Genomic DNA, 60,948 nt, shown 5'->3' with positions numbered 1-60,948 from the left:
CCATCACTGCCGCAGCCATTCCACCACTCTCCACCACCTTACACACCTTCCTACACCACCACACAACCTTGCCGCACCATTAAACCACCATTAAACCATCCCTAACCCCGAAACACATCCAAAAACCAACCACAACCAATCTGCCGCAGCAAGGAGAAGAGAAAAGAGGAGCTTCGACGCGCACCAATTCACGTGGAATCGTTGGGCAGTCTAGGTGTAATCCAACCTTTGTTCTTTATGTTTAAATTCAATTTTATTTTTCTTGTTGTGAACATGAGAGGCTAAATCCCTATTTAGTTAGGGGGTGATTCGAAACCATGTTTATGCTTGCAATATGATTTGATTACTTTTGGTTGGAATTTCATGTATTTTGGATTCAATTTGTTTAACTGCTTGATTGATAACTTATTTGTGTATGTTTATTGAGAGTGCACGCTTAATTTTCATGCATGAATATGACACTAGAATATAAGTGAATTTCACCTAATAGTTATGAACTTATATTCACAAGTAGTGGAGGTTGCTTATAAACAATCGCGTTAAATAAATTCTTGGCATAAGTTTCATGCAATCATAGTAACGAATGCCTCGTCAACACTTATAGTTTTCATGATGCTTAATGATTCTTGCTTGTATCTCTATTATGCAATTCATGTAGGGAACTTGTGGGGAATGCTTTGGGTTGTCGCATGCAATCATCCAATTCATTAACTTAAGGAAAACTTGACGGTTAATTTAAGCGGACCTAATTAACCCGGGGTGTTGAGTTTCATAATTCATCGAAAGACCAACTGAAAATCAAATTGTATGCAAGTGTGACATGTGTGGAGAAGAACCTTCTAGCTAGCATTCATCCATATTTTCATCACATTCATATTTACATTCTGCCTTTAAATTACAATCGTTGCATTTAGTTTAATTTCGTCAAAACCTCAATCCCCCTTTACTTTAGTGTTCAATTTAGTTAGAACGTGTCTTAGTTTGTGTTTTATTGTTTAGTTTTGTATTCTTTGAGTCTCGTTTAGTGTTTTTAACGTTTGTTTTACATTTTTGAGTCAGTTTCCAAGTGATTTAGTAATCCCTCCTAATCCCCGGTCTAGAACGATCCCTACTTGCGTCTTTACTACAATTGTCACAAGAGGGTTTTAATTTGTGTGCTTAATTAGTTCGCATCACTGTACTGTGTTATACTTTGGAAGTTCCAACAATAAAAAACGGCAGATTTTCCTTTCAAATAATATTTGGTGGAGATACATAATATAAAGAGATGATTATAACAAGGAAATAAAATTCTAAAAATAATATTTGTTCCTTTATTTGATCGTGTAATTAGTATTACAAATTCTTGACAACAGCAATGTGTCAAGCTCCGCGGAATTTATTCTTCTCCATTATTGTTACATAAAGAAACAGATATCATCATCTGCATATATAATCCCATTTCGTGCTTATGGGCAAAAAGTAATGACGTAGTCAGGTCCACCACTGCAGGTAAATGTGCTGTTTTTATCATCATAAGCGTAGCTATAAGCTTGAGGGCACTGTTTCTCAAAGATCTCAGAGTACTCTGTGGGAGGACATGTCTCCGGCGTATTATTCGGCGGAGTGCAGCAGTACTTCGAATCACCAAACGCAAGGCAAGCGCTTTTGCAACTGATGACAGTCCCATCAGCCGCTTTCACTTGAAGTTGAGCTGGGCACGCCGCGTTAACATTGGCAGGGCAAGACGAGGGCTTGCACTCGCCCGTGCCACCTTGTGGGGCAACAGACATAGGCAAGTTGAAGCCGTCAACAAGGCTAACATCGTAAAAATCTTGACCCCCGTTTGCTGCAATTGTGATTTCAACTAAAGTTGCTGGTGGAACTGCACCTGCCCCGTTGCATGCGACCTGGCCAGAGCCACAGTCTGCAGTTTCACAAGTGAATTTTCCAGCGGCGTTCGTGGAGCATCTGGTTCGAGCCCAGAAGCGACCAGACCATGGAGATGGAGCGTTCACTGATTGGCTAGCTTTGGATGCTAGTTCGAAGCCAGTGAGTGATAACTGAGGTTTTTGGTCACCGGTTAAGGTTCCTGGCCAGACAGTGTTAGGGCAGTTGTTTGTGAAAGTGATTTTCGCTGCGTGTGCACCTGCATTTATGTTCAACATAGAACTAGATACTAAGAATATTGATACTGAAAAATCTGCATACAATTATAAACATATCTAATCTCATGTTCGCCGCATTGGTTAGTTCACTTATATGTATCCGGATTGAGAACTTTTACGGTATCCTTTTATAAAGTACTAGTACTCCTTGTTTTAATAAAATTATTAGTAGACGTCACGGAATTATCCATCATCATTATTCTCTCTTAGACTTCCTACTTTCACTAACAGTATTACAATATGGTGTGGATTAACCCCTCTCATATTTGCATCCGGCAGGCATGCATACAATATACTAGTGACTAATATGAAACAAAAAGAACAAAAAATATAATGAGAAGTTTGTATAATATTACCTGAGAAGAAGAGCATGGCCAAGGTGAGGCCGAGGAGGGAAGCTACTTGGCTCTTCATCATCGACATTGAATATGTCTTAATTGCCTGTTTGCTGCTAATTAACTTACTTCTGAGTTGATGATAAACTTAGGAACGAAGGGGGGTTTATATAGGCTTAGAGCGTGCCTAACTTCTTTGATCTTTTGCACGAGTAAGAATTACGGGTCTAAGCTGCAATGGGAACTAGGAAAACGAACGCACTGACTAACAAATAGATAACAGTATTTGGTCTTGGAATGGTATGGTTGTCATCCTTGACCTGCAATTACTCCCTCCAAAAATTCATTTTTAATCCAAAAATTAAGAGTCATTTGATAATCATTTCAATTTTAAATTTTAGTTTTTTGTTTTGTGTTAAAAAAAGAAGAAGAAAAATATGGATGAAATGAAGGATATAGGATGAAGAAAGAATGGTGAGACCGTGAGAGACATATAGAAAAATGTATAAAAAAAGTTACAAAAAATAAAATTTAAAAACAAAACTCTAAAAATTATGTAAAGCTTTGCAAGTGGCCCTTTACTACAGTGGTGGAAAGATGTTGAACTCTTGCATGATGGCGTGGGTTCAAACCTTATCGGTGACTAATTTAACATCTAATCTAAAAAAAAAAAATAATAAGAATTATGTTAAGCTTTCACTTAACTATTCATCTAGTATTACAGTCTAATTAGCTGTATTTCTCTTCACTTGTTTGTATGAGATTTCAAATTTAACTATTCATCTAGTATTGCTTTCACTTAACTATCCAATTTTTATTTTTATTAAAGTAGAATATCTCTCTCTTAAAATGGAATATCCTTTTTGTTTTTTGTTTTTTTATTTTTTTGTTTTTTTGTTTTTTTTCTTTCTGGTACATGCAGTTGTATTCGCAGTACGTCTCTTAGTTAATTAATATGATCCTAAAGAGATCAATTATAATATCTAGTTAGTTGATGAATGACTCGTTGTGCGGGCTATCCAATTTTTATTTTTATTAGAGTAGCATATATCTCTCTTAAAATAGAATATCCTTTTTTTTTTCTTTTTTTTTTCTTCTGGGACATGTAGTTGTATTGGTAGTACATGTCTCTTAGTTAATTAATAGGAAACTTTAACGAAAGCTACTATTCATTTTAACGAAAAACCACATTTTTACATTAAAAAGTCAATCCTGATACTATTCACTTTACCTTTTATTTTGTCCTTATCGTTAAAACTCAAAGTTTTCAAGTTATTTTCTTTAATTTTTCTTAATTAATATGATCCATAAATGTCAAATCCTAAAGAGATCAATGATAAGGTTTGATTAGTCATCTCATGATTTGGAATTTTTGACAAACAAGCCACACAGATAGCTAAGCTTGCGCCATTTGTGCACCGTGATAGACGGATCGGGCTGCCGTGAAGGAGATCACCAAGTGCTAGAATGCTTCGGTTTTCCTCATCCCCTCCATTTTTAATAATTTATATACATAAAAGGAGGAACCCTCTGATGACGTGTTTACATAATCAATTATAACGAGAAGAATGAGAATTGCACTCAATCTTGTTTATTGGCGGTGACTCGAATTAAACATTTACAAAAGAGTAATGTTAGGAAAAATAAAATAATAGATATAATTTTATAAACTAAATAATATAAAAATTAATGATTGAATTATTATTTAAATGTTAATATATGTGCTTATTCGTATTGATGACACATCATTTAACTTGCGAATTTTATTTACAAATTTAATCTTTCTAATGTTAGCTTTTTTTTTTTTTTTTTTTTTTTTTTAATCGAACCTAGGATTACTGTTTACAAAATCAAGAATAGGAGGAGAGATAGGAAGTTGTTGGGGGCAAGAGAGAGTGCGCAAGGGGAGCCGGCTGGTGGTGACATGTGAGGTGGCTCGTGGTGATTAGTGACAAGAGTGGCGGTGGCCATGGGTTAAGGGGCATGGTAGACAAATGGGGTCACGATGAAAAATGAAAAAATGCCATCACTTGATAGAAAAAAACAATGGACAACTACTCAAATAAAATAAAATAAAGGACAAAATAGTATTTACATGTTTGAATGCATCTTCAAACTCACATTGTGGATGGTTAATTATTCTTCTTCTATTTTTTTATTTAAAAAAATGTAATTAAATCTAAGGCAACATAAATAAAATTTGACTTTAAATTTAAAAAAGTTCAATTGCTACGCGTACAGTACTTCCAAGTAACAGATGTGGGAATCTGTAGACTATTGTGTTTGCTCTTAAATTGCTTGTGTGACATGTTTACTAATATAATTTGAAGTAAATTAGTGGTTTGCATTACTAATATTAATTCTCTGTCTACATTCTCCTTATTTATTTATGGTTAAATAGGCTTTGGTGCAGTAAATTAGTGGAGCATTCAAACAGAATTACTGCATTACTAAGATATTTATCTACCACACTACGTATTCAGCTATGGACAATTATACGTGGCTTTATCAAGAGGAGTTTCAGCATCTACAACAAAATCTTGGTAAAGAAAGAAGAATTATACGGTCCGGAAGGAGTCTTCACAAGAAATGTAGTGTACAAAAATATTTTGCTTCCCTCGAATTCATGATGGTTACAGTCTTTCTTTTAATGTTTAATTCCATTTTTCAATTTTTAATGCAAATCTATTCCAAATAATGCTAATATTTGATTTTAATCGAACTCAATAAATTTTCAACAAGATGGAACGATATGACTTAATATGTTTTGCCGTCATGTGTATCAAGGTCAATTAAAGTTCTTGGATTGTTATAATACTTTTTATTTAGCTTTTGATTGCAACTAAATTATAAGGATTTTCTCTCTTTGGTTTAACATATTCTAGGCAAAAAGAACATGAATAATTTTAAGAATGCATCTGTTCTTAAATATATTGTTCTAAATGTTTAGGATACTATTTTTCATGCTTTCCGGATTTTGTCCCACTAGGTTTACCACGAACATTGTTTCAATTTCACATATATTTCCCTCAACTTTAGTAAACTTTAAATTCGTGCTTGTATTATTAGAGATGATAATTGCATTTCTTTTATGTTTCGAAAAATTGAAACAATCCACATATATAAATACATTTAAAATATGTAAGCAGCGCGTAACGCGCAGTGATTAAAAAACCGCCTTTCACATGCTCATGAACGCTTGCAGGAAGATGAGTATAATTATTAGGATTCGGATCTTGTATTTTTGTGAATGGTTTGCATCTTCATATTATTTGACAGTTTTGGATTTGTGGTGTGTGGCTTGTGACCACCAACGTGCACTCTTTGTCTTTGAAATTTTGTGACAGTAACTAGTCATCGTGTGACTTAGTCGGTAGGGTTAATGCATATTATCTATAGGTAAAAGAGGAACCACATGATTTTCACAAGGAAAGTTATTTTTGAGCTCATATAATTTCTTTCTACATTCAACTTACTCTTTGTAATCGTATTAATTTAATTAAGGAATGAATATCCAAGGATGAGCAAAATACCTACGTGTATCGCTAACCACAGTTACCAATCTATTTAAAACTTACGTTTACGGTTATAAATAACTGTTTACCCATAAAATTTAAATAAATATTTATAAATATTATCCGTGATTATAATAAAGTACCTATTTAACCGTTTATTTAATATATGAAAAATAAAATACATAACTAATTATCCTAAAATTATTTGATTTTAATAGACTCCCGCCGCTCATTTTTCTCTCCTCGATTCTGTCTTTCTCACCTCCAACTCTCTCTCATCTTCGGCAAAATAGTTGGATTTTCCGACGAGTTGGGGCTACCGACCGCCACCCACGGCAGCGGATGGCCAGGGGCCGTCAATGTTATTCTTAGACTAAATTAGATATCTTGAGTTCATTTTTGGTAATTTTAGAACGTAGGTTGATCGTTTGGACCTAAATTCATTAAGATACGTTACTTGGTAAAGATGTGAATCGACAATCCGACCGTTGGATTGTCACCAAACTTTAAGACATTATAGTACGTAATATTTGAGGACCATAGGAACTTATGGATCAGGAATCCGATATACAGATCTTCCCAAATTTGATTTGTAAGTTCATAAAATAAAATGTTTACCGCCAATTGGTTTTGGCAATTGGCGGAAATCCGACTGTTGGATCGTAATGGAACTTTAGGATGTTGTCTAGAAGTATAATGTAGATCTTTGGAAGTAAAGGATCGGAAATTTGTGATGCGGATTGTCCGAATCAAACTATGTACGGATGTGTGTTATGTAAGTTACATATTTTATTGATAAGAATTCTGAGTTATGATTTGATAATTGTTCTAGGCGCCAATCGTTCATGACGCCTCTATGGTTATGCTAGGGAGTTGTAGCATGAACTTTAGGTGAGTGGGCTTTTGTTTTCAGTATATATATGTATGGTTGGTATTTTTCCCAGAAAATGCGTTTAAATGGAATTATGTTTTGAAATGCCATGCCTCATGATTTATGCTTAGATTATGAGTTAGTATAGTATGCATATTGTGATTTGACGCTGTGGACGCTTAGGTAAGTACCAGGTGAGTTATAGATTGTTAATGTGAGTTGATGAGTATGTTGAGATGCATTGAGAGCTCATAAACATGCACTCCGGTGTTAGTGCTCCTGCTCGTGGTGAGGGCACAGTCCTTCACGTGATGTTCACCTCCCGCACCATACGCTCATCTTGGATCCAAGTTAGTTGTACAATCCTATCGTACAAACCACTATAGGTGGTTCCGACTTGTAGGTGACCCGCGATTATTCGCACAGTCTTCACGTGATCGTATCACTTGAGCGTATTTATTTACACCTAGTCTTGTCGTACAGACCACTTTAGGTGGTTCTGACTCGTGTGCAGGTATATTTGTTGAGATGTGGATTTGAGCTGTACAGGTCACGTTAGGTGACTCTGGTTGTATGGATGAGCTCTAGATTCAACCGTACAGGTCACGTTAGGTGACTCCGGCTGACATATTATTTGCATTGATTGATATCACCTGGCTTACATATTTTATGCTGAGATATTTGACATGGCATATATGTGGATTTTGCTAATTCGAGTAAGGTTTCGATATATGTATATATACAGGGTTTACGGCAAGGGGTTACTACCTTTGATAATTGAAATGGTTTTTAAAAAGCTTTGTTTTTGCCCACTCACACTTTCTATTTTGCGCCCCTCCAGGTTTTAATTGCTGAAAATTCATATCGATGAGGATTCTTGGCAAATCTCAAGATAGGTGGTTACTTTTGAGGGTATAATTTTTATCCACTTCACTGTACTTACTTATGCTCTAACGTCACGTGTGAAGTGGGTTCATTCCTGCGCACCAGCGCACTCTGGTATTTAGGCACTCTTAGGTTTGAATTTATTCACATTTTTCCACATCATCACACTTTATGGCTTCGTCACCTCCCAAGTGTCGACCAAGATAGCTTGATTCGAAGTCCTAGTGGACATTTCGGGTCAGGGTGTGTCAGTTATACTATCCATATGTAAAATTCGTTTATGTAATTATGTAGAAGCAGTTTGTGTGTGATACTTTTATGATTATTATTGCATTTCTGTGAAAATTAATTTTCAATATAAGTTGAAAAAAAATATATGCAGAATAAGTTTGCGTATAGATCATATGTTAAATCAAATTGTGTAAGATCAATTTCAGATATTATGTTTTTAGTTCATTTTGCAAGATCTAATTCAGATTTTTGCATGCTTAATTTCATATTTGTGCAACAGCATTTTCATTTCTCAATGATCAGTTTGTGTTAGACTATCCGTATGTAAAATTAGATTGTGTAAGATTAGTTTCAGATTTTATTTTTTAATTCATTTTTCGCAAAAATTAGTTTTCAGATTTTTGGCATGATCAGTTTCAGATTTTTTGCATGCTCAGTTTCATATTATTTGAAAGATCAGTTTATCTTCTTATTTCATTCATGTAATATCAATTTCTTTCATTCAACAATTTCATATTTGTTGCAAGATCAGTTTATGTTCATAATTCATACTTGTAATATCAGTTTTATTGAATCAATTTATCAACTTTTGTTTATTTTAGGAAGATTTCACCAACGGTTAAACACTGTGTAAGCAAACAAAAAACCAGTCCAGACGCTAGTGCTAGTAAAAGATGGGGAAGACCAAAATCCGAGGAGCATCGAACATCATATGAAGAATATGCACAGATGAAAGTCAACATGATGGCTTTCAGAGAGAAAATTGAAGAACTCAAGCCAAAATTTGTTAAAAAAAAAACCCAATAGTAACACACTATGGAATGCCAAACAAAGGGAAAAAGTCTCGTAGTCGACAGAAGACCCAGAAATCCCAAAGTTGGTGAAAACAACTTTATTGAGTGTCAAAAAAATCAACATAAAATTTCTCTTTGATTATTGCATTTGCTGCTAGTATAGAAAAAGGGGATGAAGCAGCATGTTTGATAATTTTGTATTTGTTGTTCACCCTCCTCCTTTGAAGTTTAGCAGCAAAACTACCCTGGAGTTTTGTCAAAAGTTGGGCCACAGTTGAAAACATAGATGTTGTAAACATTGAAATTCTTAGCAATTGGAAGAGGTATAAACTAATTCTGATAAACTGATTTTGCATATATCTTTATATAAATTCTCTATGTACATAAAATAATTTGCATATATAGTTTTTGTGTAAATTGATTCCGCATATATCATTTTGTGTATGCTGACTCTGAAATAAATTTGAAACACCAAAACTGATCCTACTAAAAATTTCTTTGTTAATTCTACATTGGTTTATTTTGAACCATCGGAAACCATCGGAAAAGGAACAAGCACATGAGCACAAGCAGAAATGAGGATCACTTTGAAGTTTAAGGTGAAAGTCAAGATATATTTGGCACACAACTCCCAGATGAGCAAACCCCAGATATTCTTGAACAATTCAATAATTCAAATCTTGAATCCGAAGAGATAATAACATATTTGAATGACATAGACTTCAAGGACATTGAAAATGTAATCGACAATGCAATTACATTCAGAGAAGACGACGAAATACAAAACATGATTCCAAAGACAGCAAATACAGAGTCAGTTTCTGAATTATCAAAAGGCACTGAACCTGAAGGAAAGAGGATGGACAAAGTGCCCCTCAAATGCCCATTCAACCTAAGGAACTAGTGGAAAAAACAGCTGAAAAGGAAAATGAAAAAAGTGCCTCTAAAGGGCCAGTTTTAAACCAAGGAATTAGTGATCAAGTCAAAAGGAAAGAAAAAAGAAACAAGAAGGCAACAAAAATTCTATGAATGCCTTCTAGAGCCACTGACGAGTGAACAAATATGGGAGGACAAAAATTCTCACGAAACAATCCCAAGAACTGGCTGACAACCAAACTGATCCTATTGAGTATTGGTAGAGGAGTGCAAAACTTCGTCTTAAAATGTTGCACAATGCAATTAATAGCTGCCACTTCCAAAACAATGTCATCACAAACCTTGTTGATGAGAAGGATAAATTCAATAAAAAAAAAGAAAAATGAATTTAAAAGGAGCCAAGAAAGATTATACAAGAAAATGTGTGAAACAAACAACAGACTCAAAGAAAAAAATAGAAAAGTTAAAAGACCAAGTGCTAGTATTGAAATGGAAGAAAATGTCTCTCATTGACACAATAAAAAAGAACGAATACAATTGATGAACTGAACAAGATATTTAGGTTTATCAATGATGATGAGGGCTGCAGTAAGAAGAAAGATGAATCTGAGCAAATTGTTCATCATGATGAAACTGTTTTTGAGTCAGATGCAGAAAGTTAAAAAATGATTCAATGGAGAAAATAGTAATTGGCTTAGATGAAAAGGCAAAAAGTGAATCTGAAAAACAAAAAAAAGTGAAACTAATTTGAACAAAGGCCTACAGTTGAAGAAGACATCACAACAGCAAGCACAAAATTTTCAGGATACTCCAGGAAATTGGACCAATAAGTCTCAACATCCTATTGAATGTCAAACACCATCGTTGGTCGGAAACATTAAGAACAAGTATAGAAAGCTTAAGGCGAAAAGAGAAATGGATTATCTTTATACTCTCATAAAGAAGAAGGAAAAACCAAAAGCGTGGAAAGGCCATCATGCATATTTTTTGCTAAATAAATTCGACAAATAAACGGTCAACCTTTTATGGGAAAGAGCACTAGTGTAAGAAAAAATTTGGTAACACTTAATCTATCATTTCTATTATTTTCTTCATTACTGATTCTATATTAACATATTAGCATGTATGTTATATTTCACGGACACATACTAAAAGTATTCGTCATCTAGAAAAATTTCTCCATAAATGCATATGCACTATTAATGAATTATCACTATTAATAAGAGTGATGGTTGGTAAAACCAACTTTTTAGACCAAGTTTACAAACCATATAATATGTCACCAATAAGAAATAAACACATTTATCAATAACTACATGAAAATAAATTTTTTAGGGTTGGTCAATTAGGGGCAAATTAAAAGAAATGACGTTTTGATATAGACGCTTTATTTTTAAATGTCATAGACTAAACATCTATTCTTTTTGCAAATTTGATTAAACATTTTCCCTACAATTTTGGTAGTTTAATTTTATTTCATTTTATTTCGTTAGAAGTCTATTCAAGTTAGCATTCCCCTTTTTCCTCCTATTTTTATGCATCTCTTATTATGATGATTTAAGATTTTTTTATATTTTATTAAAATATTTATTTTAGTAAATTAAATAGAATGTAACAAAACTCGTTGTTAGGTACGTATGGTTATATCAGTACGATTGATTATAATGATACATTTAGTTACTTGGTACATTTGAATTTTTGGTCCATTTAGCTTCTTTGTACATTTGAATTTTTGGTATGTTTGTTTTCAAAACATAAGTTTTATTACTTTTCGTCCTAATAATGAGGAATTACTTTAATTAATTAATTTTTTTTTATAGAAAGCGTCATTAATCAACGGACAATAGCCTTTTTATTAATTCAAAATTATATGATTTATCATTATTATATAGCATTATCTACAATAATAAGGATTTATCTCCGATCAACAAAAAGTTGGTTGGGGAGACTTATCTACCAAAAAACAAGACTATCTAGAGCATTGTGTATGAATCAAACATATTTTTAAGCATTCCTAAAAGATGAATATGCATTTTAATATAGTTTATAATTGGGTACGTTTTAATTTGGGGTTGATACGTTTTCGTTTGATGTTGGTATGTTTCATTTAATGTTGGTAGTTTCCATTTGACGTGGGTGTACATTTAGATTTGAAAAGTTTTAAATTTTTAGACTTAAATATAGTTGAAATGATTTAAAATATATAACAGATATTTAAATGTAAATTAATTTCAATTAATCTGAAGTAGTTCAAGTCTGAATTTCTTAATCAAATGTTTCAAAAGCTTAATCAAAAACTCAAAAAGCATAAATGCTTAGTCTACAATGGTAGTGGGCTGTGTGTATGTGTGTGTGTACACAATAGGAGCTGAGAAACCACAACCAAAACAAATCAGAACTTACTACTCATCTTCTAATTAAAGTAATGATAAAAAATAATTCATTTAAATATAAATAAAGACCAAAATAGAAGCCATAGTTTTTCACAAGGCTGCGATTCTAAATCTTCATTAGGAAGGATAGAATTAAAAAATATTTTTGTGGTGGAGTTAGAATGACGAGTCGGATCATATATGCGCTTGGAGATTAGATTTTTTTTTTTTTTTTTTTTTTCTTTTCCGCACTGCTTCTATAGCTTTTGCCTTTTCAAGTCTCTCACTCCGCTTAAAACAATGATTACATTACATTAGGTTGGGATGAGTATGTTTGGGTCTTGTAGGACTACGTACTTGCGTATATAATATTGAATGTGTTTCTAACTTGTCTTGTGTAGGTTAATTTGGATGCATTTCTAACTTGTACTCTTTAGGGTCAGAAATAAACCAAGAGGATTGCTTTGTATCTAGAAAGTTGAAAGCTTGTTTAAGGTGAGTTTGATTTCTTCTTAATTGGCAAGGTGTACATTCTTCGCCATGTTTTGATTTTATTTTATCTATATATGTTGTTTTACATAGTAGGAAAATATGAATAAAAGTTGGGCACATTTGGATCCCTCCACCGATAAGTATAGTGTAGGGTTGGATTTGTTTATAAATGCATCCGTTGCTCATTCTAATCGTAAGGATAAGATAATATGTCCCTGCAAACAATGTTGCAAGATATAATAATTGTCAAGGGGCATCTTCCTAGGAATGGAATGGATCCCATGTATATAACAGCTCGTTGGACGCATCAGGGGAGACGTACATCAATTCTGAAATAAACACAGTCCAAACAGATTCTATTAACAAAGAGGAGACTTGTGAAATGTATGGCCTCCTTGATGAGGTGTTTGTGTAACTAATTATTGGAGAGAATGTTGGGTCGAACACCTTAGGCGCAGAACTATTTTATAAGTTGCTTGAACATGCTGATAAGAAGTTGTACCCCGGTTGCAAGAAGTATAAGAAACTAGATGCTGTTGTGAAATTGTACCAAATCAAGTGCTTGGGAAATGTGACTAATATGGCTTTCTCCATGTTTATGGAGACTTTCAGCGATACCCTGACGAGAATTGTTTGCCAAAATCCTCAAAACAAGCCAAAAGAATTATTGATGATTTGGGACTTAAGTATGAAAAGATCGATGCTTGCCCTAATGATTGCATGCTATTTTGGAAAGATGCATAAATTCTGGATGTATGCTCGTGTTGTGGTGCTTCGAGATATACAATAAATAAAATGGCGGATGGTTTTAGTAGTAAAGTATCGGCTAAAATTCTTTGGTATTTTCCGTTGACACCAATGTTGAAGAGGTTGTATATATCAAAGCACACTATTGAACATATGAGATGGCGTGCAACTGAATGTCCCAAGGATGGATATATGAGATACCCATCAGATTCTCCTGCTTGGAAGCATTTAAATGCTTTATATTCCGACTTTGTGTCCAAAATTCGTTATGTACGTGTAGATTTTGCAAGCTTGACCAGTCTGCATAGCACTTGGCCTCTGTTTATAATTTGCCTCCTTGGTTGTGTATGAAATAACCCTACTTATTTTTGTCTCTATTGATTCCAGGCCCTGATGCACCTGGTAATGATATTGACGTATACCTAAATCCCTTGATTGATGACTTAAAAGAACTATGGAAGGTTGGTTCCAACACCTATGATGTTTTTTTTTTTTTTTCCAATCAATCATCCAACATGAAAGCTACTGTATTATGGACTATTAATGCCAAACTCTCAGAATAGAGAACAAAGAGTACGTTTGCATGTTCTCATTGTAATAAAAAAACATGTTCAAAGCGTTTCCCAACTATCACAAGCAATGGTACTTGGGTCATCGGAGGTTTTTTCCTATTACGCATAGTTTCGAAACATGGCAACATTATTTGATGGCAGTTGTGAGAAAAATGCAGCATCAAGAATGCCAACGAGGTCTAAGCATTTAGCTCAGCTGTCTACTTTGACATTTACTTTTGGGAAAACACCAAATCCTGAAACTTATGGTTCAAAGAAAAGGCAAAGAATGTGTACTGATGTCCCAAAAGAATCAAGAACTTGTGCTACTAATCCATGGGAAAAGAAAAGCATTTTCTTTTCTTTACCATTTTGGAAGCATTTGTTGATACATTATAATTTAGATCTAATACACATGGAGAAATGTATTTTGGAGAAAATTTTACACACGTTGTTGGGGCTGGAAAGGAAATGAAGGATGGGACTTGAAGCTCGTGCCGACCTTGAAGTTTTAAAAATAAGAAGAGCTCTTCATCCTATTCAGCAAGGAGATAGGACATACTTAACTCCATATATTGTTTTATGACAAGTGAAGAAAAGATGTTTTGTGAAGCACTATCAAATGTGCGTGTTCCTGATGGATATTCATAAAATGTTTCTCAATGTGTTAATGTCAAGGGTATAAAGATGTGTGGTTTAAAGAGTAATGACCATCATGTTATAATGCAACATTTGCTCCCACTTGCAATACAAAGGATATTACGAAGACTTATTACTTTTGTTTTCCTTGAGTTGAGTGTTGTTTTAAGATGGTTAAGTAGTAAAAAAAAAATATGAAGGATCTTTCAAGCAGTTGAAAAATCGGGTCATACTGGCTTTTTGTCTAATGGAGAAAATGCTTCCTGTTTTATAATTTGATATAACTAACTGTTCACGTACTCATTCATCTAGCTCATGAGGCTACAATTGCGGGACCAATTCGTTAAGGATGTATCCTATTCAAAGGTAAATAATTTTTTTTCATTAAGTTTGCTTCCCCATTCTAAATGCTTCTTTAACTCATTTTAATGTTACTTTCACTCAAGGTACTTATAAATATTGAAAAGATATGTTAGAAATATGAATTACCCCGAAGGAAGCATTTGCGTAGGGTATCTTGCAAGAAGTTCGACTTAGCCCGATAAAGTGAAATCTTGCTCGAGTTTCTTTGTTTGTACTTTTATTTAGTAGATCTGTCACTTAATGTACTTTTCAGCATGTATTCAAGTTATTTCCAACTGTTTTCTACCTAAGAGTCCCATTTGCATTTGAATCTGATTAACTTAATAAACCTATTTTCATTTAGAACAAACTGTGTTCGAGGAAATGGTTAAGAGAGCCCTGAACTCCCTTCATTTTGGATGTACAAGATTATGAACTAAAAGTCTTTGTTTACAAGGTAAGAAAAAAGAACCTAATGCAAACTTAACCCATCTATGACAATCCTTTGATAACAAGAAATTTAAGTAACTTGGGGCACAAGTAATTAACTTAAATCATACCTATTCAACATATGTTATACTAAGAAAATAGTAGCACGCCTAAATCCTTGTTAGCTTTGATTGCAAGCCTTAAGGATTACACCAAAGGCCCTACAAAGGCACCTTTCAAACTAACTACGAACTTTTCTTGCAGCACACCAAGCAACAAGAGCTTGCCCGACAACACATCCAAAGTACCACTACTTCAGGGAGCTATGCAAGGGAATTCCTTATCCCGAACATAGTTTTGGCATGCCCAGTGGGACACAATAGTATTGTATGCCAAGAAAAAAAATGGAATGAACAAACTTTCAGGTGGACTACAGAGTACGGGCAACCTCTTTGTCCAACAAGATCAGATATGACAGATCACCCAAACGACTTTCCATCCCTACGAAGTCTTGCCATTCTGGAGAGCCCAACTTCTTCTAAGAAGTCGAGCGGAAAGTTACAAATGAAAACTTGCAAGCCACCATGGTGCAAGTTTTGAGAAGTACGGAGAAGATCACTCTGGAGACTAGAGGAGAAGTTGGCAAACTTTGTTTCATGATAAAGGAAATATTTGTGAAAATTAGTTCATTTGAGCAACATCTATGCATGCAATTAACAATTAAAAGGTGGAATCATGCTTTTATGCACTCAAAAATAAAACTTTACCCATGAAATTCAAGGCCTAGTGGGTGTGGTGAACCAAGACACAACTCAAGAACAAAGTGAGTTGAGAAATATTATACCTTTGTTGATTCCTCTTTGCATAAGCAAAGGCTAATCACCCAAGGGCCTTCATTCCTTACTTCTTAGCTCCGTGAATTTTTTGGATGAGGATGGTAGAATGGATTCTCCAAGTTCCCAAAATAGAAAATCTCTAAGTCTCTACACCAAGGAGAGTATTGATGAAGAGATGAGTGACCTAGAGGAAGTAAGATTGCTAGCTATGTTCCTCTAGAGTGGCTGACCTCTGAAAGGGAAAAAGGGAGCTTGTGTTCACATGTTATCTCCAAAAGAAACCCCTAAGGATGAAATGGCTATAAAGTAGCCTTTACACCACCTCACAATGGAGTGGCAAACTTGCAATTAAGCCAAGTTCACTACCCCTTTCTCTTATGGTCGGCCATGTTAGGTTATTTGAGTTTTGAGGCCCTTTGTGTTTCAAGTTGTCATACAACTTGAGTTATTGGACTTGACATTCAAATCCCATTAGACCTTGAGACCCAAACTAACCCAAGGTCTATAACGAACTTATTCATTTAATTAATTAACATATTAATTAATCATAGCCATAAATAATTAAACCATTTAATTATCCTTACTCATCTCTATTGTTTATTCAATCTCTACCTTACACAGTGTACGATCCATTAGGTTCCTTTTAGCGAGGTAGTGGACGATTAAAACTCTTCAAATCAATTCTGAATTGAAACATGCTTTCAATTCTCCCTTTAGTGATTATACACCTTTAGGGCTTCCACAAACCATGAGTGACACTTGATGTGAAATATTCTAACACTCAAATTAAAACCCTATGATTGTAGTATATGAAAGTAGGGATCGTTTTAGGCCGGGAATTAGAAGGGATGCTAATCAACACAATTAAGACTCAAAAACACTAAACTAGACTCTATAGACTCTAAACTAACTTAAAACACTCAAAACAACAACAAACACTCAAAAAGACTCAATTTTAGACCTAACAAGTGTTTTGGACGAAAATAAACCTTAACTTGACTCAAAAGACTCAAAGAAAATAGATTTTGACTCAAATAACAAGACTAAATGAAAGGGGGATTATTTTTGACGAATTTTAAACTTAAAACAACAACTTTGTAGAAAATACTTTGTAAAAACGAATTTGTGTGAAATAAATGGGTGAAGGGCTAGTTAGAGGGTCTTCTCCACACATGAAATATGCATATAAACCAATGTCCAGTTATTATTCCTTTAGACTATGAATGACAACGCCCCAAATTAGTTGCATCGCACAACTAACCCTCAAGCTTTCCTTATTTCATTAAATTAGATGGAATACGCATCTAAACCAAATTATCTTTTTCAAGTTTTTTATATGAGACGCATAACAAAGATACATATCAAAAGTCATTAAGTTTTGTGAAAACTATAAGCATTGACAAGGCATTCATTACTATGAAACACATGAGACTCATACCAAGGATTTACTTAACGTGATTGTGACTAGCAACCTCCACTACTTGTGAATATAAGTGAATAACTATTACGTGAAACCCCCTTATATTCTAGCGTCAAATTCATGCATGCAAATTAAGTGTTAACCCCCAACCCACATACATAAACCAGTTTTAATAACTTAGATAAGCAAATCACATTCATGCCTTAAGAAATAATAACCGGACGTAATCAATTCATATAAAACATATAATCATGGCTTCGAATTCACCTCCAACTAAAAAGAAGTTAGTTCCTCATGTTCGCAAAACAAAGATAATTAAATTTAAACATTAAAAACAAAGATAGAATACACCTAGAAACACTCCAGGTGGCTTCTCCTACCTTCCTTGCTGCCAACAATGGGGATTTGTGTGAATTTAGGCTCTTAAGGTGTGGTGGATGGTGTGGTGTGAATTTGTGGTAGAGGGTGGTGTAGGGTGAATTGTGGTGTTTGATGGCTGAAAGTATGAATGAATGAATGAGTGAATGGATCGATTAAATGGTGAGGCATTGGCTGTTTATATAGGCTAATTATGCACACTTAGTGAAGGACAAGGATTGCACAATCCCATGGGAAAAGGGTTAAGTCTTTGTAGAAACCGAAAGGGAAAGGGATAGGGAATTTTCGCCAGAAATTAAGGGCTTCTAGAAACTAGGTATTTTTTGGCAGAATTTAGACTTCTACAAGGGGTAAAGGGTAGATTTCTGGACCTAAATGGATAAGGATTCATGATATAGGTGTAGGGGAAGGATTGCAACTCCTAAACCTACCAGGAATGGTCCATATGCGGCAAACAAATGGATAAGGCTTCTAGAAACTGAAATAGGTGTTTAAATGTGTAATTATTCCCCTCTAATTAGCTAGATTTAAGTCCTAACCTGATTTGGATAGGATAGGATAGGATAATGTTAAGGTTGGATAAGCTTCCTTATTTCTTGCTATTTCCTTATCTTCTTTGCATTAGGACTTCATCCACCAGATTTGTAGCCTTTCCTAGCCCTTCTTGACTTCAATTTCGTCCATCCTCTATGCTCCATAGTTAAGCTATCCAATCCATGCCCAAAAATGCTCCATTTACTCCAAAATGCCCTTTCTTGCTCCTTTTGCCATTAGGACCTAAAAACATACGAAAATAGCTTAAAAGACTAAAATAAATAGTAATTAACTCACTAAATGCAAGGAAACAACATAACTAAGTAGCATAAATATGCTCCTATCAACACTTAGCAGTATGTCATGGCTACCCAAGCTAATCAGAATAGGTGGAAAACCTATTCAGTTTAGGATTATAATGCAATACGGTCTTTCTCTAATATAATACTCTTGACCACATTGTTTGGTTTGATAGTTTATTCATGTCTACCATCCAATATGATTCATTTACCTATATGATTACCTTGAATGTAATATGGAACGACTTCCTAAATCTCATTCATACTCTGGCCAGAGATTCTTAATCATATCATAAAGTATTTTCCTTCAAACAGTTTGAAGGTTAGAGATCCCTTGTTGCGCATTCACTTGCCTCCATGGCTAAGTGGCTTAACCCCAACTATGCCGTGGACACCCTTTGACGGAGTGACTTTGACATAGTCAAAGATCAAGGACCTAACTACAAGACAACTATGATGCCTCAAGTCAAAGGACTACTTTACATTATCCCAACCATGAGTTCTCATGTGACATGAGTTTGAGAACTCCTTGTTGATCGTGTTCAGTGGACTCATTCTTTATTGAGCACCTACATGCTTGTCTTAGTGTCAGTCACACCAATGACTCAAGACCAGTCACTCTCCCTAAGAAAAGACATAACACGTACTGATTTTAACATCCTATGATCAGGAACGTTTAGGATATGTATACGAAAGAGAATGATCTCATGAATCTAACTTCTTTAGACCACATTCTCCCAATTACATAATCCTTGGACTTACTGTTTAACATATAACATTTATATGAGACAGCTTAAAACAATAATCTTTGCCCTTTATATTAAACTAGATTAGTTTAACATGTGAAATGTACGTAAAGTATCATCATATGATTGGTTTTAGGGCACATTTCCAACTCTTAACAATAACTCTCCAAAGAAGACTAGAGTTAGAGTACTCCACCCTAAGAGATAGTTATGCTACAGAGGTGATCAAGGAAGCAAGCCCTGAGAAAGAACCAATGATTCCTCTATTCCCTTTGCTCGAGGAAAATAAGGATAAGGGGAAGAAAATTGAGGATGTCGGAGCTAGTTGACCAGAAGAAGAAGAGATCCAGGAAACGAATTTGCCCGACCTTCTATTATTCCCAATAGACAGTAAGAGGTAGATCAGGCTAGATGGAAGGAAGTATGGAATGACTCAGCAAGTTGGAGATTCCAATGGAAAAGGTTTGCCCATAACTACGGGCAAACCACATCCTTATAGACCACCACCATTGGCTAATAAAGGAGAGGAAGCTAGCTGGAGACAGCCATAGCCATAGAAAAAGGCTTTCTCGGCAAATGAGCGTAGCCTGAAGTGGGGAACTCCTTATATCCCACACAACAATACAGCTAACCAGCAACTTAGAAATGAGTTGGTCGAGCTGAGAATGATAGTGGTCCAGAATGCCCAACCACAGGCTTGCCCGCTGTTTAGGATCACATACCAGAAGCCTTACGCTGAGTATATTGATGAGCATAACCTTTTTCCCCTTAACTTCAAGATGCCTGCATTTCCAACCTCCAGTGGTGAAGACTGTAATGTGTCTTCCAAATACCACATTTTCAAGTTTTCCAACTACTATGTGGCGTTTGAAGACAATCCTAATTACAAGTTAAGGTTGTTTAAGAATTCATTGGTCGAATTAGCATCTTAGTGGTACTCTTTATTACCCCCTAATTCCATTGTTAATTGAGGACAAATAGAGATGGCTTTCCATGAGTAGCTTTATAGGGTGGAGCCCGAGATGACCATCAATGACCTAGTAAAGGTAAAACAGTATGAACATGAGTCTACAAAAGACTTCATGATGAGGTTTAGGAAGACAAGAATGAGGTGCCAGTTCCCAATCAACCATGCGCAGCTCATAGATATGGCCCAGAAGGCTTTAGGCTACCTTTGAGGAAAAAGCTCTATGATATGCAATTTAATGAGCTTTAAGAGTTAGTGATTACTGCTATCAAGTATGAGAAGTTGTTGACTGGGGAGCAGCACGTAAAACACTCGTCTAAGGTGCCCATTTTCTACAAGAACAAAGCCCCAATACATCAATTGGAGTGTGAAAGCTTAGAACCAGGAGAGAATGACAGCAATATAATAAAAGATGTTGAGTTGTGTGCAATCGAGATGACCATTCCTTTCAAACCTTTGATGGTGAAGAGTTTGGTCCAACTTGTCAAGGACCAGAAGGTTGTTATGAATGATGGAGGGTTTGTGCCTTTGAAGCCCCTGAAGTACTAGAATTATTCTTTTAATCTGACCAAGGCAGCTGACATTTATGAGGAACTAGTGAGGGCTAGAGTGATTGTGCCTCACAGCACCAAAAAGATGCTAAACCAAAAGAGTTGCGAGGAAAAAGGTATTGCAAACTTCACTACACATTCAACCATTCCATAACTAACTGTGTGCAGTTTAGAGACTGGATCCAGGATCTCATAGTCAAAGGGAAGTTATTGATAGAAAAACCCCAAGCTAACATGATGATTGACACCGAACCCTTCCCAGAAGCCCCCATTAACATGATCAACCTTACTTGGGTTGAGAAAGGAAAATGAAGGGCTACTTGGGAAGAGAAGAATAAAAGAAGGCAAGCTGTTAGACCATCTGAAGGTGTTAAAAGATTACCCGACAGACCACAAACAACTGTAATTAAGGGAGTGGTCTTATGCAACAAATGTCAATGTGAGTGAATTGGAGATACAAGCATTAGGCAACATTATTGACCAAGAGTTAGTTAGAATAAAAGAAATAGAAGAACAAGATGGCCGCATAAATGTTATTCGAGCAGCAAAGAAGGAAACTTCCAAGAATGTGTTCCAAAGATTAGGAAGAGATTCTGAACCTAAAGGTCTTTCTGAGGTATTCAGGAATTATAAGGCCTCTGAAGAAGCTGAGGACAAGGAAGCCAAGATGCCAAGGTGGATAAGAGTGAAACCTCCCCAGCCAAGTTATCACGGTAGTGCAAGGTAGGGATGGAGAGAGAAAACCATGAACCTAGTACCCTTAGTTACTAAGAAAGATTCAGCCCAACTCGACCAAAAATGGTATGTGCTTAGGAAAGATAAAAGACCAGTTAAAGAGATAGGGGTATCTATAATCAGGAGAGTTCAAAGGCAACATAAAAGCCCATACGAACTCGTTCAAGATCCCTACCATCTTAGAAGCTTCAGGGAATGTCAAGTTCGATGAGGTCACACAAGGTGGAAGTAGACAACTCCAATGGAGAAGCAAAAAGAGATAGAAAGGGCTAACAGTAAAATGGAGGGTGAAGGAATTCATGTACCTCAGAATCCTCATCTAGGAAAGTACAAAGTTTTGAGGAGAGCTCAGGAAAATGTAATGATGATGCCTACACTAGGCTGGAGGCCAGAGCCTCTCTATTTTGGGACCATCTCCTCTGAAAGGGGATACCTTCACCTATACTGGAAGATGCACCCTATGAAACCCCAAGATAGTTGCTTAACTTTGATATAACAGTAGAGGAAGAGGTGTCCGAGTTAATGCTAACCAAGGATGCTTAGGCTTGGATGGATTTGTGTATCAGATTGGAGGAAAGAAAGAAGAAGTACCTAGACCCAACAACTTCCATGTAAACATGACTTATGTTTTATCAGCTAGGTTTTGTGCCGAACCAGATCAGCTAGCCACAATGTAGGGTGATTATTTGGCAACAGAACCAATGATGGCACTTATTAGTGTTAAAGAAGCTGGGAAAGAGGAATCAAGTATGGCGGACTTGCCCAAACCTGCACAAAGGGAGCCCGAGAAGGTGTATTCGGACCAAATGGTGTTCAGTAGACCAAGCCTGGCCTTGGCAAACCATCTCAAGCCCATATATGTGACAACTCATCTGGAGGAAGTGCCCTTTAAGAGGGTGTTGATATATGTGCCAGATAACGTGGACATGTTATTAAAGTTTATGGAGTCAAACGATAGCTTCCTCTTTTCTCTTTTCTGTTAATGTGTAATAATAATTTGAACCCAAAAATAATTATCAAATTAACATCTGAAATCATAATTTGAACTCACAAAAGCAATTGGGCAAAGCAGATCCTTTCCCCATGACAAAATCATCTTCACGCGCCTTCCATAGAGCTCGCATCAATTCTTTCCCCCTTAAACCTTGACATGTGAACTCTGCAAATGCTCTTCTGCATAAAAAAAAAGTGTCTTGTACATGCTGTTAAAAGCTCGCTTTGCTGCAACCATCTTATCCATATTTCCAACATACGTTGCTATAGATGAATCGCTATTAATAGACACGTAGTAATCCAAGGCCGCTTTCGTGTTCCCATGCATGCTTTTGAAATCCTTGCCACTGAGAAGGCTAGACTTGGTAACTACATTTGTGTAAACAGAAGTTAACCCTTCAATTCCATCAGACCGTCCCCAGCTGCCAGATAAATGTTTGTGTTCGTTGGGATGGAAAACACTTTGAGTATGAAGGCTGTCTCCTTAAGTGTAAGAGGGCATTTTCCTCGTTTCCTCCAAATCTAGGCAAGCTCTCCAGTCCATGGTTTTCTATCTCCTCGCGCAGCCATAATGGCTTCAATGGAGGAAGGAGAAAGGTACGGGTATTCACATTGACTGTAAGCTACCATATCAGGCTCAAAATGAAGATGCAAAGAGAGGACTGGTTTGGGTATGGCTTCAAGAAGCTTAGAAGCTTTCTTCTCCAAGGATTTGGTGAGGCATAATGCACTGTAGCAAGCTTGACAAAGGGAAGCTTTTGCATACTAATGATACCTACACAAGCCAGAAGACATCTTAAGATTGGTAGATTGTTAGATCAAAACGCCAAGTCTTTAGGTTTTAGTGATCAAACTTCTTAGACTTGTTTACACAGTGAAGGGCAAAAATATAAGGGCTTGTTTTGTTAGGATCCAGAAATAAACTTTTGTTCTAAAACCAAGGGATACATGTAATCTACAAAAATGTGTTGCCAGACGGCATTTATAAAAGATTTCCACATGCAATCTTGAAAGCAAAATAAAGACGTTTGCAACAATTTCTAAAAGACTGCACCAAAGAACTTAAACACCAACATCAAATAAGAAGTCCCCAACCCCAAATATTGAACCCGGTCAAAAGCCCTTGTGGAACACATGGACACAAGAATTAAACCCTAGCCCCCAAACCCCACACTGCACTATACTGCATTATAGACCTCCGACTATGCCCGAGCCACAAACTCCTCACTTAGGCCCCGAATCCCAGATTCCAGCCTATAGTAGATGTGGGGTACTTTAAACAATTTATTACATTCATATATTCAACATGGGTATATTAAGGCCTGGTTTGGTATTAAGGTGATTCTGAAAAAAATTGGTATAAAAAAAAGCTGGGAGTTGTTTTTGTGTTTGGTAAACATCCAACTTCAGCTTTTTTTCATAGTTTTTGGTGAAAAAAAGCCAAAAACAAGAAGCTGCAAAACCCAGCTTTGAAAACAGGTTTTTTTTCACATCTGTTTTACATAAAAGTTTACCAAACACTATAATACTGTTTTTTTTTTTTTTTCAAAAGCACTTTTACAAAAAAGCTTACCAAACACTCTGCTACTTTATTTCACAGCTACTTATTCTCACAGTATAGTAGAAGCAGTTTTTTTTTAAAGCACAGCGATACCCAACCAACCCTAAGTACCCTCCAAAATTAACCAAACCCCAAACCTAAGACCTTAACTCCAAGCGCCTACCCCAAACACAAGTCGTACCTCGGCTGTGAGTCCTCAAGGCCCAAATTTTGGACCTGGTTCTCAAGCCTAAGAAACCAAACTTAGTTCCCAAGCCAAGGGACTCTAGAGTATATACCTAGTCCACGAGCCACAGATGCCAAACCTCTGATCTAAACCTAAAACCTGAGTCACACACCACTGTCACAAACTGCCCCGAACCCAAGCCTTCAATCCAACCCTAAATCCTATGCTCCAAGCTCCGAGGCACAGTCCTATGGTTGAAGCTCATACCAACTGGATTATTATAATTCTGAAACCCCAATAACTCATATTCAATACATAACTTGTTTCCAGATGTTAAAAACCAAATATTTCTTGATGGTATCTTAGTTTTTGATACTTTCTTTCTGATCATGAACCAAACAAGCTCAAAAACATTCACAAAACTAATCAACTTTCAAATCCAAATCTTCGGACAACAAGATACTAAACAAGAAAATAACAAACCCTTACTTTCTAATGGCATTTAGGTTCACAAACTAAGCTACACTTTTTAGTTTACTTTTACACCTTGATGATAAAGCTTTAGGCCACATGTACTGGCCTTCACCACAAAGGTGGTAGATATCCACAGTAACAATTCTTCGTATGTAATTGCGAACTCATAGAGAAAAAAAAAAAACACGTATTTAAATACCTATCCCTTCTCTGGCTCATCACTGGTGTAATTGAAATATAATGATGCTCTAATAGGGCCGGCAGAACAGTTTCTATATAATCAAATTGGCCTTTGCGTTTGCTACAATCAGCATGGACAGGTTCTTTTGAAGCAATCTCCGATGGCAGCTTTTTCGCAACTTTGATGAAGCCATTCAACTGTTGAATGAAGTAAATGGAGATATTGTTTGCACAAACAAAAAAATAATAAAAAATAATAAAAAAGCTGTTAATTCTTCTAAATAAACAAAAAGTAAACATTAAAGGAGGTCCATATTCAAAATTTTGAGAATCACGGGCAGTTATATTCCAGCTGTTGTATGGTAAACAACAAATTACCTTGATTCATTCCAATAGGCAGCCACCTCAAACTTTGGCAAAACCAGGGTTGCATTTAAAAGACGGGCAATACCAACACCGTCACATAACTGCACTCCACACAAATAATTTTTCACGCTAAGCAAAGTGGCAACTTAAAATCCAACATTTACAAGCAATAACAAAGTTTCTTCGATCACTCACATCTCTTCCCATTTGATTAAGGCCCCCATAGCAATCCACTCGAATAAATCCATTACTCTTTGATGGAAGAGCTCCAGAAAACCAATGCAATTGTCTGCAATGATAGTCAATTAAGAGTGACTCAGAATATCAAAATGCTATGCAGTAACTTCAACCCAATCCTAATTCTATTCCCACCACACACAAATACAATATATATGTGAAAATCTTTTGGCGACCACATTTTCACATGACAAACAAATTGCAAATAAAATGTATGAAACTAAACACTTCTCAAAATACCACGAATCCTTCCGGGGTAACATTTCAACTATTTTAATTTCAAAATGCATAATTGCTTCCTTATGCTAGTTTCTCAATGTTCAATTCAAAAGCGCAACTTCCCACGGTTTTCCGAACAATCCAAAATTCTAAATAACCCAATGGCGGGCGAACATAGACAATTATATAGCTGAGATAGGCAAATACCAGTGAGGTGTCCTTGTAGCCACCACTCGCAAGGTCTCCATTCTACCATCCTCCCAACACTCCATATATCCAATTTGCTCCTGCATTCACAAATTCAATCAGACACTTATACTTTACGCAGTTTTTCGTCCCCAAAGAACAGAAAATCCACACTTCAAACTAGGCCCAAATCACATTGTAATTCTCGTTTCTTAGATTTTAACAGCAACGCAACTCAGACACCATAAAAAATGCCAAACCCAAGAAAAAAAAAAATCCCCCTTTAATACAAAAAACATGGAAGAACTTGGAATCTACTTCATTCCCATATATGTGTATATATATACACACACATCTTCAAGATCTAAAATTCCTGCTATTTTGTACCAGTAAAACCAGTCGAAAAATTAATGATACGAAAGTAAAAGAATGGCAAGAATAAGTAGTTGCAAAAAGAGGTAAGGAACACATACATGGGTGAATTGAAGGAGAGGGTTTTTGTAGAAAGGGAAAGTGGGCGATAAGAGTAGGACGGCGATGACGAGAGAGAGGGTGAGGACTCCAATGCTAAATACGGGCTTCACTGAAATCGCCACCATCTCATTTCTCAGCTCTGCAGCTCTGCTGATTCGATTTGGATATCGGGTTAATGGCACTCAGAAAAACGAGCGGAGAAGAAGAACCGCACTGGTTTTTGCCTGCTTCGTACTGCTGTAAGATCGAGAGATGATAAATCCCGATTTCTAAGGTGTGGACCGAGTTTTGCAGTCCATTTGTGCGGACAAACATAGGTGGTTCGATTTTATCTCAACGGTAGTTATCAAATTAATTAATTAGCTTATGGAGAATTTGGGTCGTAAATGGCCTTCATTAAAACCTATTGGACCCGACAACAATTATTATTATTATTATTTTTTTTTAACAAAAAACAAATTTTTTTTTTAACTTGTATTAAACTTGCCGTCTCTTAAGCAAAACTTTCCCGGAACAGTTTCTAAATAATTTCAATTGGCTTTCACAGTGTTCGACAAATCAGTCTAAATTGTTCGATATTGTTTTTGTCTCCGACGCAGCTTTCGAAACTCAGGCATGGTTCGTTCAAAATTGGTTCGTAATTTGTTTAGTGGGCTCGACATCAAGGATACGGTGCTTGCTTCCTTCTAGTTGCATTCAAAGTCCTTACTTCCACAATACTCGACGTCATATTTCCTTCCGTCAAAGTCAATTTGAAATTTGGTGAGTTTGGAAATTTGGAAGCTTAGAAATATTTTTTTATTTTTTATTTATGTTACATTTGGTAAGTTAATTTAGTGTTTACGGTTAATTATGCATGTTCGTTGATGAAATTACTGAAAATTGGTGGATATATATGAAATTTTGGGCAAATATGGGTGCGATTTGCTGAGTTGGGATGATTTGTGTTCATGAAATCTTGAGATTCATTTGTGTTGATGAAATCTTCTTTAATTTTATGAATTAACTCAAGATTGCTTAAGTCATGATGATTTGCTTAGGGTTGATGCATTGTTATGAAAACTTGTTGACAGGTTGGGTTTAGGGTATATATTGTTAAATTTGGTTGTGTGTGAATGGTTGTATTGTTATGTGTACAGGAGATGGCAACTCAAGGGTTCAACTAGCAACATGATGCGAAAATTAACTTCACACACAAATTAAACCCTCTTTTGACAATTGTAGTATATAAGTATGTAGGGATCATTCTTAAACCGGGGATTATGAGGGATTGCTAAACACTTTAAACTGACTCAGATAGATAAAACTAACCTTTAAAACACTTAGCTCAATTAAAAAAACTCAAAACAAGTTCACAAGACTCAAAATAAGCTAAAAACACTCAAAACTGCCTAAAAACATAAACTGGGCAGATTTGACTCTAAACACAATTTTGGACGAATTTTGGTTCTAACTTGACTCAAAACACTTGAAAACACAATCTAAAACAGATTTTAACTAGTTAGACACTCTAAAATAATGGGGGATTTGGTTTTGGATGAAAATAAAGTAAACAAAACAAGACTTAAAACTAGGCAAATTTGCACGAATTTGGTGAAATTAGATGGATGATGGGCTAGCTAGGAGGTCTTTCTCCACACATGACATACTTGCATACTAAATAATCTCCAGTTGCTTTTTCAATGAATCGTGAACCTCAACACCCCAAGTTAATTAGGTACGCTTAAATTAACCCTCAGATTTTCCTTACGTCATTGAATGGAATGGAATTAGCGCATTGCAATCAAGTTATTCCTCAAAAGTTATCTACATGAAAGTGCATAATAGAAAAACAATCAAAGATCATTAAATTCTACTATGAAAGCGCATGATACTTATGCCAAGAATTTACTTAACATGATTGTGACTAACAACCTTAACTACTTATGAATATAAGTTCACAACGATTAGGTGAAGCTTCCTTATATCCTAGCATCAGATTTATGCATGCAAATTCAGTGTGCACTCTCAATCCACATACATAAAGAAGTTTTAATTCAATTAGATAAGTCTATTGAATTCATAATTCATGAAATCACAACTGGAAGTAATCAAATCATAATGCAAATATAGCCATGGTTTCGAAATTCCCCTTAGCCAAGAGGGGATTAGTTCTTCATACTCACAAAGCAAAGATTCTTGAAATTAAACATTGAAAAACACAAGAAAGATTACACCTAAAACGTTCCAACAATTCCAAGTCGAATGGCATGCATGGCTAAGGCTTTCCTTATTCTTCCTTGCTGCGGCACAAGGTGTGGGTGATGGTTTTGGGGGTTATGACCGATGTATTCTTGCTTAGGATGATGAATGATGGCTGATTAGGGTGGAAGGGTGCGGCAGATTGTGTATGGAGTTGTTGGGATTGAATGGATGATGGAGAATGGAGGCTAGGGCTTGCGGCAAGGAGTTTTTGAATGGCATAAGGGGATTTTTCGAATTTGTGGCTGATAACATGTATTTATAGTTCGGCCAATCCTTAGGGTTAATTAGATTAGGGTTACAACTTAGCAGATTTTATGGATTAGGGCCCTAGGGTTCGGCACAAGTAACTTAAATCCACTTAGGAGAGGGTTTGGCCCAATTAATTTCAGAAAAGGATTTGTGCAACCCAAATCCACAAGGAATAAGACCCTATAAATCAGAATCCATAAGGGATAAGGCCTAGAGGGGTGCAGCACATATTGGAGAGAAAGAGGGAATGGCTTGCAAGGCAAGGCAAGGCCTTCTAGAAGGGAATAGGCGCTACCTTTGTAAGGTTTCTAGAAATAATGTGCTTTGCGGCTAATTTGGGACTTCTAGAAGAGAATGCTTCTAGAAATAAGTTCTAGAAATATCTATTTAGGTCCCCTTGCAGCTCGGATTAAGGCATGATAAGGTTAGGATAAGATACGATAAGATAAGGTTTTGGATAATGTTGGATAAGGTTGGATAAGGTTTTGGATAATGTTTCCTCTTTTGAGCTAATTCCTTATCCACTTTGTCTTCAGTTTAATTTCTTCATCTTCTTATCAGATTTCTAGCCTTTTGAACTCCAAATTCGTCCATCCATGTTGGCCCATATACAAGCTATCCATTTAGTGTGCAAAACTGCTCCAAAATGCACTTTCTTGGTACCTTAACCCTTTGGACCTACAAACACACGAAAATGAGTTGAAATACTACATTAATTAAGAAATAATAACATAAATGCACAAGAATAAGCTAGCTAAGTCGCCTAAATATGCTCTTATCACAACAAAAGAAGAAGAATCATATAGGGGAATGTTTAAGAACCTATCCCAAGTAAGTCATGTGCTACGAGTCATGTGTCAAAAGTTTAATGACGCACATATTGCTATCTTAGGGCATCATTATTTGGCCACTTAGAGCATGTCGATAAACTTGCCTTCAGTGGCTAATTGGTGCATGAGTTGTCGCTCCATAGAGTGGCAAATCAAGGGGTGAAATACCTATATGGACTAATCTATTTAATCAGTTATGAAGTCACCCAGTTCACGAAGAAGGACTTTTGCCTCATTACTAGGCTTCGTTACGATGAACCCTATTATATAGATGTTGAGCCAAGGTTGTCTTGATATGGGCGAAGAGTAATGTGGCTGTGAATCGAAATACTTCCACCTCGTTGCGGACATGAATAGGTTCAACAGTTATTTCTGGGGTGCAATATCCTTTTTACAACTTTATGACAACCTCTCTTTTGTTGCTTTTAGGACATGGAGATGAAGAGTTGATGGTGATGTGGAAGGAGATGACGAGGAGGAAGAAAAGATAGGGCAAATAGAAGGGTGCAGAAATCTGGATGAGGCTGTAAAGGCTTTACGCATGCTTTTTCCGGTACTATGTGTTGCTTTTGTTGCTATTATTGGTTATATATTATCTTGATTGAGTACTAATTTAGTGTACGTGCAGGTATGGGCATACGAAACAATTCCTCAACTAGAGAAGTCATTACATCAATATAAGATGACTGATCCATCAGTCATCATGCGACTTCTCTGCTGGAAGAAAATGAAGAAGCAGCTCACTTTTGAGCAGCTGAAGATTTATATAACTGAGACCTGAGAGGTATTATTGTTTATAGATGTATATGACTGTTTGCAAATGTTGTGAATGTTTATGAATGTTTAAGTATGAATATGTGTGAGAAATTAAATTGTGAAGATTGCTACATTAATTGGTAGCCTGTGGGGATTCGAGAAATTGTGCCAACTAAATTGGAGAGGAATAAAGGTAACTAGACGTCAGCAGATGAACCTATAACCCAAAATGAAAGATGTCTATACCTCGAATAGTGCATGAGAAGGACATTTCATAGCGGAAAATATGGAAGAAGATCGAAGAGTAGGAATTAAGAAAGGAAGTTCAGACAAAAGGGGTGGAGGAGTTGAGTGAGGAAGACTAAGCTATTGAAGAAGAAGGTCATGAGGAAGAAAAAAGGATAGGGAAGAAGGTGGTGAGGATGAAGCTGAAGAAGAAGATGGTGAGAAAGATGATGACGAACAAGGTAGTGAGGAAGAAGGTAAGGAACAAGGAAAATGATTATGGCTAATAAGGTGAGAATGGAGGGAATGAGATTATGGCTAAAAAGAATAAGAGCCTTTGAAAGTAGTGCGTGAGTTTGTGATTGGGATATATGTATGTGTGAAGCTCCTTTAGTTGGTTGGAGAAGCAATACCAGACTATTACGAAGAAGTCGATGGTTCCAATGCTAATACAGATGTAGTGGTACTCACAAATGATAAATAGCATTTGGGAACTAAAAGAAAGGTCCGTTATACAAGGGCGACGACGAAGTTTTTGCCATATAAAAAGGAGCAGAAAAAGAAATGCAAAGTGGTAGATCATATTGTTGGGGTCTTTGACCTCAAGAAATGCCCAAAACTCCATGTTGTCTAACCCTTAGAGGATGTTGTGTAGAGAGATTCCATACTTAAAGCCGTAGAAGAAAAGTGCGTGCTTGATATGATTGAATTTTTCTATCAATTCAAGATGATGGAGAACGACAATGAGTAAGATACCCTATAAAGTTTGGTTTTTATTTATTGAAATTGGTACTAGGCGGAATATTCTATCATTTAAAATTCGATATATGCTTGACTAACTAGTTAGTGTCACCAGTCAACTAAGATTAGATTTGTCAGTTTACCAAACCAAGAATAAAAAATTATACTTGGTTTACTAATGTAACCCCAGTCAACTAAGATTAGATTGATAGGAGCATATTTATGCGCCTTAGCTTGCTTGTTTTCTTGCATTTATGTTGCTAGTACTTAGTAATTTTAGTACTTTAAGCTATTTTCGTGTGTTTGTAGGTCCAAAAGGCTAAAGGAGCAAAAAGATGCATTTTGGAGACTTTTGAAGCACTTTTGGGCTAAGGATGGATAGCTTATGCTTGGAGCCAAAGTGTTGGACGAAATTGAAGACCTAATTGAAGACCAAAGTGTTGGAACCTTGTTCCCTTTAGTTTTAGGACATTTAAACCTTTTCTATATCCTTATGCCATGCCAACCACATATCATACACTTCATCACACAACACACCATCACAATCACTCAACCAATGCCGTGTAAATCCATTCCACTTCATTGCACATGCATCTTCATAAATCATCACCAAAACCACTCCACCTTGCCGTGCATTACTACCTTCATTCTAGCCATTCCCACATGCATTCCTTTAATCCACATGCATCTCCACAATCCCATTCATCAACACATGCAATCCCTTTGTGCCGTGCACAATCACATGCACCCTTTATTCTTTCACCACATTCAGCCATTCCACACACCTTTCCAACCTACTCCCACATGCATTCATCATCATTCACCCTAGCTTTAATTCACATGCTTTCCCAACAAATAAAACAACCATTCCACATACATTTCCAACCCACATGCACTTTAACCATTCAAACATACACCCATTCACCACCAGAAATCATCCTTGCCGTGCATCCCATTCCACTTTCCAGCCATTCCACATGCCATTGTCATTCCACTTCATTTCACCTTGCATTTCTAGATTATTCCTTCATCATTGCACCACAAATCAGCCACACATTCACCCACATGCACCCTTTAATCATTCAACCATAAAGCCACATGCAATCTCATTCATCCACCACACATTCCAGCCCATTCCTACACATTGCCGTGCACTCCCACTCCAGATTTCCAGCATCCCATAATCATTCACACCCCTTTAATCCACATGCAGCCACATATTCATTGCACATGCTTTCACATTCAATTCCAGCACCAAACATCCCATGCCGTGCATCCCCTTTCATTTCTGTCAAAGCACATGCACTCCCACCCTTTAATCACATGCATAAATCAGCCACATGCATCTCCCATCACCGTTCCAGATTTCCACCAAGTTCCTAGCTGTCATGTTCCCTCTTCTTCACCTATAAATAAGCATCCATTGCAGCCACAATTCATACACTCTTCCATACACATTTCAGTCACAAACACCAACCATTTCCTTATTGCCGTGCCTTCCCTACTGATAGGAGCATATTCATGCGACTTAAATGGCTTGTTCTCGTGCATTTACGTTATGTTTCTTTAGTTATTTTAGTCCTTTAAGCTATTTTCGTGTGTTTGTAGGTCCAAAGGGCTAAAGGAGCAAAAAGATGCATTTTGGAGACTTTTGGAGCACTTTTGGGCTAAGGATGGATAGCTTATGCTTGGCGCCAAAATGTTGGACGAAATTGAAGACCAAAGTGTTGGAACTTTGTTCCCTTTAGTTTTAGGACATTTAAACCTTTCCAATTCCCTTATGCCGTGCATCTCCACCTTTCTCCCAAAACCATACACATGCATTCATTATTCATTCTCTCACATGCTCCCATTACTTATCATAATCACATATCATATCACTTATCATTCACCACTTATCATTCATCACTTATCATTCACCACTTATCACTTATCTTATCATTCACCACTTATCACTTATCATATCATTCACCACTTATCATTCATCAAACACATGCATTCACATGCACTTGTTCCTCCATCATTCCATCCTTTAAAACATTGCACATGCACTTTAATCATTCAACACATGCATTCACTTCATCATTGCAGCCACATTTCCACTCACATCCATTTAATTCACATGCTTTCACATGCATTTTCAGCCATGCACATTCACCTTGCATTTGCAGAAAATCCACTTCCTTTGCACATGCATTCATCATCATCACTCTAGTTTTAATTCACATGCACCCTTTAATCACATGCATCTTGGCAGATTTCACATGCACACACAAGCATTAGCACATGCAACCTAGCTGTCATGTTCCCCCCATTTCACCTATAAATACTCATTCATTCATTCTCATTCATGCACATTCATTTCACAACAGAAATTGGTCCCTTGGGGCCTTGCCTTTCACAAAGTCCATCCATTTCTTCCATAAACTCATCCATTGCAGAAATGTAGACCATCAAACTCCCTTGTGCCGTGCTCTCCCTTAGAATCCAAACACCATCCTTCCATTTCCACCACTCCTCTTCCATATCTCCACCACTCCCCAAACCATTCACACCATCAAACTCACCTTAGACCTTGTGCCACACAACGAAGAGGAAGAGAAGAGTGCCTAAACGTTCATACAATTCAAGTTTGAGTTGTTGGAATGTTTAGGTGTTTCTTTGATTTCAATGTTTAAATTCAATGCTCTTTGTTTTGTACGAATGAGGAATGGATGATAAGAGGGCCTAAACGTTCATACAATTCAAGTTTGAGTTGTTGGAATGTTTAGGTGTTTCTTTGATTTCAATTTGTTTTGTACCATGAGGAACTAAACCCCCCTTGGTTAGGGGGTGATTCGAATATATGTTTATGCTTGCATTTTGATTTGAATACTTCTAATTGCGTTTCATAAGTTGTGGATTCAATTCGTTTAACTGTTTGATTGATAACTTATTTATGTATGTTCATTGAGAGTGCACACTTAATTTTCATGCATGAATATGACGCTAGAATATAAGTGAGTTTCACCTAATCGTTATGAACTTATATTCACAAGTAGTGGAGGTTGCTTATAAACAATCGCGTTAAATGAATTCTTGGCATAAGTTTCATGCAATCCATAGTAACGAATGCCTCGTCAACACTTATAATTTTCATAGAGCGTAATGATTCTTGCTTGTACCTCTTCTATGCATTCATGTTGAGGACTTGTGGGGAATGTTTTGTATTGTCGCATGCATCATCCAATTCAATAACGTTAGGAAGATTTGAAGGTTAATTAGTGCATCACGGTTAACTTGGGGTGTTGAGTATCATAGTTTATTGAAATGCAATTGGAAATCATTTTATTATGCAAGTATAACATGTATGGAGATGAACCCCTTAGCCATTCTATCATCCATTCATTCCATTCCATCAAATTCGTTTTACAATCTGTTTAGTTTATTAACTTGTTTTGTTATTTCAATTTTCGTATAAATCTAATTCCCCCTTTACTTTAATGTCCAATTTAGTTAGAAATCAATTTAGTTTGTGCTTTTAAGTGTTTTGATTCATTTTATTTCCCAATTTCGTCCAGATTCACCAAAGTGCTCAAAACTGCCCAGAAAGTGATTTTAAGGCAGTTTTGAGTGTTTTGGGTGATGTTTGAGTCTTTTGGTTTGTTTTAATGTTTTAAGTGTTTAGTTTTACATTCTTTAAGTTAGTTTAGTGTTTTATATTGTGTTTTTACGTTCTTGAGTCAAGTTATTACTTAATTTCGTCCAAATTTGTGTTTGTGCTCAAATATGCCCAGAAAGTGGTTTTTAGGCAGATTTGAGTGTGTTTGTGTTGTTTTGAGTCTTTTTGTTTGTCTTAGTGTTTTAAAGTTTAGTTTTGAATTCTTTGAGTCTAGTATAGTGTTTCATATTGTTATTTTACGTTTTTGAGTCAAATCCAAGTGGTTAACAATCCCTCCTAATCCCCGGTCCAGAACGATCCCTACTTATACATATACTACAATTTGACGAAAAGAGGGTTTAATTTGTGTGCGTATAAATGTCGCATCAAATTTTGGCGCCGTTGCCGGGGATTAGAAAATTTGCTAATCCCTTGGATTGTTTGTTTCTGTATTGTCTTTTAGATTTAGTTTTTATTTGTGTTTTGTTTGTTAAGAACAACATGGCACTTGATAACGCTTCTCTTTTGTCACAGCTCATGGAAAGGTCCCAAATGCAAAGAGTTGATATATCTAATCTTCAATCAAGGAATAACGTGTTTTCCAATACTTACAATTCGGATTGGAGTGATCATTCAAACTCTATGTGGTGGGAACCTCAAAATGCTCAACAAGGAGGATATTGGCAGCCACCACAACCTCATATTCAATATGCCCAACCAAACTCAAGTTCGTCAATAGATTATAATCAAAAGCTTAATGAATTAATTTGTTTGGTGCAGGGCTCACAAAATCAAGACAATGAGGCTCAACAAGAAGGATATTGGCAGCCATATGAGGAGTTCTATTCAACGCCTATGCAGCCACCACAAAGGTTGGACCACTTGGATAAGCAAATTGGGCAGATCGCGGAGTTCGTAGGACAGTTTCGAGACCAAGGCGAACTCCCTAGTTTAACCATTGCAAATCAGAAGGGAGAATTTGAAAACACCAATGCTATCATGTTGAGAAGTGACAAGGAGGTTGGAACGGACCCTCAACCATCAAAATCAAATCACAAGGAAGAGGAATACACCCAACCCACGGAAAGGGTGGAAACACCTTTACCGAAGGCACCTATTGCTCCTATGCCATCTAATACAGGTATGGTTGTTCCAAATTTCATTATTTTTAACCCCGTTCCAACAAGTATCCCTATTCCTTGCAGATTCATGACTTCCAAGGAAGAAGAAGGTGAAAAAGACATCTTGGAAGCCCTTTCAAAGGTGACAAGTAGGGAATGTCATGAATTCATCAAAGAGGACGTTCTTGAAACCACAAAATCCAAGGAAGTTAAATTTGATGACATTGGACAAGTCATAACCATCACTTGCAATCTGGCCAAATCCAATATCCCTGAAACTTTCAAAGGAGTGGTGTTTGTCATTGAGTTCTTATCGGACAAAACAAGTAAGTTTTTTTTTCCAAATTCCATTAGATTTTATACTAACTTGCTATTTTTTTTGAATCAGGCACCTACACTAGAATTCAAACCACTGCCGGTTCACTTCAAGTATCACCTTCCATTCAAGGACCAATTCCATGCCGTTTGATTTTATTTATGTTAATAAAAAATAAAAAAAATAAAAAAATAAAAATAAAAAATAAAAAAGAAAAAAAGAAAGATACTAAACATGGAGAAAGGTGGAGCTTCACAAAGGTTGTTTGCGTGAAGCCCCACTACGAGGCGCAGAAGCGGAAGGCATAGAAGCGGAAGGCATAGAAGCGGGAGGCATAGAAGCGGGAGGCATCGGAGCGGAAGCCATCGGAGCGGGAGGCATCGGAGCTAGAGCATTCCAGGCCTCAATACTTGGCCAAGCGCTGGATGACCCAGGAAAAAGGTGCCTCTGGAGATAAGACGCAAGCCTTTGACGGTCACTGTGAATTCGACCCTCAGATTCTTGCAGCTCATCAAGCTTCCTCTTCATCCCCGACGAATAGTTATTTGCAAGCACATGCAAACTTCTATTCTCGTACTTAAGCTGCTGGATCTCTTGCTTAAGTCTTTCCACCTCTGCCATCAACGATTCCACTTGGCGGGACCGAGCAAGCAGGCGTTGGCCCATGTTGGACACAGAACTCGCACACTGAACACTAAGTGCGAGGGACTCTTGAACGGCCAACTCATCGGACCGTCCTGACAGCAGCCTACTATCTTTTGGAGTGATGAGGTTTTTAGCTACTATTGTAGCTGTTGTGGCGTCCTGCATCACAGAGTCTTCACCTGAAAGAGGACCGTTAGAAGATAAAAAAGAAGGGCGCCATACATTACCTTGACGGGGCACAACCGGATCGCTGATGAGACTCAAATCTAAGCTAAGGTTCGATGAGTTCGCCATTTTTTTTCAACGATGTTCAAAGAGAAGGGGTGGATGGAGTTAAAATTTCACAAAGGGCCGGAGTCGAGTTTCAGGAATGGGAAATCTTCAGAGTGTGTGTGTTGGGGTGATTGATAGCTCTATAAAAAGCCAAGACGACGCGTCCACCGATTCAAAGAGCCGGATTTTCCGGCATAATTTAGGCGACGCCCCCTCGGCTTTTCAAGAAAACGCGTTCAACTTTGTCAAAAGATTTCTGACAAAGCTGAAAACACGTGGAGGCCATCATCGCATCTACACATCTTTAGCCGACAAGCGCAAAGTTCGGCGACGCTTTCTCTGCTTTTCAGAAGACGCGTGCAGCTTTGTCAAAAGGAGCCGCATCTGCACTACCACGTGTCGTTCAGAAAGCGAAGGGGCGTCGTTCAGAAATCGAAAAGGCGCCTGCTCAGAAATCGAAGAGGCGTCGTTCAGATATCGAAGAAACATTTGTCGACAAGGGTAAAAACACAGTACCACCACTTGATATTATCTCTATATATGTCGACCTTCGTCTTTTATGGCAAGGCAAACCTGAAGAAAATGCCCAACTCTCTCTCACCTCTGAGGGCGCACTCCCAGCAAAGCCTCTTGAAATACTCAATTTTTTCTCCCCCAAAGAAGATACCAGAAACCTGGAGTACAAATGAGGCAGAAGGAAACGGTCGGTCGAAGCATGTGGAGACAACCACAACAAATACATGTGCTGCTTCATTCGCCGTTTCTTCAAAAGCAAAGGTATCTCATATCATCAAGGTCTAAAGCAAAAGTATCTCATATCATGCTCTTTCCCTGTCTTTTTCTTTGTCCTTGTTCTTACTCGCATGGCAAAGTAAAGAAGCAATCAGCCGGCACTTGGAGTCAGTCTTCCGATCTAGAGCCAACTGCCTGGAATCTATTCCTGATTGCTTACCTAGCGTTGCTCTCGAGTAGTCATCTTCAACGGTTGATACACTTCCAGAGAAGGGACCACTTCTGCAAAGGGGAGCGAGTAAGGCAAGTGAAAATGATACATTGAAGCATGTGGAGACAAACTTAGGCTGAGTTATCCTCCAACCCTTTTCAATACGAATTGGAAAGATTGAACAAAGAAACAGACCAAAGGAGTAAGCTCAGACCTTCGGGGGAGACCAAAAGAATCCTGCTGCCCAGATCAAGAGTAGCACAAAGGAAAATCAATGATGGGCGGAAACCAGTTCAAGAGTAAGCCTGTGGAGTCACTATGATCAAAGCCTCAATGCAATTACCAAGGAGAAGAGGGAATTTACACTCCATAACCAGATTTGCGTCCCTAAAACTCTTCTCTTTGTTAATTACATTCTGCCATGTTTAGTATGTTTAGTTGCTTTTTGTGTGTTTACTTATGTTTTGTGTGAATCTATGCTTAAAACATTGAGGACAATGTTTGATTTAAGTGTGGGGGGGGGTAACTAAGTATATTTGATGCAAATTCATGGGATTTTATCACCCATAACTTCAAATGTTGTTCCTTGCTGTTTTAAGATGTTTTTAAGTTGTTTTAGAGTGTTTTAGTTTGTTTTGTTTTTATAACTCCGAAAATCACATAAAAATTTGAAAAACGTGTTTTAAAAAGCCTAAAAAGAGTGTTTTGAGTCGTTTTTGTGTGTTTGTGTCTTAGTATACCTTCCAACACAATGATAAGGATTTGGTTTGTAATTGCATGACGGTTAAAAAGAGTTATTAACATAGAGAAAAGTTTGATTTACTCTTGGTATTTTTTTTGCTTGGTTATGGTTATAATGTATGACTTCACATGCAATCATAAAAGAAAAATTCGTTTTAGTAACATGCTTGAAGGAAGGAACTCAAACAAACGCTACAACCCTGTGAGACTCGAGCCATTACCTTCGTTGGAGAGTTATTTTCTGTGATTCTTTGTTTTCTAAAGTTGTTGCGTGATCTCATTATTCCTTACTTGGTTGCTACTTAGAATGCAATCGTATCATGATAGAACTAAATGCTAGAACTTATATCCGTTTCATTCAAAGCATGACATTGAATTGCATAACATATATCAAGATGAAGTTGTGTAGTTGCCACCCTAACCAAATAGCCTTACTTCCCATATTTCGTATTTGTTATTAGTTTTAACCCCGTTGAACCTCGTTTAGCCTATTTTCTTTGCTAACCACATCACCCCTTACCTAGCCTAGATTAGGACCATTCGTACCCTTGTTCTTGAAGCATAGTAAGCATGACGGATAATGAATTCCTTTTGATTAATATGTTGCAGAAAATAAGTGTGGGGGAAGGGATTTTTGTGTGTATGTATGTGCCTAAGTCTTAAAGGAGGCACGGGAAAAAGAAAAAAAAATGTGAAAAAAAAAAAGAAGAAGAAAAGAAAGAAAAAGAGTGAAAATAAGTGAGAATGGACTCACAAGTGTGATTGTTGAAGAAAGGGCCCAAAAAGTTTGAATATGGCCCTAAGTTTTGTGTGACTTTCCCTTGGGTGTTCAAAGTTGACTTCTGCGTTCTAAAGGGAATTCTAAGTGCCTAATTCAATACTTTGCTCACTATTGCTTAAAGAACGTTTGTTTTCCCTATCCTTTCATTGTTAGCCAACTCCCCAAGCCCCGTTACAACCTTTGACTTCTATCTTGATCGTTATGTGTTCAATAATGTGGAGTTTGGAATTGATATGAGCTTATGGAATCACTGGTTCTCGTTCTAAGTAGTAGCATTCAATTCATGAGATCATATTCATGTCATTGTCGTAAATCCAGAAAATGCTTTCTTTGTTATAACATATGTGAGATACTAGTCTTTCATGTTTACATCAATCTCTCACATATAACTAGTGTAGGGTGTATAGTCAGAAAATCTATGTGAAAATAGAGTGCATTCTAGTAAGGAATTGAGGAAATTCTCTAAGGCATGTTACTACATTCGAAATGGTTTTAAATGCTTAAATGTGAACTAGTATGTGGTGACTATGATTAAGAATGTACTTAAGTGTAAAGATGGCTAAAATCTGTGGGAATAATGATTTTTAACTTGTCATGAGCATTGGAAATCCGTGAGACGATTGTTGGAAGGTGTAGGTTGTGTTTTGTTCGTTTTGTCTAGTTTCGTGTTCTTTTGTTGTTTTGTTTTGCTCGAGGACTAGCAAAAGATAAGTGTGGGGGTATTTGATAGGAGCATATTCATGCGACTTAAATGGCTTGTTCTCGTGCATTTACGTTATGTTTCTTTAGTTATTTTAGTCCTTTAAGCTATTTTCGTGTGTTTGTAGGTCCAAAGGGCTAAAGGAGCAAAAAGATGCATTTTGGAGACTTTTGGAGCACTTTTGGGCTAAGGATGGATAGCTTATGCTTGGCGCCAAAATGTTGGACGAAATTGAAGACCAAAGTGTTGGAACTTTGTTCCCTTTAGTTTTAGGACATTTAAACCTTTCCAATTCCCTTATGCCGTGCATCTCCACCTTTCTCCCAAAACCATACACATGCATTCATTATTCATTCTCTCACATGCTCCCATTACTTATCATAATCACATATCATATCACTTATCATTCACCACTTATCATTCATCACTTATCATTCACCACTTATCACTTATCTTATCATTCACCACTTATCACTTATCATATCATTCACCACTTATCATTCATCAAACACATGCATTCACATGCACTTGTTCCTCCATCATTCCATCCTTTAAAAAATTGCACATGCACTTTAATCATTCAACACATGCATTCACTTCATCATTGCAGCCACATTTCCACTCACATCCATTTAATTCACATGCTTTCACATGCATTTTCAGCCATGCACATTCACCTTGCATTTGCAGAAAATCCACTTCCTTTGCACATGCATTCATCATCATCACTCTAGTTTTAATTCACATGCATTTCAGATTGCATTCCATTCATTCCACCCTTTAATCACATGCATCTTGGCAGATTTCACATGCACACACAAGCATTAGCACATGCAACCTAGCTGTCATGTTCCCCCCATTTCACCTATAAATACTCATTCATTCATTCTCATTCATGCACATTCATTTCACAACAGAAATTGGTCCCTTGGGGCCTTGCCTTTCACAAAGTCCATCCATTTCTTCCATAAACTCATCCATTGCAGAAATGTAGACCATCAAACTCCCTTGTGCCGTGCTTTCCCTTAGAATCCAAACACCATCCTTCCATTTCCACCACTCCTCTTCCATATCTCCACCACTCCCCAAACCATTCACACCATCAAACTCACCTTAGACCTTGTGCCACACAACGAAGAGGAAGAGAAGAGTGCCTAAACGTTCATACAATTCAAGTTTGAGTTGTTGGAATGTTTAGGTGTTTCTTTGATTTCAATGTTTAAATTCAATGCTCTTTGTTTTGTACGAATGAGGAATGGATGATAAGAGGGCCTAAACGTTCATACAATTCAAGTTTGAGTTGTTGGAATGTTTAGGTGTTTCTTTGATTTCAATTTGTTTTGTACCATGAGGAACTAAACCCCCCTTGGTTAGGGGGTGATTCGAATATATGTTTATGCTTGCATTTTGATTTGAATACTTCTAATTGCGTTTCATAAGTTGTGGATTCAATTCGTTTAACTGTTTGATTGATAACTTATTTATGTATGTTCATTGAGAGTGCACACTTAATTTTCATGCATGAATATGACGCTAGAATATAAGTGAGTTTCACCTAATCGTTATGAACTTATATTCACAAGTAGTGGAGGTTGCTTATAAACAATCGCGTTAAATGAATTCTTGGCATAAGTTTCATGCAATCCATAGTAACGAATGCCTCGTCAACACTTATAATTTTCATAGAGCGTAATGATTCTTGCTTGTACCTCTTCTATGCATTCATGTTGAGGACTTGTGGGGAATGTTTTGAATTGTCGCATGCATCATCCAATTCAATAACGTTAGGAAGATTTGAAGGTTAATTAGTGCATCACGGTTAACTTGGGGTGTTGAGTATCATAGTTTATTGAAATGCAATTGGAAATCATTTTATTATGCAAGTATAACATGTATGGAGATGAACCCCTTAGCCATTCTATCATCCATTCATTCCATTCCATCAAATTCGTTTTACAATCTGTTTAGTTTATTAACTTGTTTTGTTATTTCAATTTTCGTATAAATCTAATTCCCCCTTTACTTTAATGTCCAATTTAGTTAGAAATCAATTTAGTTTGTGCTTTTAAGTGTTTTGATTCATTTTATTTCCCAATTTCGTCCAGATTCACCAAAGTGCTCAAAACTGCCCAGAAAGTGATTTTAAGGCAGTTTTGAGTGTTTTGGGTGATGTTTGAGTCTTTTGCTTTGTTTTAATGTTTTAAGTGTTTAGTTTTGAATTCTTTGAGTCTAGTATAGTGTTTCATATTGTTATTTTACGTTTTTGAGTCAAATCCAAGTGGTTAACAATCCCTCCTAATCCCCGGTCCAGAACGATCCCTACTTATACATATACTACAATTTGACGAAAAGAGGGTTTAATTTGTGTGCGTATAAATGTCGCATCACCTACTAATCCAAACACCATCTCCATTCACACACCAAATCCATCCCTTATTGCCGTGGCCACCATCCTTCCATTTTCACCACTCCCCAAACCATTCACACCATCAAACTATCCTTAGACCTTGTGCTACAACGAAGAGGAAGATAAGAGGGCCTAAACGTTCATACAATTCAAGTTTGAGTTGTTGGAATGTTTAGGTGTTTCTTTGATTCTCTTTGTTTTGTACGTATGAGGAACTAAACCCCCCTTGGCTAGGGGGGGATTCGAAATATATGTTTATGCTTGCATTTTGATTTGATTACTTCTAATTGCGTTTCATAAGTTGTGGATTCAATTTGTTTAACTGTTTGATTGATAACTTATTTATGTATGTTTATTGAGAGTGCACGCTTAATTTTCATGCATGAATATGACGCTAGAATATAAGTGAGTTTCACCTAATAGTTACGAACTTATATTCACAAGTAGTGGAGGTTGCTTATAAACAATCGCGTTAAACGAATTCTTGGCATAAGTTTCATGCGTATTCCATAGTAACGAATGCCTCGTCAACACTTGTAATTTTCATAGAGCGTAATGATTCTTGCTTGTATCTCTATTATGCAATCATGTAGGGGACTTGTGGGGAATGTTTTGGGTTGTCGTATGCAATCATCCAATTCAATAATGTTAGGAAGATTTGAAGGTTAATTAGTGCATCACGGTTAACTTGGGGTGTTGAGAATTCATGGTTTATTGAAATGCAATTGGAAATCATTTTATTATGCAAGTATAACATGTGTGGAGATGAACCCCTTAGCTAGCCTTCATTCCATTCATTCTATCACAATTTCATATTTACATTCTGTCTAGTTTATTAACTTGTTTCTGTTTTCATGTTTAATTTAACTTGTTGTTCAATTATGTTAAACATGTGGAACTAATTTCTTTTTAGTTAGAGGCGAATTTGAAGCCATGGACATATGTTGGTTATGATTTGATTTACTCCAGTTATGAATTCATGAACTTTAGATGTGGTTTACTTTTCTGTTTTGATTAAGAACTTGTTTATGTATGTGGGTTGAGGGTCGACACATAATTTGCATGCCTAAACTTGATGCTAGGATATAAGGGAATTTCACCTAATCGTTATGAACTTATATTCATGAGTAGTAAAAATCGCTAGTCACGATTGTGTTTAGTAAACCCTAGGCTGGGTTAACATGCGTATTCCATAGTTATGAATGCCTAGTCGATGTTTATGATTTCCGTTGAACTCAATGATCTTTGTTGAATGTCTGTATCATGCGTATTCCATAGTTAGGGACTTTGATTAGGAATAATTTGGTTGTAATGCGTATTCCATTCAATCCAATGAATCTAGGGAAATCTGAGAGTTAATTTAATGATGCGAGATTTATACGCACACAAATTAAACCCTCTTTTTGACAATTGTAGTAATGATGTAAGTAGGGATCGTTCTGGACCGGGGATTAGGAGGGATTGTTAATCACTTGGATTTGACTCAAAAACGTAAAAACACAATATAAAACACTATACTAGACTCAAAGTATGCAAAACTTAACAACGTAATATAAAGTTTAAAACACTAAACTAAACTCAAAGAATGCAAAACTAAACAAACGTAAAATACTTAAAACAAATCAAATGATTAAGACTTAACAAAAGATGGGGGGGGGGTGATTGAGTTTGATTTGACGAGATTAAATAAAATGCACAAATTGTAATTAAAGACAAAATGTAAATATGAATGTGATGAAAATATGGATGATGGAATAGCTAAGGGGTTCTTCTCCACACATGTTACACTTGCATACAAGATTGATTCTCAGTTGGTCTTTCGATAAATTATGAAACTCAACACCCCAGGTTAATTAGGTCTGCTTAAATTAACCGTCAAGTTTTCCTTAAGTTAATGAATTGGATGGGTTTGCGCAACGCAATTCACAACATTCTCCAAAAGTCCTTTACGTGAACAGCACAATAAAGATACAATCAAAGATCATTAAGCATTATGAAAACTATAAGTATTGACGAGGCATTCGTTACTATGATGAGCATGAAACTCGTGCCAAGAATTCATTTAACGCGATTGTTTATAAGCAACCTCCACTACTTGTGAATATAAGTTCGTAACGATTAGGTGAAACTCACTTATCTTCTAGCGTCATATTCATGCATGAAAATTAAGCGCGCATTCTTAATAAACGTACATAAATAAGTTATCAATCAAACGGTTAAATGAATTGAATCCACAACTTATGAAATTCCAACGAAAGTTAATCAATTCATATTGCAAGTATAAATATATTTTTGAATCACCCCCTAGCTAAAGGGGGTTTAGTTCCTCATAACTTTGAAATCAAAGAAACACCTAAACATTCCAACAACTCAAACTTGAATTGTATGAACGTTTAGGCACTCTTCTCTTCCATTTCTCATACGTACAAAACAAAGAAAATTGAATTTAAACATTGAAATCAAAGAAACACCTAAACATTCCAACAACTCAAACTTGAATTGTATGAACGTTTAGGCACTCTTCTCTTCCTCGTTGTTGTAGCACAAGGTTTAAGGATAGGTTGTGTGATGGTGTGTAGTGTTTTGGAGGGATGGGAAGTGGTTGGATGGTGGCTACAATGGAGGAGAAAAACTGCACAGAAATGAAAGGTAATGCACGGCACAAGATGTGTGTTTGTGTTGTGTGTTGTGTTGTGAATGGAATGAATGAATTGTGGCTGCAATGTATGCTTATTTATAGGTAAATAAGAGGGAACATGACAGCTAGGAATAGGTGGAAATGTGGCTGCAAGGTTGGTGAATGATTATGAGTGAATGCATGTGAATGTGGCTAGGTTGGAAAGCTGGAATTGCATGTGGAGTGTGCTGAAATGGAGATGTTTTGCACGGCAAAGGGTGAATGGGTGATGTGTGCTGCATGGTTGAATGATTAAAGGGTGCATGTGGGTGAATGTTAGGTTGGAAATAATGATGGAAAAACAGCTAGGAAAAGAGGGAATGCATGTGGAAGTATGGCTGCAAAGAGAAGGAAAGCTGGAATGTGGAGGGGAGTGCACGACATTGATGTATGTGGAGTGTTTTGTGCAGCTAGGTTATGATGATGAATGCATGTGGGTGGAAATGTTTGAAGATGCATGTGTTTAAATGGTTAAAAATGGGAATGTGGGTTGGAAATGCATGTGAATTAGGTTGGAAAGTAGTGGGTTATGCACGGCAAGGTGTGGATGATTGAATGTGCATGTAGGGTTGATATGTTTGAAGATGCATGTGTTGAATTGGTGGTTGAATGATGAAAGAATAAGTGAATGATTATGATAAGTCATAAGTGATTGATTATGATAAGTGATAAGTGAATGATTATGATAAGTGATAAGTGAATGATATGTGTATGATAGGTGGTTATGATAGTTTGGTCTTCAATTTCGTCCATCTACTTGGCGTTTAAGCATATGCAATCCATTTAATGCCCCAAACTACTCCAAAATGCATCCTTTCGTCAAACACGTTCTATGATCCTGAAAACACACAAAAGAAGCATAAAGGACTAAAATAACTAAAGAAACATAACGTAAATGTACGAGAACAAGCCATTTAAGTCGCATGAATATGCTCCTATCATTTAAGCGGACCTAATTAACTCGGAGCATGGTCATTCATCGTTTGTTGAAGTCATAACTGGGAATCAAATTATATGCATATGTTCATGTGTGGATAAGGAACCCTCTAACTAGTTTCTCATCATTTTATTTCGTCAATTTCGTTTTTGCAATCTGTTTTAATTAGAATCTGTGCATTTAGTTTAATTTTCGTCAAATCAAAACCCCCCTTTACTTTCTTGTTCAATTTAGTTAGAAATCAATTTAGTTTGTGTTCTTAAAGCATTTTGAATCTTTTGATTTGTCTTACTGTTTTAAAGTTTAGTTTTGCATTCTTTGAGTCTAGTATAGTGTTTTATATTGTGTTTTTACGTTTTTGAGTCAGTTTCCAAGTGATTTGCAATCCCTCCTAATCCCCGGTCCAGAACGATCCCTACTTATACTTATACTACAATTTGACAAAAAGAGGGTTTAATTTGTGTGCGTAAAATTCACGCATCAAATTTTGGCGCCGTTGCTGGGGATTAACAACTTTGCTAATCCCTTGGATTGTTTTATTTTCGTTTGTTTTTATTTTATTCTAGATTCTTAATCTTGTTTTGTTTCTTGTTCTAGGTACTAGTTTATGACTCAGAGTTCTCATCCGATTCGTGAACATATCCTGGAGTGATTGGGTTCTTCGTTCGGCTGCAAGACGTAAAAGAAAGCGCTACTTGGGAGGCAACCCAATGCACTGAATAAAACAAAGCATGTTGAAAAAAAAAAAAAAAAATTAATAATATCAACAACAACGAGAAAGATGGAGCCTTCACAAAGGTTGTTTACGTGAAGACCCACTACGTGGCAAAACTCTCGGAGCGGAAGGCATCGGGGCGGAAGGCATCGGAGCGGAAGGCGTCGGGGCGGAAGGCATCGGAGCGGAAGGCATCGGGGCGGAAGGCATCGGAGCGAAAGGCATCGGAGCGGAAGGCATCGGAGCGGGAGGCATCGAAGATAGAGCATTCGAGGCCTCAATACTTGGCCAAACGCTGGAAGACCCAGGAAAAAGTTGCCTCTGGAGGAAAGACGAAAGCCTTTGACGATCACTTTGAATCCGACCTTCAGACTCTTGCAGCTCATCAAGCTTCCTCTTTATGCCCGTCGAATAGTTGTTTGCAAGCATGTGTAAACTTCTATTCTCATACTTCAGCTGCTTGATCTCTTGCTTGAGACTTTCCACCTCTGCCATCAACGATTCAACCTGACGGGAGCGAGCAAGTAGGCGTTGGCCCATGTTGGACACAGAGCCTGCACACTGAACGCTGAGAGCGACGGACTCTTGAACGGCCAACTCATCGGACCGTCCTGAAAGCAGCCTACTATCCTTAGGAGTGAGGAGGTTCCTAGCTACTATCGTAGCTGTTGTTGCATCCGTCATCATGGAGTCTTCACCTGTAAGAGGACCGTTAGAAGATAAAAAAGAAGGGCACCATAGATTACCTTGACGGGGCGCAACCGGATCGCTGCTGAGACTCAAATCTAAGCAAAGGTTCGATGAATTAGTCATTTTTTCAAAGGTGTTCAAAGAGAAGGGGTGCATGGAGTTAATTCTCAAAGGGCCGGAGTCGATTTTCAAGAATGGGAAATCTTCAGAGTGTGCATGTTGGGGTGATCGATACCACTATAAAAAGCCAAGCGACACGACCACCGATTCAAAAATCTGGATTTTCCTGCGTGAAGTTCGGCGACTCGTTCGTGGCTTTTCAGAAAATGCGTTCAACTTTGTCAAAAGATATCTGACAAAGTCGAAAACACGTGGAGGCCATCATCGCAACTACACATCTTTTGCCGACAAGCGCAAAGTTCGGCGACGCTTTCTCTGCTTTTCAGAAAATGCGTGCAACTTTGTCAAAAAGTGGCGTCGTTTAGAAATCGAAGAGGCGTCGTTCAGATATCGAAGAAACGTTTGTCGACAAGGGTAAAAGAACAGTACCACCACTTGCTATTGAGAAATCCCTATATATGTCGACCTTCATCTCTTATGGCAAGGCAGACCTGAAGAAAATGCCCAACTCTTCCTCACCTCTGAGGGCGCACTCCCAGCAAAGCCTTTCGAAATACTCAATTTTTTCTTCTTCCCCAAAGATGATACCAGATGCCTGGAGTATAGATGACCTAGGAGGAAACGGTAGATTGAAGCATGTGGAGACAAGCACAACAAATACATGTGCTGATTCATTCACCGCTTCTTCAAAAACAAAGGTATCTCATATCATCAAGGTCAAAAGCAAAAGTATCTCATATCATGCTCTTTCCCTGTCCTTTTCTTTGTCCTTGTTCTTACTCGCATGGCAAAGTGAAAGAAGCAATCAGCCGGCACTTGGAGTCAGTCTTCCGATCTGGTTCCGACTGCCTGGAATCTATTCCTGGTTGCTTACCTAGCGTTGCTCTCGAGTAGTTATCTTCAACGGTTGATACACTTCCAGAGAAGGGACCACTTCTGCAAAAAGGGAGCAAGTAAGGCAAGTGAAAATGGTACATTGAAGCATGTGGAGACAAGCAACAACTGCATATGCTGAGCTATCCTCTAACCCTCTTCAATACGAATTGGAGAGATTGAACAAAGAAACAGATAAAAGGGGTATGCTCAGACCTTCGGGGGAGACCAAAAGAATCCTGCTGCCCAGTTCAAGAGTAGCACAAAGGAAAATCAACGATGGGAGGAAACCAGTTCAAGATTAAGCCTGTGGAATCACCAAGATCAACCCATCCATTCAACAGAGGAAGGCCGAGAAAGCACTCCAATTCCAGATTTGCGTTCCTAAACTCTTCTCTTTGTTGTTGATTTTTCCATGTTAGGTTGTTAGATGTTGTTTTGTTTGTTTGTTTGTTATTTGTGCGAGTCTATGCTTGAAACATTGAGGACAATGTTTGATTTAAGTGTGGGGGGGGGGGGGGGGTAACTAATGTTGTTAATGCAAATTCGTGGGATTTTATCACCCATAACTTCAAATGTTGTTCCTTACTATTTTAAGGTGTTTTTAAGTTGTTTTAGAGTGTTTTAGTATGTTTTGTTTTTATAACTCCGAAAATCACATAAAAATTTGAAAAACATGTTTTGAAAAGCCTAAAAAGAGTGTTTTGAGTCGTTTTTGTGTGTTTGTGTCTTAGGGTACCTTCCAACACAATGATGGGGATTTGGTTTATAATTGCATGACTGTTAAAAAGAGTTATAAACATGGAGAAAAGTTTGATTTACTCTTGGTATATGCTTGGTTATGGTTATAATGTATGACTTCACATGCAATCATAAAAGAAAAATTCGTTTTTGTAACATGCTTGAAGGAAAGAACTCAAACAAACGCTACAACCTTGTGAAACTTGAGCCTAAACGTTCTTTGGAGAGTTATAATCTGTGATTCTTTGTTTTCTAAAGTTGTTGCATGATCTCATTATTCCTTGCTTGGTTGCTACTTAGAATGCAATTGTATCATGATAGAACTAAATGCTAGAACTTATATCCGTTTCATTCAAAGCATGACATTGAATTGCATAACATATATCAAGATGAAGTTGTGTAGTTGCCACCATAGCCAAATAGCCTTACTTCCCATATTTCGTATATATTAGTTTTAACCCCGTTGAGCCTCGTTTAGCCTATTTTCTTTGCTAACCACATCACCCCTTACCTAGCCTAGAGTAGGACTTTCCTATACCCTTGTTCTTGAAGTATAGTGAGCATGACTTAAATGAATTCCTTTTGAGTTACATTATGCAAGAAAATGAGGGTGGGGGAGTAAAAGTTTGTTCTTACGTTTATATCTATGTTTTGAGATTCAAAAGAAAAAGAAGAAGAAAAGAAAGAAAAGGAGTGAAAATAAGTAAGAATGAACTCACGAGCGTTGATGGTTGAAGAAAGGGTCCAAAAAGTTGAATATGGCCCTAAGTTTTGTGTGATTCCCCCTTGAGTGATCAAAGTTGACTTCTGCGTTCTAAAGGGAATTCTAAGTGCCTAATTCAATACTTTGCTCACTATTGCTTTAAGAATGTTTGTTTATCCTTCACCTTTCATTGTTAGCCAATACCCTAGCCCCGTTACACCCCTTTGACTTCTATCGTGATCGTTATGTGTTCAATAATGTGGAGTTTGGAATTGATATGAGCTTATGGAATCACTGGTTCTCATTCTAAGTAGTAGCATTCCATTCATGAGATCATATTCATGTCATTATCGTAAATCCAGAAAATGCTTTCTTTGTTATAACATATGTGAGATACTAATCTTTCATGTTTACATCAATCTCTCACATATAACTAGTGTAGGGTGTGTAGTCAGAAAATCTATGTGAAAATAGAGTGCATTCTAGTAAGGAATTGAGGAAATTCTCTAAGGCATGTTACTACATTCGAAATGTGTTTTAAATGCTTAATTGTGAACTAGTATGTGGTGACTATGATTAAGAATGTACTTAAGTGTAAAGATGGCTAAAATCTGTGGGAATAATGATTTTTAACTTGTCATGTGCATTGGAAATCCCTGAGACGATTGTTGGAAGGTTTAGGTTGTGTTTTACTTGTTCAGTGTCGTTTTGTTTTTGGTTTCTTTTGTTTTGTTTTGCTCGAGGACTAGCAAAAGCTAAGTGTGGGGGAATTTGATAGGAGCATATTTATGCGCCTTAGCTTGCTTGTTTTCTTGCATTTATGTTGCTAGTACTTAGTAATTTTAGTACTTTAAGCTATTTTCGTGTGTTTGTAGGTCCAAAGGGCTAAAGGAGCAAAAAGATGCATTTTGGAGACTTTTGGAGCACTTTTGGGCTAAGGATGGATAGCTTATGCTTGGAGCCAAAGTGTTGGACGAAATTGAAGACCTAATTGAAGACCAAAGTGTTGGAACCTTGTTCCTTTTAGTTTTAGGACATGTAAACCTTTTCTATATCCTTATGCCGTGCCAACCACATATCATACACTTCATCACACAACACACCATCACAATCACTCAACCAATGCCGTGTAAATCCATTCCACTTCATTGCACATGCATCTTCATAAATCATCACCAAAACCACTCCACCTTGTCGTGCATTACTACCTTCATTCCAGCCATTCCCACATGCATTCTTTTAATCCACATGCATCTCCACAATCTCATTCATCAACACATGCAATCCCTTTGTGCCGTGCACAATCACATGCACCCTTTATTCTTTCACCACATTCAGCCATTCCACACACCTTTCCAACCTACTCCCACATGCATTCATCATCATTCACCCTAGCTTTAATTCACATGCTTTCCCAACAAATAAAACAGCCATTCCACATACATTTCCAACCCACATGCACTTTAACCATTCAAACATACACCCATTCACCACCAGAAATCATCCTTGCCGTGCATCCCATTCCACTTTTCAGCCATTCCACATGTCATTGTCATTCCACTTCATTTCACCTTGCATTTCCAGATTATTCCTTCATCATTGCACCACAAATTAGCCACACATTCACCCACATGCACCCTTTAATCATTCAACCATAAAGCCACATGCAATCTCATTCATCCACCACACATTCCAGCCCATTCCTACAAATTGCCGTGCACTCCCACTCTAGATTTCCAGCATCCCATAATCATTCACACCCCTTTAATCCACATGCAGCCACATATTCATTGCACATGCTTTCACATTCAATTCCAGCACCAAACATCCCATGTCGTGCATCCCCTTTCATTTCTGTCAAAGCACATGCACTCCCACCCTTTAATCACATGCATAAATCAGCCACATGCATCTCCCATCACCGTTCCAGATTTCCACCAAGTTCCTAGCTGTCATGTTCCCTCTTCTTCACCTATAAATAAGCATCCATTGCAGCCACAATTCATACACTCTTCCATACACATTTCAGTCACAAACACCAACCATTTCCTTATTGCCGTGCCTTCCCTACTAATCCAAACACCATCTCCATTCACACACCAAATCCATCCCTTATTGCCGTGGCCACCATCCTTCCATTTTCACCACTCCCCAAACCATTCACACCATCAAACTATCCTTAGACCTTGTGCTACAACGAAGAGGAAGATAAGAGGGCCTAAACGTTCATACAATTCAAGTTTGAGTTGTTGGAATGTTTAGGTGTTTCTTTGATTCTCTTTGTTTTGTACGTATGAGGAACTAAACCCCCCTTGGCTAGGGGGGGATTCGAAATATATGTTTATGCTTGCATTTTGATTTGATTACTTCTAATTGCGTTTCATAAGTTGTGGATTCAATTTGTTTAACTGTTTGATTGATAACTTATTTATGTATGTTTATTGAGAGTGCACGCTTAATTTTCATGCATGAATATGACGCTAGAATATAAGTGAGTTTCACCTAATAGTTACGAACTTATATTCACAAGTAGTGGAGGTTGCTTATAAACAATCGCGTTAAACGAATTCTTGGCATAAGTTTCATGCGTATTCCATAGTAACGAATGCCTCGTCAACACTTGTAATTTTCATAGAGCGTAATGATTCTTGCTTGTATCTCTATTATGCAATCATGTAGGGGACTTGTGGGGAATGTTTTGGGTTGTCGTATGCAATCATCCAATTCAATAATGTTAGGAAGATTTGAAGGTTAATTAGTGCATCACGGTTAACTTGGGGTGTTGAGAATTCATGGTTTATTGAAATGCAATTGGAAATCATTTTATTATGCAAGTATAACATGTGTGGAGATGAACCCCTTAGCTAGCCTTCATTCCATTCATTCTATCACAATTTCATATTTACATTATGTCTAGTTTATTAACTTGTTTCTGTTTTCATGTTTAATTTAACTTGTTGTTCAATTATGTTAAACATGTGGAACTAATTTCTTTTTAGTTAGAGGCGAATTTGAAGCCATGGACATATGTTGGTTATGATTTGATTTACTCCAGTTATGAATTCATGAACTTTAGATGTGGTTTACTTTTTTGTTTTGATTAAGAACTTGTTTATGTATGTGGTTTGAGGGTCGACACTTAATTTGCATGCCTAAACTTGATGCTAGGATATAAGGGAATTTCACCTAATCTTTGTTGAATGTCTCTATCATGCGTATTCCATAGTTAGGGACTTTGATTAGGAATAATTTGGTTGTAATGCGTATTCCATTCAATCCAATGAATCTAGGGAAATCTGAGAGTTAATTTAAGCGGACCTAATTAACTCGGAGCATGGTCATTCATCGTTTGTTGAAGTCATAACTGGGAATCAAATTATATGCATATGTTCATGTGTGGATAAGGAACCCTCTAACTAGTTTCTCATTATTTTATTTCATCAATTTCGTTTTTACAATATGTTTTAATTAGAATCTGTGCATTTAGTTTAATTTTCGTCAAATCAAAACCCCCCTTTACTTTCTTGTTCAATTTAGTTAGAAATCAATTTAGTTTGTGTTCTTAAAGCATTTTGAATCTTTTGATTTGTCTTAGTGTTTTAAAGTTTAGTTTTGCATTCTTTGAGTCTAGTATAGTGTTTTATATTGTGTTTTTACGTTTTTGAGTCAGTTTCCAAGTGATTTGCAATCCCTCCTAATCCCCGGTCCAGAACGTTCCCTACTTATACTTATACTACAATTTGACAAAAAGAGGGTTTAATTTGTGTGCGTAAAATTCACGCATCAATGGAGAACGACAATGAGTAAGATACCCTATAAAGTTTGGTTTTTATTTATTGAAATTGGTACTAGGCGGAATATTCTATCATTTAAAATTCGATATATGCTTGACTAACTAGTTAGTGTCACCAGTCAACTAAGATTAGATTTGTCAGTTTACCAAACCAAGAATAAAAAATTATACTTGGTTTACTAATGTAACCCTAATTAACAAAGATCTAGTTTAGTGCACATTTAAACTTTGTTATGTAAGTTCTAAAGAAAGCTTAACAGTTGGATGGATCTTGTTAGACACATGAAACTATTAGAGATTAAAAATAACTATGTTTGTAAGCTAATAAGGAATATGTATTAAGGTTTATAGCTTAAACGGTCATGATAGGATTACAACTATTGTATAGAATATGAATGATAAGTGATAACAGTGATAAGGTTAGATTAATAAGGAGTCACACAGTGGGTAGTGTCTTTATTGATTACTGTTGTTGATATTATAATAAATACTTGGGGTCCCTGCACTTTCTTCTAATACAAGAAACCCTAAAGCTCAGGCCCCATTCATTGAGATCTACGTATTTGTATTATTGAGATTTTATATTATTTCTCAAGAATTTATTTTAAATTGTTTGAATTTAGATTTTAAAAAAACTAGTTACAAAGTTTGAAGTTCGAAAGTTAATTGTTTAAAATCTGTAGACCTTTGGAGGTCACAATTTATATTTTCGAATAGATCTTGAAACCACGAACGTATAGGTGAAAGCCGTTTGTGAATCCGAATTATAACGGTATAGTTACGGACATTTGAAGTTGTCTTACTAAACTATAGATTTTAAATCGATTAAACTTCCACAAGGAAGAAGCCTTATCAGATTTAAGCAAAAATAAGAGGACCAATCAACTTAAAGGAGAATGACCAATCAACTTAAAGGGAGGAAGGAAAATGGGGCTGCTGCTAACCCGTTTTGGGGGCGAATTGGACCCGTTAACCCACAAACTTGACCCGCTTGTATCTCCTTCATCCGAGCTCCGTTTTGGGTGATTTTGGTGTCCATGGAAAGCTCCTAACGAGCCCTACATCTCTGTAGTGTTAGATTTCCCATTTTTTTTTCCATCTGTGCAATTCGAAGCCACAAAGTCCACGAGTTTTTTGGCGGTTTTATCATTTTTTCCGGTGATTCCGGAAACCCTTTCCTTCGAGTGAGGTATGAAACTTCATCTACTCTTCATAATCTTCAAGTTGGTATGCTTAATTTGTTCTTTCGTATTCATTTTAGAGTTGGGTGTTTAGAACCCTAGAAATCCGGTTTTCTTCGGTGAATTTGGACGGTTTCCAGTTATAATTTGTCATTCGCCTAGTTGTGAAAAGTGTTTCCTTTGTTGAGCTTTAGCTACCATGTAAATTTGAGCTCATTTAGTTAATGTTGGAAAATTCGGGGTTTCTAAATGTGACATCCCACATCGCCCAGGGGAGTGATGCTTATATGTATATCCCATCCCTACCTAGCACGAGGCCTTTTGGGAGCTCACTGGCTTCGGGTTCCGCAGGAACTCCGAAGTTAAGCGAGAAGGGGGTTAGAGCAATCCCATGATGGGTGACCCACTGGGAAGTTGCTCATGAGTTCCCAAAAACAAAACCGTGAGGGAATGGTAAGCCCAAAACGGACATTATCGTGCTACGGTGGTGGAGCGGGCCCGGGAAGTGATCCGCCCCGGGCCGGGATGTGACCCGGGCCCGCTCCACCACCGTAGCACGATATTGTCCGCTTTGGGCTTACCATTCCCTCACGGTTTTGTTTTTGGGAACTCACGAGCAACTTCCCAGTGGGTCACCCATCATGGGATTGCTCTAGCCCCCTTCTCGCTTAACTTCGGAGTTCCTACGTAACCCGAAGCCAGTGAGCTCCCAAAAGGCCTCGTGCTAGGTAGGGATGGGATATACATGTAAGGATCACTCCCCTAGGCGATGTGGGATGTCACAATCCACCCCCCTTAGGGGCCCGACGTCCTCGTCGGCACATTTCCGGCCAGGGATTGGCTCTGATACCAATTTGTCACATCCCGGCCCGGGGCGGATCACTTCCCGGGCCCGCTCCACCACTGTAGCATGATATTGTCCGCTTTGGGCTTACCATTCCCTCACGGTTTTGTTTTTGGGAACTCACGAGCAACTTCCCAGTGGGTCACCCATCATGGGATTGCTCTAGCCCCCTTCTCGCTTAACTTCGGAGTTCCTACGGAACCCGAAGCCAGTGAGCTCCCAAAATGCCTCGTGCTAGGTATGGATGGGATATACATATAAGGATCACTCCCCTGGGCGATGTGGGATGTCACTAAACCCTCCACCTTGACTACCACCACATGTGGCGGTGCGTGGGACCGTCCACAAGTGTTGTCCAGGTACCAAATACCTTCTAGTGACCCTATAAACCTATGTCTAACTCGGTTTCCCAAAATTCCATTGTTTGGTATGATGATCAAATTGGACCGCCACTTATTTGGGTGATTCATGATAATCCGACCATTCGATCGTCACCAAACCTCAATGCATTATAGAACATAATATTTAGTTAAAATTAGTATTAATAGACCTATGTTTATTAAACATGATTTGGCTTGTGTACTGATGATGATCGTGATATGTGATTTGACATGCATATTCGAAAGGTAGTTGATTTGCATAGATGGTATGATATGATGAAATGTGAGTGACTTTAATATATGTGAATATGAAATGGTTTTATAATTATGTTTCCTATAAATTGTTAATTTTTATATTTAGCCATCGATGTAGTTATATGAAGTGGGATTTGACGTGCATATTGGAAATATGGTTTGTTTTGTATGATTGGCTTGATTTAATGAAAGGTGATAGCTAGTGGTGGACCGTTAGCCCATTGTCATGGGGTTTGTTGCTTCGAAACGTGTTTCACCCCTCGTTTCATTATTTCATTTCTTGTTCCGTTGAGCCTTTATAACTTGTGGAACTTGATTCATGTGTTATTTCATTGATTGGTTGTTATGCATTGTGCTCCATGATTCCGTTGAGTGATGGTCTGAAATCCTTCCTACTCCACTCCGCGATTCCACTGAGTGATGGTCCAGAATACCTCCTACTCTACTCCATGATTCCATTGAGTGATGGTCCGAAATCGTATCCTGGGTTGGATTCCATTGAGTGATGGTCCAGAATCCCTCCTGCTCCACTCCGCGATTTGAGTGATCTGAAATCGTATCATTTGACTTGTGGGTTCCTTAGAATCGAGTTCAGCTTCAGAGTTGTAGGCTTCAGCCGAACTGTGTTGCACTAGCCTTGCATTTTGATGTATTGTGGAATTATGTTGATTGTGGTTGTGGGCACTATGAATAGATTTGTTGATCAATATGGCTAGAGAATATGATTGTGCTTCGTGGTTTGTTCTTTGAAATATTGCATGATATGCATTATAGTATATTGTTGAGATATAACGATTTATGTGGTAAAAATTTTGAGTGTAGTGAAATAATGAACTACGAATGGCTTGATCCCTATTTAGGGTACATAGGCAGTCTAACAAGGATGTTAGATGCAGCCATAAAGTCTACGAAGAAATATTGCACAATTGGATCTTAAGTTGTGTTTTGCCATTATCCGGCGGCAGGGTATGTTAGAGATATGGGTATTTGGTGAAGTCACATGTTGAGATCGGGGCGTGACAAGAAGAGTCGTAGAAGATCCTTTGTACCCTTCGACATGTCTCTAACAGGTTAGTGGTTATCTTGGTTATGTGTTTGCATTATTCCGCTGTCAATATGTTATATTTGATAATAATCTTACATTTGGTATCAGAGCTTTCACATACCACTTAACCCAAAGATGGAAGCATCAAGAACAATTTTCTTTGACTACAGATTATGGACTAATGACAAGTCATCAGGGAATTCATGTATCGAGCATATATCAACTAAAGTTGTTTGTGTTCATATGCATGTCTTAAAAAACTTGGACATCAGTAGTTGCACTAGAGTTTGATATGTAAACACTGATCATCTAAAGATGAACCGTTGTTTATATATCAAATTTTAAGTGGCATAATGCTTTATTAAAACCATGAATGACCACCGCCATGGCCTCAAAACCACAAAGGTTTATAGTCATGATCAAAGTCAGGTTCATTCATAGGGATATGCTGGCATTGTGATAAAGAAAAATTGCTCATAAATTTTAACATTCAAAGATGTTGAAACTGTGACATATGGATATGGGACTAAAGTTTAATCTCTTTGCATATTGTGGTTTTAAAGGTGTTAATCCAAGTCCTATGAATCTCAATACCATTGAGCCACTAACTAGAATGAATTATAAGAAGTGGAAGCAAGACCTTGACATTGTTCTTGGGGTGATGGACATGGATTTGGCACTAAGGAGTGATGAACCACTGTTGCCCGATGAAGGATGCACAGCAAGTCAAAAGTCTAAGCATAAGAAATGGTAAAAAGCAAACAGAATCTCTCTCATGATTATTAGAAGGACCATGACTGACGTCGTGCACGGGGGTTTCCCAGAAACATCCAAAGCCAAGGATCTTATGAAATCCATTGAAGAAAAATACAAGGAGTCCGAGAAGACCGAGACAGGTAACTTGATGAATTCTCTCACCACTATAAGATATGATGGAGTGGAAAATGTTTGAGAATATATTCTCAAAGTGGTGGACATTGCTGGAAAATTAAAGATGCTAAAGGTACCAATTTCTGAGACCTTTTTGGTTTATGTCGTTATGAATTCTCTACCTGAAAGTTACACTCAGTTAAAAGTCTCATATAATGCATTGCAACCTAAGTGGGTTATCAATGAATTGATTTCCATATGTGTGGGTGAGGAAGCCAGAATTAAGAAAAAAAGGGCTGAGAAAGAAAGGGTTGAATTAGTGAATTCTGTTCAAAGTTACACCAAGGGCAATAAGAACTACATACCCGATGCCAACAAAAGGGAGGGTACTAGAAACATTCCCACCTCTAGAAAGACTTTCAAACTTAATTCCAACTCCATTGTTTTCAAATATTATTTTTGCAAAAAGATAGGCCACATGAAGAGGAATTGTCCTAAGTATAAAGTGTGGCTTGCAAAATAAGAAGCAAAGAAAGCTAAAAATAAATTTTCGAATGTAACAAATTTGATTGATGTATTTAGCAATGCTTGGTGGCTTGACTCCAGCTCTTCTATTCATGTAACAAATTCATTGTAGGACTTCATAACAAATAGAGCACCAAATAAGGATGAAGTTAAAGTCTCAATGGAAGAAGAGTTGAAGTTAGGGACTGTTAGGTTAAAGCTAGATTTTGGTTTTTGTTTAGAACTTGAGAATGTGGTTTATGTACCTTGCATGAAAAGGAAATTGATTTTGTTAGGTTTTTATTTCACTTTGAATAATATTGGCTTCAATATTTTTTATAAATCTTCTCATATATGCACTGGTTCTTTATGTGATGGAATGTTCAAATTCAAACTAAATAAAAGAGAAAATATTTTCAATGTTGAAAAGGAAGTCTCCAGCCCAAAAAGCTCATCAAACCTTTGGCATAAAAGGCTCGGCCACATCTCCAAACCTAGAATGGAACTATTAGTCAAAAACCATATTTTGCATCCATTTAACTTTAATGATTTTGAATTTTGTGTTGATTGTGTCAAGGGAAAGTTAGTGAATGAAAGAAAGGAAGGATCAACTAGGAGCAAACAACTCCTAGAAATCATCCATACAGATATTTGCGGCCCGTTTCCTACACAAACAATTGAAGTAAACAAGTATTTTATTACATTCATAGACGATTTCTCTAGGTAATGTTACATATATTTGATCACTGAGAAATCTAAAGCATTGGAAGTTTTCAGAATTTTTAAAACTGAGGTTCAAAACCAGTTGGAAAAGAAAATTAAAATTGTAAGGTCTGACAAAGGTGGTGAATACTATGGAAGGTATACTCAGACTGGGAGGCATCTTGGTCATTTTGCTTTGTTCTTAAAAGAAAATGGAATTGTTGCGCAACACACAAATCCAGGCACACCTGAATAGAACGTGGTTACAGAGAGGAGAAATCGTACTTTATTGGACATGGTACGGAGCATGATGTGCAGAGTGAATCTTCCTAAGTTTCTGTGGTGAAAGGCAGTCAAGACTTCCAATTATATTATCAACAGAGTCCCTTCGAAGTCCGTTGACAAAACTCCCTTCGAATTATGGACTGCGAGAAAACCCAGTTTGAATCACTTGCATGTTTAGGGGTGTAAAGCTAAAGCTAAACTGTACAATCCTAATGGTAAGAAACTTGATCCAAAGACTGTAAGTTGCTTCTTTATTGGATACTTAGAAAGATCGAAGGGCTTTAGATTTTATTGTCCTAATAATCATGAGACTAAAATAGTTGAAACTAGGAGGGCAATGTTCATGGAAAATGACATGGAGTTTGATTCTAGGACAAGGAAATATGATTTTATATTTGATGAAGAATCTGAGATGATGATTGAATCGCAATCCACTTCCACTTCAGTTGAAGGCCCCACACCAATACCAATCA

The 60,948-nt window shown here is 37.1% G+C and overlaps 1 protein-coding gene and 1 pseudogene across 1 annotated transcript; both read right to left on the bottom strand.

Annotated features, from left to right (window-relative positions):
• Positions 1-1,290: 1,290 nt before the first annotated feature.
• LOC137739691 (thaumatin-like protein 1a) lies at positions 1,291-2,662 on the bottom strand. Its single transcript, XM_068479357.1, has 2 exons — positions 2,504-2,662; positions 1,291-2,128 (listed from the first exon to the last, which is right to left on the bottom strand). Exons 1-2 carry the CDS (start codon positions 2,568-2,570, stop codon positions 1,449-1,451), a joined length of 747 nt encoding a protein of 248 aa, XP_068335458.1. The 5' UTR covers positions 2,571-2,662; the 3' UTR covers positions 1,291-1,448.
• A 20,064-nt stretch (positions 2,663-22,726) lies between these two features.
• LOC137738796 (O-fucosyltransferase 13-like) lies at positions 22,727-26,750 on the bottom strand (annotated as a pseudogene).
• Between the last annotated feature and the right edge of the window lie 34,198 nt (positions 26,751-60,948).

The sequence above is a fragment of the Pyrus communis genome, chromosome 7 (genome assembly GCF_963583255.1).
Source record: "Pyrus communis chromosome 7, drPyrComm1.1, whole genome shotgun sequence".
NCBI classification, from domain to species: domain Eukaryota; kingdom Viridiplantae; phylum Streptophyta; class Magnoliopsida; order Rosales; family Rosaceae; genus Pyrus; species Pyrus communis.
This window is presented reverse-complemented; position numbering and strand designations above follow the sequence as displayed.

Coding starts and splice junctions, on each gene's coding strand:
- LOC137739691 (XM_068479357.1), bottom strand. CDS start 2,570: ATGTCGATGATGAAGAGCCAAGTAGCTTCCCTCCTCGGCCTCACCTTG. Junction 2,129..2,503: donor GGCCATGCTCTTCTTCTCAG/GTAATATTATAC, acceptor ACATAAATGCAG/GTGCACACGCAGCGAAAATC.